The 72,089-nt window shown below is 35.1% G+C and overlaps 1 protein-coding gene and 1 non-coding gene across 2 annotated transcripts; both read right to left on the minus strand.

The window, feature by feature from the left end:
- Window positions 1–5,832: 5,832 nt before the first annotated feature.
- Window positions 5,833–6,053, minus strand: LOC120165540. The gene has a single exon (XR_005519827.1). It is a non-coding gene; the product is annotated as a small nucleolar RNA U3 (small nucleolar RNA).
- A 13,438-nt stretch (window positions 6,054–19,491) lies between these two features.
- LOC120165334 (receptor-like protein 31) lies at window positions 19,492–21,124 on the minus strand. Its single transcript, XM_039174881.1, has one exon. The coding sequence runs from the start codon at window positions 20,912–20,914 to the stop codon at window positions 19,712–19,714; it is 1,203 nt and encodes a 400-aa protein (XP_039030812.1). The 5' UTR covers window positions 20,915–21,124; the 3' UTR covers window positions 19,492–19,711.
- Window positions 21,125–72,089: the final 50,965 nt, after the last annotated feature.

Here is a 72,089-nt window from a genome sequence, read left to right on the forward strand (position 1 = left end):
CAAAGTTTCTCATTTAAATCTTTTCTGAAAATTGATTTTTTTTAAAGATAGAAAATGATTTCCAAAGTTTCTTACTTAGTAAGTCCTTTGGGCCATCAGTAAGTCTTTTGAACATGATGCCTAAATCCTTCAGGTCATCTATAAGCCTTTCGAGTAAGATGATAAGTCCTTTGGGCCATCTGTAAGAGCTTCGGCCAAGATGTTTTCATATGGTGTTCAAAAAATAAAAAATAAAAAAGAGAAAAATAAAAAAAATAATAGCAAAAAGAGAGAGAGAAAATAAAATATGCTAAAAATGAGATATACAAAAAATGAAAGAAGTCAAAAAGAAAAAGAAAAAATAAATTCCTAGATGTGATAATTAATGGTAGATGTATTCTTTTCAGGTTCGTCATTTATGAGGTAGGTGCGAGCCAGATGAAAAGATTTTCAAATACTCATAAAGGCAATCCGTTAGATTGTAAGATGAGAGGATGAATCAGTGGAGGATCAAGGAAGAACCCTGGTGTGAGATCAAGCTTGAAGAACTGGAGATGAAGACTTAAACCAGAGAACGAAACAAAGATGACATCATTTGTAACGAAGACTATGATTGATTCCATCATAGAAGGAGGTGGATGAACATTTCCAATGGAAAGATTCATAATGATAAGAACTCGTCTGATGAAGGAGAAGAAGTTCATAATGAGAAGAACTTGTTCATCCTTGGCTGGATTCCATCACATAAGGAGTTGGAACAGCACCGACCTTGGCTCATCCATCGCAAAAGGAGTTGGATAAGCATCATCACTTTGCTCGTCTATCACATAAGGAGTTGGATCAGCATCATCATTTTTCTCATCTATCACATAAGGAGTTAGACCAACATCATCATTTCACTCGTCCATCACATAAGGATTTGGACTAATATTTCCTTTTTTGCTTGATTCATCACATATGAGTTGGCTCAACATCAACACTTTTCTAGATTTCATCATGTAAGAAGTTGGATCAACATCACCTTTTCGTTTGATTTCATCACAGAAGGAGGTCGATCAACATTTCCAGTGGAGAGTTCATAATGAAAAGAACTCATTCGAAGAGAGTGAAGAGTTTATAATGAGAAGAACTTGGAGCTCAAGATTTCAGCAGTTCAAGCCGGATAAAAATGGTGCTTATTATCTTTAACCTATTCTTGTTTCACAACAATGAGCAAAAGGGAAAGTTGTAATCACCATTTTTATCCCAATAATAAAATTAGTTCAATAAAAAAAGTAAAAAAATGGGCCCTGAAAAATCCGGGATTACCATTCCCCTATCTTGTATCCCTGCCATTACCATGACTGCCATCCTTATTCCTCTATTACCATCTACTCCAACAACCTCAAAAAGATCATACCAACAATTACAGGAAAGAAGAAAAAATGTAATTTTATTCTAAATTTTTGGCTGTAATAGTTTGGGTTATAAAAACCCAAACAAACAAATGTAAAGGGGTTCCCCTGATTTTCTTTGATGTTATGAAAAAAGAGCAATTTTTGGTAAGAATTTGAGCCCCTATTTTTCAATTCTTTTTCTCTCTATGGTGCACATGTATGAAACAAAAAAGTGAGGAACTTTAGAGAGGGGAGAGAGAACAAGTCCCTTACCTTGGGTAGAGTGAGCCCTCTCAGATGGGAGAGTGGTTCGTCAAGGAGTGTCGGTCGGAGGCCATTACGGTTGTTCGGGGAAAGGGGGAATCTTAGACCTTTTTTAGGTCTCGATTTAGCATTTTTTGGAAGAGAGGGGATGTTATTTTCGGCCTTAGGCTGTGTTGGGGTCGTTTGCCACTATAGGTGGTAGCCTGTGAGAGGAGAACCACCGATATACGGTAGTGGTTAGCTAGATCCATGGTCTTTTTGGCCGAAACAAGGGAGTTGAAGGAAACAAGGGAGAGGAAGGAAAAAAAAGGACTTTGGCTCGTGTGAGTAAACTCGTCAATTACTCGCGTCGTGATCGGTGCTAGGAAGGGGAAATGACCGTCGGTGATCGACTGCGACGTGGTCTTGTGGCTTTGATCTTTCGGCCACCGACGTAAAGGGGAAGAGACGAGTTAAGAGAAAATGTTATAGTGTGAAAGGTTTTCTTTTAGGTTAGATAGAAAATTACCCTAAAAGGAAAAATATAGACTTTATTTGAAACTTTTTGGGCTAATCACCATATATCTCCCAATACTTTAGCCGTATATTTGTATCTTAGTCACTGGTTTGGGTCATTTTGATTTTATTTCAAATTTGTAGATCATGTTTGTGCTATTTTCCCATTCTTGTCATGTTAGGTAATTGTTAAGGTTTAAAAAAGGGAAAAACATGCTTCGGTCCCCCAAGTATTGCTGTATTTTTCCAAAATAACCACCATTTCCTTATTTATTTTATTATTTGAATATGATGGTCTGATTTTACTAGTTTTTATTTTAGCCACTTATTTGTGTTTTATTTATTTTGAATTAGCTATTATTTTTCATTTTCTTTCATTCCGGTCACTATTTTTATTTAGAAACTGCTCATTGTTTTTTATATTTTTTTATTTTAGTCATACAATTTAATGTACTTTATTTTTTAGCATTTACATTTCAGCCCTCTAATTGTATGCATTTTTTATATTTCAAATTAACTCCTAACTTCTAACTGGTATAAGTATATTCAAATGTTAATATGACCTTGTGGTGACCTGTCCTGGGGCATGATCCACGTTATTTATGGTCCAGGAAAAAATTCAAATTTTTAACCATTAATTTACTAATCCGCTAACCATTTTTTTATTATATTCGAATTATTCTATGACCTCGCGATGACCCGCCTAGGGTTGTGATTTGTGTTATTCGTGATCCGGGTAAAATTAAATTAACCCCTAACCTCTTCTTATTCGTTTAATTTATTTTTTGATATTTACATTTCAGTCCTTTAAATTCTAGTTTTGATTTTCTGCATTATCTTAATTTAAGCTTTATGTTCTGATTTCTTTCATTTTAATCCTTTACTTTATGCTTTAATTTCATCTTTGCATTTTTAATTTATTGCAATTTACTCCTTTACTTGGTAGTTGCTTTTAATTTTATCTTTAATTTCGATTTCTTTAAATTAGTCTTAAATTTTTAAGTTTTAATTAAACCTTTTTTTATTTAGATTTAGAATATTTTAGTACTAATCTAGATTACTTAGCTTTTATATCTAGTCCTTAAATTTAGAGTCCTTTGAATTTGGTCCCTAAACTTTTAAGTTAGGAGAATTTTCGATTGGTCCTCGCGTATGCTTGAGGTTCTGAATTAATTATTCGATAGTCCATAATTTATTAAAATTAATTAGGATTAATATTAGAGACTCCATTGTAGGCTTAATTTCACATTTAATCATTAAATTAAGAGAATTCTTAATTTGGTCCTCGCTTTTGCTCGAGGATCCACTTTAATTATTCGAATTGCAATATTGATTAAAATTAATTTTAGCTAATAGTAGAGCCTCCACATTATATTATATTACAATTTAGTCCCTTTAATTTAGGGAGTAATTTGAGTTGACCCTCGCCTAAATGCTCAAGGGACCATATCGATTATTCGATTTAATAACTGGTTAAAATCAAGTAGGATTAATATTGGAGCTTACATTTTTAGGCTTGAGCCTCTAGGTTCTTTAATAATTTGACACTTTAAGATAGAGAAAGCCTTAATCCACCCTTAGTTTAATTAGGATTAATAAATTGTTTGATTGTATATATTTTCAAACACAAGGCAATGTTCAAATATTAGGGAGTCAATAGTATATCTCCCGCAAATATGCTAAGGGGGTGACTACTAGTGATTCCCGAAATAGGTCGACATCCTTTTCAAATCCGCATCATGATTTTCAAAAATCTCGAGGCAATGTCCAGTTATTGGGCACAATAGCTTATCTCCCGCATTCATGCTAGGGGCGAATGTTATTGTCTTTAATAAACGAATACCCTTTTCAACTTTGCATCTGCAATGATATTTAAATTAGATAAGGTTCGAGCTCAAAATTTTATATTCTAAATATAGGGTAATTAACTGGGTATTTTTTGGCGCTATGGGGTGCTAATTCTTCCCCACACGTAACTGACTCCCGAACATATTTTTTGGTTTTCATAGACCCTAAACTTGGTATTTTGATAAAAATAAAATATTTTATTAAAATCAACCACTTTTTATGGTGTCTCGATCGCACCTGAAAATGATTGGTGACGACTCACATTTCCAAATCTTTTCAAAGAAAAACCCCTAAGGCGAATAGTTTTTCCCCACCCGGGTGAAAAATGGTGTCGACAATATATATACATACATATATATACACACAATCATAAAGTTTTGCATGAACTAAACTATCTCAGTGATTAAATGAATAATTGTTATTTATTCTTAGAGGTCCCATGTTCGAGCTCCTGAAACTGTAAAGATATTTGATTTTTTTTATTGTAAAATGAATAAAAATCTTTAAAAAAGCATACTATTTTGTAATCGCTTTCAATTAATCGATATATACATGAAGCTTTTATATATTAAATTAATAATTTCCTTACAACATCAACTCACATATTATTACTATTGTTAAACGTTAGGAATGATTTGCTTTGTTGCCCAATACAGAAACAGGATTTTATGTTGCAGACATAACAATCTGAAATTATTTAAGTGTAGCTTTGATTTGTGTCTTGAGCAAATGCTCTGAATGAAAATGTTTAGCTGCCTGTTACATACGGTAGTTTTAGTTGTTGAACTCAATGGTAGGGGTGAGTAAATATCGAGACTCGACTCGAAAAATCATTTTTTTTAATTTTTAATCATTCAAGTCAACTCGAATTATCAAGTTTGAGTCGAATTGTAATTTAAAAATTTTAATTCACTCAAAAAAATTAAAAATTTGATTGAGTATTTTGATAGTTTTGCGATTTAGTCTTTAATTTTCTTATTCCTTTAATTCTTCTTTCATTTTAAGTTTATTTTTTTTATCCCATTTGAACCGCATGCTCCTAAACTATAGTAGAATATCTATGTACTTTCAATCCCTCTTTTTGATAACAAATTTTATATTTTTCAATTTAATCCCTCAACTTTGTATTATTTCCTTATTTCTTCAATTCATCCTTCATTTTAACTAAATTTGAACTGCATCCTCCCATAACACTATAAAATACCTATGTAAATTCGATTCTCATTTTTACTAAAAATGTAATATTTTTTTTAAAATTTAGTCCCTTAACTTTGTATTTTACTCAATTTAGTCTTTTGACTGTAATTGTTTGTAAAATTTTCATTCTCATCAATCTTGACTTCTTTATATTCTCATCAACACTTTACCATCAAAATACGTTCTTTGAAATATAATATTATAAATATATATATATATATATATATATATATATATATATATTTTAGATTATTTAAATAAGATTATAATGTGAAAAGAATAGAAAGAAATATATACATATCTTATATGGTTAGTGAAAGTCGAAAAATTAAAACCAGCCCTACAATTAAATTTGTGTAGAAACTCGAACAACTTGACTCCACTCAACTCAAGTTTTATAAATTCGACTCGACTATAAAAAATTGTAAATTAAATTTGAGTCATAAAATATACCCCAGCAACTCGAATTAATTTAATCTTTTTTTTTACTTTACTCGATTGAATACTTACCCCTACCTAAGAGTGGTTTGTAAGAAGAGCACAATTGCAAATTCTAAACTCGTATATGCAAGTTTCAAGCCATTCCTGTGCTCATTGCCTTTAACAATACCAGAGGCGAAATCCCTGCATTGGAATTAACCGATCAAAAAAAGATAAAAAAGAGAATGTTTTAAGTCTGTCAGACAACTGCGTGACCATCCCAGCAAGACAAGGAATGCTGAGAACGATCCTCCGCGGCCAATGGAGTCCCTATAAGCAAGGACTGTGGGACCAATAATCACGCTCTGATCACACAGTCTCTGTTCATCAACCAGCCATGGAATCCTGTCTCCGTAGAACTAAAGGACACAGAGGTACGAGCCTATAGAACAGATCCTGTTCAAGTAAAGTCGTGTCCAACAAACTCCTGGTTCTAAGTTAAATATCATTCGTCTTTGTCTTCCCTTTCCCATGTGGGCGTTTGTACAGGTTTCTGACAAAACAGTCAGTGTTTTATCCTACGCGTATCTTCCAGCTTGTCACAAGGATGTGGAGCTAATCAAATAAAGCTATTTAGCCCCATCTAGGAAATAGTTTTATCATATCATCATCCTGTATAATGTGCTTTCTTCATAGTTTTTAGCCTTGAATTTGACTTATAAACAAAATGATTGCCTATCCATTAAACTAACAAAAGAGTATTTTGGGGGAATATCATTGGAAGAGAATGTAGATGCAGCAGTCGATGCCGGTTGTTGCATTATGGTTAGGTGATTGGAACGTGGGGAGATATTATGAAGAAATGGTGGTCCTGAGAGGAAGTACAATTTGTTGAAGTTTATAAACACACCACTTACTTGAGGATGGTCCCCTACAACCACTACACTATCATCTTCCTCTGGTAATCGATATTCAACTAGAATGCCATATCATCAGCCATAAGTTTGAGATTTAAGAATTTACTTTAATGTAATTATTCATAAATCATAATTAAATTCACACACGTATCATTGGTTGTTGGGTTTGGTGCATTCCCATTTATAATTAAAGATTTATCCTTGGGACCAAAATCTATGAGCCGGATAGTTGTCTGGTTTTATTTTACCAGCTGCAGTATGTAGTATGTTTTAAAATCCCATTCACCAAGTATAATATGCTCTGTTGACTGTAATTTAATTCACATGACCTTTCTTTTCTATTTAATATAGGACGATTTCATGTAATGTGGTGACCCTTCATGTGAGGATGCTGATAGATTTGTGATTTTAGGGGATTGTGAACTTTGTGATAACAGAAGCCTGTGTACACCGAATTTTATATTTATAGTGTGAACTTAAAGAGTTGTATTATAAATATAGGAGTGGGAAATTATAAAATTTTTGAGGGTGTGAAATTAAATCATCAACAAAAAATATACAGAAAATAGTTAAATCCTATGTGAATTTAATATTTTCAAGAAATACGACTGCGATTCATCCCTGCTGTCAATAATGTACCAAAAAGGGCAAGACATTGAAAAGGGAAGGTAGAAGGTGAAAGCATTATGTATATATGGGTTTGAATGGCAGCTGTTTGTTTTTGTCTGAGATAACAAACAATGGGTGGTTGGCCTTGTACGTTCTATGCTCCTTCCTTGGCAACATGACAAATGAAGTGGTCGATGATCGACTCCAGCCTTTAGGCCCAGTTAAGTTCAAATATTTATATGATAAATTATGAGTTTAATATATAAATTATCAGTTTTGATTTGTTTTAGTACCTAAACATTTAATTTTTGTTTTATTTTAGTACTCAGCTGTTAAAAACTTAACGAACAGTCTCACTAGCCACTACGTCTATAGTCGTCGGTCATCACATTCGTCGGCTAATAAAGTCTATATAACACCCCCAACCCGTATCCGACCCGAATACGAGTTTGAGGTGTCACATTGACTTTTCAAACTTTGACTCTTGACAAAATTCAAGGAAAATTTAAAACTTTAATTAAAATAAAGGTAATCTATTTACATAAATTGACCAAAATAACCAAAATCGATCAGAGCATTTATAACTGATACTTTTCTTACATGCCAACACACTATACATAACAAAATACATACTTTATCAGTTACTTCTGATCTGGTCTTCTAGTAATGGTGTTGTTCTTGCCACCCCTAATTCTGCTCTTCTGGATTCTTGGTACCTACATGTAAATCACTTACACGCTAAGTCACAGACTTAGTGAGGCATAGTATAAATACATATAGATATAATAATGAATTCATGAACATGCATTCTTACCATCTGATCATGACATTTTAATTTACATGCATCGATTACACTATAACATATATGATGGTGACATGCACATATAAAACATATATTCTTATGCTAATTTCACTTTAATTTATCTTTGGATTGCCCATGTACATTATTGAGAACAGAAGGTACACGAGTACACTGAGGTTATGCACAATGATGTCACCACAGTTCGAATAAAATCCCACTAGGGGCACTGAATATTTGTCCCGAATGACCGCTGATATGTCCCGACGGACCACTGATATCCCTCAACTCTTGGCATGCCAATTATACCTACAACTCTCATATTAAATAGCATGGGCTTAATTATAAATACATTTATCATTTTACATCTCTTTCATCACTGTCCATGTAAACACATAAGTCACTTCATATGATCATTTCCATTATTTCACATACCTTGAAGGATTCTCTGACAATGGCATTTATTCATATAATATAATATTAAATCATGAATGAAATCACTATAACATTAACACATATATTTATAGGTATGCATGTGCATGAATATGGAAATAATAAATTCAATTATAAGAGATAGACTTATCGCAAGTCTTATCTCAATACAATTCTATCTAGGATATGCACTCACCTTAGCCTTGCTTGATTTGACTCGATCCTACTCCTTTGATGGTTCCGGAACAAGATTATGCTCTATATCTACATAGTAATACATTGATACATATCAATATATTAATTGATATATTCTAGACTATCACTCCTTAGGCTAAAAAGAAAGTTATTTTCATCTTTTAATGAAGGTATGCATCGATGCACTCTACAGTGTATCGATTCATTCCTTAACGTATGCATCGATGCACTAGCTATGCATCGGTACATAAATCCCATTCAATGTTTGTATTTTAAGGGGGTGCATCGATGCACTCCTTATGCATCGATGAATTAATGGCATTCGATGTTCATTTATTTGAGAGTGCATCGGTACACATTGAATGTGTATCGATGCACACAACCCAGAAATGCTATTTTGAGCACGAAAATCCCTTAATAATCATAAGTCGATAACAAGTCAAATTCAACCTCCAATTCTCATTTTGAACTTTATTTCGAAATTTCATTCAAGAACTCCTAATCTTTAATTCCTCCTACCCCCTTCATCTTGTTGTTTTAAAGCAAATTAAGCTTTCCTTAAGCTTAATTAGCATCTAAGGATCAAAACCAAACTTAAATCTCAGCTAATAAACAACTAAATAAAAATTCTTACCCTTACCTTGGCTCACACGTACAGAGAAGAAAGGAGGAGAGGAGAAGTCTGGAAGCTTGGATATTTGCATCCTCTCCTACACGTGGCCTCCATATATATCTAACCAAATTAATTATTTTCCTTGCAAATGACCATTTCGTCCTTCTATTCCTTCTTCCTTGCAATTTAACCCTTTATCAAATTACAATACTATTAATTTATTCTGCTTTAGTCATAAAATTCTGAAGTTTTACAATTTAGTCACTAACCCGATATTGAGGTTGTTACAAATCTCCCCCTTAAGAAAATTCATCTTCGAATTTTCATTATGCAAAGAGATGGGGGTATTGAATCCTCATGTTCTCTTGACGTTCTCACGTTGCTTCCTCTATCTTGTGATTCTTCTACAAGACTTTAACTAATGGAATAGTCTTGTTTCTTAGTTATTTAATCTCATGAGCTAAGATTTTAAACGGTTCCTCTTCATAAGTCAAATCTGATTGAACTTCAACCTCTTATGGAGTCACAATGTGCGAATGATCAGATCTATACTTCCGAAGCATTGAGACATGAAAGACATTGTGAATTTTCTCCATTTTAAGTGGCAACGCCAGTTGATATGCCACTGGTCCAACTCTCTTTACGATCTTATACGGTCCGATGAATATAGGACTAAGTTTTCCCTTACGTCCAAACCTTAAAACTTTCTTCCATGGAGACACTTTTAAAAACACCTTATCTCCCACTTGGTATTCTATTCCTTTTCTCTTTAGATCTGCGTTGGATTTTTGTATATCAACTGCTGCTTTGAGATTACTTTGAATTACTTGGACCTTTTTTTCCACTTCCTGGATCAACTCAGGACCAAGAATTTCTTTATCTTTAAGCTCGAACCAATCTAGAGGCGTACGACATCTTCTTCCGTAAAGAGCTTAATAAGGTGCCATTTTAATACTTGATTGGTAACTGTTGTTATATGCAAACTCGGCAAGTGGCAAGTACCTGTCCCAGGATCCTTTGAACTCAATAACACAAGCTCTTTGCATATCCTCCAGAATCTGGATAGTTCGCTCAGATTGTCCATCCGACTGAGGATGGAACGCTGTACTGAAGTTCAACCGAGTTCCAAACGCTCTATGTAATGACTTCCAAAATCGTGAGGTAAATCTAGGATCTCAATCTGAAACAATAGAAACAGGTATAGCATGTAGACGTATAATCTCCCTGATATACAACTCGGCGTACTTATCCATGGAAAAGTCAACTCGTACCGGAATAAAATGAGCTGACTTAGTCAATCTGTCAACAATCAACCAGATCGATCTCTTTTATTCGGAGTCAAATACAACCCCGTTACAAAATCCATTGTTACATTCTCTCATTTCCACTAAGGAATAGATATTGGTTGTAATAATCCTGACGGAACCTGATGCTCAGCTTTGACTTACTGACACGTCACACACTTGGATACAAATTCTGTAATATCTTTCTTCATCCCAGGCCACCAATATCGATTCTTGAGGTCCATATACATTTTATTTCCTCTCGGATGCATAGTCAATGGACTACAATGAGCTTCCATTAACAAGTCTTTCTTCAACTCATCATCATCTGGAATTACTAGCCTCATTTGATAATATAGGTTCCCATAAGATTTCATATCATAATTCGTAACCTCTTCATTCCTTATCTGCTGTAGTTTCTTTGAAAATTTTTCATCTCTAACTTGTAATTCTTTAATTCGATTTAGCCATGATGGCTTGAGAGTTAATTCCGCACATATGACACCGTCTTCTCTTAATGATAGCCTGGTATCCATAGCTCGTAAGGCTGTAAACGTCTTTCGACTTAAGGCATCTTCTACTACATTTGCTTTTCCCGGATGGAAATCGATCACTACATCGTAATCCTTTAAGAATTCTACCCATCTCCTCTGTTATAACTTCAAATCTCTCTGAGTCATCAAATATTTCAAACTCTTATGATCCGTATACAAGTAGCATCGTTCACCATACAAGTAGTGACACCAGATCTTAAGAGCGAACACTACTGCAGCTATCTCTAGATCGTGTGTTAGATAATTCTTTTCGTACGGTTTTAATTGCCTCGATGCATACGCTCCCACTTTACTCTCTTGCATTAACACACATCCCAAGCCATTATGAGACGCATCACTATACACTACGAAGTCCTTGCCACACTCGGGTTGAACTAACACTGGAGCTTCTGTCAAAATCTTCTTTAGCCTTTCAAAACTCTCTTGGCACTCCAGATTCCACAAAAATTTTATCTCATTCCTCAATAATTTAGTTAGGGGTGATGCTATTATCGAATTTTTTTTAACAAACCTTCGGTAATAACTAGCTAACCCCAAAAAACTCCAGACTTCCGACATATTCTTTAGAACTTCCCATTCTAAAATAGATTTAATCTTTTGGGTATCCACTCGAATTTCTTCTGCAGAAATCACATGTCCAAGGAACGTCACTTCCTTCAACCAGAATTCACATTTAGAGAGTTTAACATAAAGCTTCTTTTCTCTCAAAGTCTATAGAACGATCTTCAAATACGAACTACGCTCTTCTTCCGACTTTGAATACACAAAATATCATTAATGAATACCACTATGAATCAATCCAAATAAGGTTGAAATATTTGGTTCATGAGATCCATGAAAGCAGCTGGTGTATTCGTAACTCCAAACTGCATCACGATAAACTCATAGTGACCATATCTCATTCTGAATGCCGTTTTTGGAATATCTTTATCTTGTATTTTCAATTGATGGTAACCAGAACGTAAATCAATCTTCGAAAACACTGAAGCTCCCTTTAACTGATCAAATAAATCGTCAATTCTAAGGAGGGGATATTTGTTCATGATAGTCACTTTATTGAGTTGCCTATAATAAATGCAAAGACGCGTGGATCCATCATTCTTTTTGACGAACAAAACTGGAGCTCCCCATGGTGAAACACTCGGTCTGATAAACCCTTTGTCCAATAATTCTTGTAATTGGATCTTTGATTATTGTAACACTTTTGGGGTCATTCTGTATGATGCATGGCGATAGGTGCAGTTCCTGACATTACCTCAATCTGAAATTCCACCTCTCTATCTGGAGGCAAACTCGGTAACTCTACAGGAAAAACATCAGAAAACTCTCTAACTATAAGAATTTCTTCAATGCCCTTCTTTTTAGCTCTCACATCCAGCACACTAGTAATAAACCCTTGACATCCCTGCAACAATAACTTCTTTGCCGACATCACTGATATTACATTAGCCAATGGGTTCCATCCTTCACTAAATACAATAACTTTTATACCTTCTGAACTTCTCAACGTTACTCTTTTCAGTTTACAATCAACATTAGCATAGTAATGATATAACCAGTCCATTCTCAGTATAACTTCAAATTCATCGAAGGGTAATTCCATCAGATTAGCAGGGAATTCAATTCCCTGAATCCGTATGGGACACCCTCGACACACCATATTGACCCTAGCACTGTGCCCTAACGGATTAATCACTATCACCTCGTTGCTAGTCTCCGGGTCATACAAAAACATTCTTTTCATACAGTTGAAAGGTACCTGGTATAATCTCCGGGTCATCTCTATCCTCGCTAGTCTTGAGATTATACACCCGAGCTGTGGAGCGTATCTCTTGTGGAGTCGAGGACTCTGACTGACTTCTTCCTATACCTATACCTCTTCCCCTCTGAATAACCGAGGCAGACCTCTCTGGCTGTACCGATTCACCAGCTATCATAGGACAATCCTGAAAAAAATGTCCAGTGTCCCCACATTTAAAGTAGGCTCCAAAAATCATTCTACATATCCCCGACCGGTTCCTTCCACAATGTGGACATTGTCTGACTTAGCTCGGGTTAGATCTCCCCGCTCCAGATCCCACTGACTGAGTTTTTCGTCCCCTCATGGGATTTGATCCCCTCGTGGAGGATGCCACTAACTCTGATCTAGGTTGAGATCAAGGACCAGCTTCTCAGCCCCTTTTTGGTGGTACCGAACTCGACGATGCACCTGTTCTTTTTTATGTCTAAGCCCGAGAATCTCTGAATCTTTCATTTTGAGCTCTTTCCAGAGCTTTAGCATGGTTCACCACTTCTTGAAACGAAGATAAATTCAACACAATTAACATTTCCTTCAATCTTGGAAGTAAACCTTCCACGAACCACTCACAAGCATCCTTCTCTGTATTAATAAGCTCAGCAGCGAAGCAACTCAGCTTGTTGAATTCACACTCGTATTCATAAACTGTACGATTTCATTGCTTCAGATTCATGAACTCTTGTTTCATTTATCGGATGAACTGGTCTCCGATGTATTTATGCTTGAATTCCTCTAAGAACAAGGACCAAGTTACTTGATCACCAGACATTCTCAATGTAACGTTGGTCCACCAAATCCTTGTTTGCCCTCTCAGCAAGGATACTACTCAATCTAGCTTATCAACATCGGAACAATGAAGTCCCTTAAGCATGATTTTCACATCATTAAGCCAAAGGTCTGCAGCAACAGGACCTTCTTCGGCTTCACCTCTAAACTCTGGTGCTCCTAAACCCTTCAACTCCTTTGTAACATTCATTCTCAGAGTTAAAGTAACAGAAGGTTGAAAACGCGCCAATACCGCGTCCAGTGTTCTGAAGAACACATTTTTGATCAGTCACAGGTACTCCAGAGGGTGACTGTTCTTCACTCTGCCTGGCCAGGGCAGGTGAATTACTGCTTTCAGCGGGCCTATCATCTCCTGCTTCACTTCTAGAACTACCATGTCCGGACATCTATAAAAACATAACCATATCATTCTATCAGCAAAATAATATACTTACTATTATATCAGATCAGAAGTTTTCACTATTTTGTTGGCATGTATACCTTATGGGACACTCTAGACTTCGGTTTATGCCGAGAATCGACTAAACCGTAACTCTGATACCATTAAATGTAATACCCCAACTCGTATCTGACCCGAATATGAGTTTGAGGTAACACATTAACTTTTCAAACTTTGACTCTTGACAAAATTCAAGGAAAATTTAAAACTTTCATTAAAATAAAGGTAATCTATTTACATAAATTGACCAAAATAATCAAAATCGATCAAAGCATTCATAACTGACACTTTTCTTATATGCCAACACACTTATCAGTTACTTCTAATATGGTCTTCTAGTAATGATGTTGTTCTTTCCACCCCTAATTCTGCTCTTCTGGATTCTTGGTACCTACGTGTAAATCACTTACACGCTAAGTCACAGACTTAGTGAGGCATAGTATAAATATATATAGATATAACAATGCATTCATGAACATGCATTTTTACCATCTGATCATGACATTTTAATGTACAAGCATCGATTACACTATAACATATATGATGGTGACATGCACATATAAAACATATATTCTTATGCTAATTTCACTTTAATTTATATTTGGATTGCCCATGTACATTATTGAGAATAGAAGATACATGAGTACACTGAGGTTGTGCACAATGTTGTCACCAAAGTTCGAATAAAATCCCACTAGGGGCACTGAATATTTGTCCCGAAGGACCACTGATATCCCTCGAGTCTTGGCATGCCAATTATATCTACAACTCTCATATTAAATAACATGGGCTTAATTTTAAATACATTTCTCATTTTACATCTCTTTCATCACTGTCCATGTAAACACATAAGTCACTTCATATGATCATTTCCATTATTTCACATACCTGGAAGGATTCTTTGACAATGATATTTATTCATATAATATAATATTAAATCATGAATGAATCATGCATGGAATCACCATAACATTAACACACACACACACACACACACATATATATATATAGGTATGCATGTGCATGAATATGGAAATCATAAATTCAATTATAAGAGATAAACTTATCGCAAGTCTTATCTTAATACAATTCTATCTAGGATATGCACTCACCTTAGACTTGCTTGATTTGACTCGATCCTACTCCTTTGATGGTTCCGGAACAAGATTACGTTCTATATCTACATAGTAATACATTGATACATATCAATATACTAATTGATATATTCTAGACTATCACTCCTTAGGCTAAAAAGAAAGCTATTTTCATCTTTTAAAGAAGGTATGCATCGATGCACTCTACAGTGTATCGATGCATTCCTTAACGTGTGCATCGATGCACTAGCTATGCATCGATGCACTAGCTATGCATCGGTACACAAATCCCATTCGATTTTTGTATTTTAAGGGGGTGCATCGATGCACTCCTTATGCATCGATGCACTAATGGCATTCGATGTTCATTTATCTGAGAATGCATCAGTACACATTGAATGTGTATCGATGCACACAACCCATAAATGTTATTTTGAGCACGAAAATCCCTTCATAATCCTTTCAACCCTTCCTATTTCACCTCCTTTTATGTCTCTAACTTGCATACACTTACTTAAAGTAATTATTATCCATTCAATACCTCTTAAACTTAAAAATCCATTCCTCCACATAGAATTCAAGAATCTCACTCAAATTCCAACATGTTCTAAATCTAATTCTAACACTTCATATATCTTAATTAAGTCGATGACAAGTCAAATTCAACCTCCAATTCTTATTTTGAACTTTATTTCAAAATTTCATTCAAGAACTTCTAATCTTTAATTCCTCCTACCCCCTTCATCTTGTTGTTTTAAAGCAAATTAAGCTTTCCTTAAGCTTAATTAGGATCTAAAGATCAAAACCAAACTTAAATCTCAGCTAATACTAAATAAAAGTTCTTACCCTTACCTTGGCTCACACGTACATAGAATAAAAGAGGAGGAGAAGAGAAGCCTGGAAGCTTGGATATTTGCTTCCTCTCCTACACGTGGCCTCCATATATATATCTAACCAAATTAATTATTTTCCTTGCAAATGACCATTTTGTCCTTCTATTCCTTATTCCTTGTAATTTAACCTTATATTAAATTACAATACTATTCAATTATTCTTCTTTAGTAACAAAATTCTAAAGTTTTACAATTTAGCCACTAACTCGGTATTGAGGCTGTTACAGTCTAAACTTTTCAGTACGCACCTTTTTGACCTCCTAAGCACAATTACGGCCTCCATTTCAACGGATATACCTCAACATCCCCAAATCGACAATGGAGTCTTTGATTTCTTCATCCTTCGATCTCTACAGTCCATTGTCTGATGGGCCTGAGACCGAACTATGTTGGTCGACTCGTCATTCTCTCATGGTCCACCGTTCATATTGGTTGTCTGTCCACAAGGGCTATGCCACGTCAGACCGTCTGTTAAGTTTTTAATGGTAAGATACTAAAATAAAAAAAAAACTAAACATTAGGTATGGTTTTGAAAGAAAAAAAATGAAAATTTAGGTACTAAATATATAATTAGATCTCGATTCTCATATCATACATATACTTTTTTTAGTACGAGGTTATAAAGTAGTATCTTTTTAAAATTTTCTCAATCTATTGACAATGAATGCACCACACCATACATATGTTATTACTCGAACATGAGACCTCTAAGAAAAATAACATTTCCTTTAATAATTGAAGTTACTTGATAAGTTCATTTTTATATCATATTTAGTAATATAAAATGCAATTATATAATCATATAGTTTAAAAATTTAAAATAATATTAATTATAAAATTGAAAAATGTAACTACATGTTAATTATTAAAAAATCACAATTAATTATTAAAAATCACTTTATAAAATTAAATTTTATTACAAAGAATTGTATAATTGTAACGTGTTTGGATAACTATTATAAATTATGAGTCTCTCTTTGTGGAATTGAAGGTCTATAATTACGGAGAGGAGTAAGAATCAATATAATCATACATGTAATTACGTTTTATTTATGGATATTATTATTAATATTATTATAACATTAAGATCTATTATTATTTTCCGATAAATATCAATAGTTTTATATATGTATACCAGTCCCTCCAGTGCGTCAGAGTTGAGTTAGTAGTAAGCAAATACTCCGCTATTTTACGGAAATTTTAAAATACAACTCGTTAATATAAGACTAAAAACAACAAAAATTAATTATAATTTAAAATCTTTTCAACAAAAATTAATTATAATTTAAAATCTTATCAAGGCCAGGTTGTACAGAACAATATTTTATGTTGAAATCAAAAATATTATTTTTCGTAATATTTTTTGTTACACCCGAAAATATTATATTTTTTATAATTTTTTCAATTGTAGACCTTAAACCTCTCGCAATATAATTTTTCGATTACAACCGAAAATTTTACAAATTTAGATTCAATAAGATAACATTTTAAATTAAAAACCGTCATAAATTAATCTTAAATTAGACCGCTGCAAAACAGAAGTATCCATATTTTGCAATCTCACAATTCAAAATTTGTTGGTCACTCAATTTAATCCAGGTGGCCATTTTTTTTTAGCATTTTAAAACTCTTTTTGCACACGTAGGGGGGAAAATGAATAAAAGTTCTCTTTGAAAGCAACAATCCAGCAATGGATACTCAATTTATTTGTGTTTACAAGTCTACATTTTCCATAGTTGTCATCAGAATTCCTTTTATATTCTCATGACGATAATAACATAATCAAAGAGTTTTATTATAGATTAATTAAATTCATTGAGTGATCTCAGTGATTAAAGTGAACATTGTTCTCTATTAAGGTATTGTGTTCGAGAGTGTGTTTGCATTGTCAATTATTAAAAAAATAAACAGATGTTACCGTTGTTAGGGGTGAGCAAAACTTGACTTTTCCAAAAAATCGGTTTTTTTTTAATTTTGAGTTATTCGAGTCAACTTGAATTATCGATTCGATTTTCGAGTTCAAGTTGAGTTGGAATTTAGAAATTTCGAGTTACTAGAAAAAAACAAAGATTTGACTGACAATTTTGATAGTTTTGTAATTTAGTCTCTGAGTTCCTTATTCCTTATATCTCTCCTTCAGTTTAAGTCCATTTTTTTTATTAAATTTGAACCACATGCTCCTAAACTATCATAGAATACCCATGTGCTTTCAATTCCTCTTTTTGATAACAAATTTTTTATTTTTCAATTTAGTCCCTCAACATGAATAACTCGATTTTTTATTTATCTCAACTCGATCGAATGCTCACCCCTAACCCTTGAAACCATTTGAGACTAATAAAAAACACTTATAATATAATTTATATGATTTAACCAATCGAACTAATAAATCTAACTCGATTATATGTTTTAACCGTATCTCAACTAATAATCAAAGACCAATTATAGGTAGGGAAGCACTAACCCATTATGGGACTTACCAATAATGCTCACATCAATACCCTTGAGAACAAAATTGAAAAACATGTTCATACTTGTCATAATATTACCAATGTGACATATATCACAACGATTTCATTGACTTTGCTATCAATTGGTGTGCCTACTCCCAGAAAAAGATTGATGTCTTCAATCTAGAATATTCTTATAGTTTACATAAATAGGAAAAATATTAAAGAAAATCAATTTTAATGACTAAAACTATCAGGTGGTTGAAAAGGGTATCAGCTTAAATAAAATATTTATATTCATTAGTTTATGAGATGTGAGTCATGAATAATATCTTGTTATAAATGACAAATCTTTTGATTTGGTAGAAACAGATATTCATTAAAAAATAGTGTTATTAATGCAATATCTATATCTAAACATAATTTATGTACATTGATTGTTATATTAATTATTTAGATTTAAATTTGTTGATACAAAGACAACACAATTTATTTATTTTTAAATGATTACTTATCAAATAATGTATTTTAATAAGTTTAAATTTATGTTTTTTTAACTACCAATATCTAATCTATTAATTAACTATTCCAAATCAGATTTTATAGAAGTCTATTATGAGAGTGACTCTCTCAATCCAATTTGCTCCATTTACAAGCATTAGGATTCAAACTTCTAACCTTGCTTATGGAATCTAGTACCTCATCCTACTAGACCAATTGATTATTGGTTCAAATTTATGTTCTTTTGAATATATATATATATATATATAATTAAGCTAAGGTGATTACAAAGTAGTATATGTTTTAAATATTTTCAATCGTTTGACAATGAATGTTCAATCACCATTGCAGTCGTTGGTGTTCGAATTCATGATCTCTAAGAACATCAACAATTTTTTTAATCATTGAGGTAAGTAGTTTCGTTATATATATATATATGTGAATGAATGATAAAGTGTTCACATGCTATAATTTTATTTGCGACAATTGTAGTAGTTCATAATTCATAGCATAATACGCTATAATTTTATTTGCGACAATTGTAGTAGTTCATAATTCATAGCATAATCTGATAATATATTAATTTTATTATGTTTGGTCATTAAGAACATATAAAACCACACAATAACGCTAACAAATACACATTAGTATAAAAAAGGCATCAAATAAAATATAAACCAAACAAAATGAATTCAAGAATCTCATTTTTTCCCTTCTGTATAAAATTTCTTCCCGAAGTGCCCCTCACAAGTTCGTGAAAGTTACGAATCTACCCTTTCCATTCATTACACTGGGCAGTAGGCCTGGTCTTCTCGTTCCCGGCCTTGAACGGGCAAGGCGTCTGTACGGGCGGCACCATGCAATTATACTGTAGACACAGCGAACTGCTTACGGGAATCTCAGCCGCCGGTTTAATCTCCATCCCCGTCAAATAGTTCTGTTGCAAATATAATATTTGTATGTTGCCGGATAATAACCGGTCCACAATGCTGGCCGGGACCTTACCGGTGAAACGATTGTTGTTCAGGTAAAGATTCTGTACGGTGGAGAACATCGGTGATATCTGACCCGATAGCTTGTTGTGACTTAGATCAACGGTCGAGATTGTCACTTGATCAGCTGGTTGGACGGAACCGGAAAATAAGTTTCTTTCCAACTGCAGGTTCGTAATGGGAAATGAGAACAGCCGGCCGGGGATGGGACCGATGAACTTGTTCGAACTCAAATCTAGGTAGCTTAACTGGTCGAGCCGGGATAGAAGCCTGTCAACCGGTCCAGTCAGTTGGTTCCATGAGAGGGAGAGGGACTGAAGCGAAAGAGGAAGGGAGTCCGGAGCAAGCGAGCCGGTGAGTGCATTGTGTTTGAGGTCCAGCCGGGTTAAGACTCGGGAGATAAATGGAGGGACAGAACCGGAGAGGTGGTTGTGACAGAGAATAACGTTGGTGAGCTCTGGTAAGGTTCCGATGGAGCGAGGTATTTCTCCGGTGAGCTGATTGTAGCTGAGATCAAGCGTTTTAAGACTTCTCAATTGTCCGAGATTCGCCGGAATTTCCCTGGAGATAAAATTCCGGCTGATCGCTAAAAACCGAAGCTTCTTCAATTGCGAGATTGACTGCGGCAATGATCCATAGATCCGACCCGGAACAATAGAAAACTCAGCAAGAGCAGATAGTTTACCAATGGAAGCGTCTATTTTTCCCGTTAAACCTGGAGAACCAGCGCGCGGGTCACCCAAATTAAGAGCTATAACTCTATCGGAATCGCAGTAAACTCCGGCGAAGTTACAAGGATCGGAGGTAAAATCCCATGAAGCAAAAAAAGTAGAGCCGGGCAAATCATGTAGAGATTTTCTAATTGACTGTAAAGCCAAAAAATCAAGTGGATCTAAAATCGCAACAGCCCAGAATTTGCACTGAAACAGAGCAACCAAAAAGAGAGCATAAGAAACCATCCTTCTTCCTTGTTTACCCATTGAAAAAACTCCGAGTTTCCCAGTAAAGCAAAGAGAGAGCTTAAATAAGAACAAAAAGGGAACACTTTTGGGTTGGCGAAGGTGGGATTTCGTGGGAAACAAACAGTAAAAGGTTTTAATGGCGAAAGTATCAGTAATAAAAGATTATATACACACATTCATATATATAAAAGAAAAAAGAAAAAGAATCGTCTTGTAAAAGAAGCAAAGGACCAAAGAGAAAGAAAGACAGAAGACTTGGTTTTCGATTCTTGATGATTGGAGTCTACTTTTTCATGATTTTGCCTTCAAAGAGAAGATGCAGCTTATTTCTTCAATCTCAGATGAATGGAACCGGCAAGCTACAAGCGGCGCGTGAGTATATATATATATATATATGTTTTTCATTATCATCGTTGTGATAATTTTATTAGTTTGGTTCTATTCTTTGCTATTGTTTCTTTATAGTTGGTAGGTTCTACAATAAACGGTTGTCCGAGTCTACGTGGAACGTAATAGTTAGGTTCGGGAGACATGTCAACAGGTAAGGGCGGTGGTTCGAAGCAGACACCATTTCACCAGACCGAAGAAGAAGCAATTTAAGGACACGAGCCACGAAGCTGACTGGTTGACATCTCACATAATTAATAATAAATAATAACAAACACTAGATTGAAAATTAAAAGATAAAAATAAAAAAGTATATAACTATATGTGAACATTTTTCTATAAAAAAATTATTAAGTAGAAGAAAAAGAAATATACAAAAATTCATATGTTAAAATGTACATTAAGTCCACATAAACTCACATTATTTCTAAATAAATAATACATATATAATTAAATTTCAGAAAAAATATTATATTACTTAAAAGTTTTAAATATATATACATAAATGTATGAATATTAGAATTTCTAAGCTTATAAGAATTTTTGTATCTATTTAGTAGACGAAACAAAAACATAATATTTTTTTAAATTGAATATCAAGCAATTAACTTAACTCCTTATAGTTTTATTTTGGTAATCATTTTCACATCCTGCCGAAGGCTTTATTCTCTTTACAGTAAAAAAGAAGAAGATGTAATTCTTGGTCCGAAAGGCACATGGAATATGACATCGACCTCTAAATATTTCGTCAAAATCCTTCTTAAAAAATATAATATTATTGATAAAAATAACATTAAGGTCATAGTTGCGATCAATGAAAGATCGATGATAGTGAAGTAATGTTTGAAGGAGGAAGAGGGTTGGTCGGTTGCGATTGGTCCATCTTTTTTTCTAGTATCGATTGGAAGTATTTGTAAGATCATAATGACTATTTGAAAGCTGATTAAATTAGACAAATCTAATTATTAAATTTTAAATTTTATTTTACTATATCACATGGATCTATCGACTAATTTATCTATCAGAAATTTTATATATGTGCGATCAAAAACATGTATTCAGAAAATATAAATTAATCAAAAGCTCTAAGATAAATATATAGTGAAGGCTTCATTATGTGTGAAAAAGATAAAAACAAGACATTCTTGGTCCCGAAGGCACGTGGCAAATGGACACTAACCTTTTCTTGGTCCCAAAGGAACAACACTCGAAATAGGGGTCGATGCAATAAATTCTGGATTGAATCATTACGAAAGTTGAATCAGTTATTTCCTAATAAAAACTCTCGTCTGCAACCTGTATACCATCTTTTGTCTGGTTCCAGTTCCAACAGGGATCAGCCGGAAAAAACAACTGTCTTGAAACAATAAACACACCGTCTTAAGATTCAGACCTTGAAGAAGAAGAAAAAGCAAATGGTATATAAACAAAGTAGTTGGTGAATTTGGTTCCAAACGTAATGCAAAAGGCTGTTACAGCAGACAACAGTGGGTGAATTTGGTATAATATGAAAGCCTGTTGCAGCAGATGCAACAGTAGGTAAATTTAGTTCAAAACATATTAATAAGTGTTGAAAATCGTTAATATTTGCTTGTTATTTTTTTGATCTTGTGGAATTATTGTTGTTAATTTGGATGTGTTATGCTTATTTTCGTGCAGGTCTTATTTTCTAGAACTAGTGGTAAAACGGGCGCATTCTGTATGTTTTTTATTATTTGGTCACGGCTGAAGACAAAGGCACGACTCTGGGCACGACACGGTCAGAAGTGACAATTTTTAGAAGGTCCAGTCAGCGACGGTTTTTAGAAGATTTACTCAGCGCACCTTCTGTAAGATGGACTAGCAGAGTTGCATTAGGAGACTTGTTTAAAGTTTGAATTTAGAAAAAAAACAATTATCTTTAGGATTATTTTATTTTAATTTCTTTGTTTATCCTTAGGCTTTGAGAGGCTATAAATACCCTCTTGGGGTAAGCCTAAACACATCTCATATTACAATTCTCTTCTTCTTTTTAGTTTTATTAAAGCTTTCTATTTTATTTTACTTTTCAAGTTTTTCATTTTTCTTTTATTTTCAAGCTTTGTTTTTGAATATGTTAGTATGACTTTTGACATGCTTAGCTAAATTTTTCATAAGCCGAGAGCTGAAGCGATGACTCAATTCCAACGAGAGAATTGAAACATGTCCTTAATATCTTCGGAATATCTCTCTCAATCTCTGCGCTTATTTTTCAAAATCAAAACAATTTTCAAAATCAAAGATAGACTTTGGTCTAGATTGTTGTTGAGATTAAACGTGTGGGAGGAAGATTCGGCTTATAGAAAGTACATTCAACTTCCTGGGAACACACATGGCGAGATAGCTTCGCCAAGAGGGAATTGAGATCGGAACTGACGGTTATAGAAGTCACAATCCGAGTTGGTCACCATGAACTTAAACGGTAATTGATATACGACAATTGATATTGATTAGATCAATTTCCGAAGCTGGAATCAAAGATTGCCTTGGGTATTTGGTATACAAAATAGAGTCATGGGGATTGCCCTTGTAGACAAAGTAACCGACGTGAATCTCGAAGGGAAAATCTAATTCGATGATCTAAAGGAAATTGAGTCAAAGCGAAGCTTTAGGCTGTTTTTACCATATCCGTTTACAATCTTTATTTTCTTATTTTTTTACCTTAATTTCCTTTTTATTCAAACTCTTTTATTACTTAATAATTTTTTTTATCAAAACCCCCTATTCACTACATCACGCCTGACATAAATAATTTAGACAAAAAATCAGAATTTTCTAAGTCCCTGAGGAATCGACCATTCTCTATACTACGAATTTTTATTTATTTATTAATCGAGAAGAAGGAACTTTATTTTGACATCGAAACGATAGTTGTCAAATTGGCGACGTTGTCGGGGACTTCGCCAATGTTACTAATTTTTTGTTTGCTTTTGATTTATGACCAAGACTAGTCCGAACGTATTAGTGGAGTACGACCTGGAAATCGAAGCCAGAGCTAGGAGACTTCACGCACAGACGCTTCAGGAAAGAATGAGACAACAATCAAATCCAGAATTCGAATCAAATTCAGGTGAATTCGTTAATACATAACCAATTCCAATGGTCGATCCTACCATCAGAGAGTTAGCCGCAGTACCCACTAAACAAGAGCCTTTGTGCATTGATTTTCCCCAAGGAGAAACTCCATACCAATTGAAAACTGGCCTTATTCATCTCCTCCCTACATTCCCCGGATTGCCAAATGAGAATCCACACAAACATCTCACAGAATTTCACATGGTGTGCCCAACATGAGACCACAGGGAGTAACCGAGGACCAAATTAAACTTAGAGATTTTCCTTTTTCCTTAGCCGATCGGCTAAAGAGTGGTTATTTTATCTCCCCCTAATTCTATTACTACATGAGCTCAAATGAATCTTCTTTTTCTTGACAGGTTTTTCCCAGCAGCAAAAGTAAGTGAGCTACGAAGGAGAATACTTGGAATCAAGCAGCTTGATGGAGAGTCGCTCTATGACTACTGGGAGTGGTTTAAAAAGTTATGTTGTAGTTTCCCACAACATGGGTTAACTGAACAAACACTCCTTCAATACTTTTACGAAGGAATAACTCCCCTGGAGATGAAGATGATCGATGCTGCCAGCGGTGGAGCCTTGGTGAATATGACTCCTACTGAGGCCTGGGACTTAATTTCCACAATGGTCGCAAATTCCCAACAGTTCCGCGCCAATAATGAACCTCCTTGAAGGGTTCATGAGATAAGTTCATATTCCTTAGAAAATAAGATAGATAAATTAACTGAAGTCATCAACTCTCTTGTTGCAGGAAAGACATGACCAAATAGATCGTGTGGAATATGTGAATTACCTTATTATCCAACACATAGTTGTCCACTGATCCAAGATGACGCATCAGCTCAAATCAATGCAGTCGGAAACTTTCCAGGACCTCCCCAGATAACTTACATTCCCTATGAAAATACTTACAACCCAGGATGGAGGGATCATCCGAATTTTAGTTATGATCAAAACTCAAGACCAATCAAGCTTATCAAGAGAGACCACCTCCATTGCCACAACAGCGACAAAAGACATCATTAGAGTTGATTGTCGAGAGGTTAGCACTTTCTTAGAAAAAATTCTAGAATCATACTGATGCCCACTTACAAGAGATAGACAAGCAGATGAGCCAACTAGCTCAAACCGTAGGCCGCTTGGAGTCACAAGGTAAACTTCTATCCCAAACCGAGGTAAACCCGAGGGAGAATGTTAGCACCATTACTCTTCAGAGTGGTACAGTAGTGGTACCACCTATTCCATCAAATGAAGCAATCAAAAAATAGAAGAAGACCGATGATTCAGGATTCCAGAAAAATAATGATGAAGAACAAATGGACGATCCAACGCCATCTCCCTATGACGTGCCACCACCTTTTCCATCAAGGTTAGTTAAAAGGGATAAACAAGCTGAGGAAAAGGAAATACTAGACGTACTTTAGAAGGTGGAAGTTAACATACCTCTCCTTGAGGTTATCCGGAAGGTTCCAAGGTATGCATGATTTTGGAAAAATCTTTGTACGACAAAAAAGAAGCATACTAGGGTCGAGAAAGTGAATTTAGGAGAACACGTCTTAACCGTTTTCCAATGAAAGTTACCACCTAAACTAAAATACCAAGGTATGTTCTCAATACCCTGTAAAATTGGTAAAGTTGAGATAAAACGAGCCATGTGCGATCTTGGCGCATCTATTAATGTAATTCATATATTTGTTTACAAAATGATTACTAACGAGCCTTTGAAGGATACAAATATCTCAATACAGCTTGCCTACAGATCAATGATCTATCCGTAAGGACTCTTGGAAAATGTGCTAGTAGAGGTAAATAACTTAATATTTCCTGCTAATTTTTATATAATCGACATGGAGAATGATCGCACAAGCACATCATCTGATATCTTGCTGGGGCACCATTTCTTAAGTATTGTGCACACGAAAATTAACGTAAGAAGTGGAGTTTTAACTATGGAATTTGACGGTGAGATCATTAAGTTTGATGTGTATAAGGCAATAAGATATCCTGATAAAGTGGGAAGCCTAAATTCTATTGATATAATTGATCCTTTGACTGATGAATTTTTAAGGAATAATTTTTCCTTTGATCTATGTAGGGAGCTAGAATATCATGGTGAGAAAATGTATTATGATTATGCTGAATTGAATTTTATTTCTTCTAAGCCTAAAGTCTTACCCTCTGTTTTGCAGGCACCTGAAGTTGAACTGAAACCGTTGCCAAATCACTTGAAATATGCCTTCCTTGGAACAAATAACACTCTGCTAGTAATCATATCAAAAGGATTATCCGAGGAGGAAGAAAATGACTTAATCACGGTTTTGCACCAACACAAGGATGCTATAGGATGGACTATCACCGACATAAAAGGGTTGAGTCCATCTACTTGTATGCACAAAATTAAAACCGAAGAAGGCACAAAACCGAAATATGAAGGTCAACGCCGGCTAAATCTGTCAATGATAAAAGTGGTAAAAATGGAGATACAAAAACTCCTTGATGCAGATATCATATATCCAATTTCGGATAGTAAATGGGTAAGTTCGATACATGTTGTTCCTAAAACATAAGAGTTATTATGATCGAAAATTCATAAAGAGAACTTGTACCAACACGAGTTCAGAATGGATGGAGAGTCTGCATCGATTATAGAAAGTTGAATTCTTTAACTCGAAAAGACCATTTTTCTCTTCCATTCATAGATCAAATGATAGAACAATTAGCCGGTAAATCTCACTATTGTTGTCTTGATGGGTTTTCAGGTTTCTTCCAAATTCCAGTAGCACCTGAAGATCAAGAAAATAAGACATTCACATGCCCCTTCAGAACCTTCGCTTATCGATGTATGCCTTTTGGGCTTTGCAATGCACCTGCCACATTCCAAATGTGTATGATTAATATTTTTTCTGATTTTATTGAGAAAAGTATTGAAGTATTCATGGATGACTTCACTGTTTACGGTAATTCATTCAATAAGTGTCTATTAAACTTGAAAAAGGTGTTATGTCGGAGCCAAGAATTTAACCTTGTTTTGAATTATGAAAAGTGTCATTTTATGGTTGATAAAGGTTTAATTCTAGGCCATATTGTTTCTTCTAAAGGAATTGCGGTAGACAAGGCAAAAACCTATATAATACGTTCACTTCCTTACCCCACTACGGTGAGGGAAATTCGTTCTTTCCTTGGTCATGCAAGTTTTTACCGTAGATTCATTAAGGCGATTTCTCCAAGGTGGCGCAACCATTATGCGAGCTATTATAGAAGGATAAAGCCTTCAAGTTCGACCAACAATGTCGAGAATCATTCGACGTTTTAAAAGAAAAGTTGGTTTCATCACCCATAGTCCAACTGCCAAATTGGGACTTCCCCTTCGAAGTTATGGGTAATGCTTCGGATGGAAGTGTTGGAACCGTGCTCGGACAAAAGATCGAAAAAGAGCCTCACGTTATCGCCTATGCGCCATGTACATTAGATTCTGCACAATGGAATTATTCAACAACCGAAAAAGAATTATTCTCTATTGTTTTTGCATTAGATAAGTTTAGATCATATTTTATTGGCACTAAAGTTGTTGTTTTCTCTAATCATGCAGCCTTGAAGTACTTGTTCAACAAAAAAGAGGTAAAACCACAACTAATCCGTTGGATCTTACTCCTCTAAAAATATTTAGAAATTAAGGATAAGAAAGGATGTGAGAACTTGGTGGCCGATCATTTAAGTCGACTTCCCATCTCTACAGTTGATCCTCCTATTCGTGAGGAATTCCCGGAGGAAAGCTTGATGATGGCGCAGACGTCAATGCCATGGTTCGCAAATATAGTTAATTACCTAACTACAGGTAAATTACCATCTGATCTGACGAGATCCGAATTAAACCATATTAAAAGAGAATCTCGTTTCTTCATTTGGGGTGATCTGTATCTTTGGAAGCATTGTTCAGACCAGGTAATTTGATGATGTGTTCCTGAAAGCGAGATAAGCTCAATTTTAATTTTTTTTCATTCTTATTCGTGTAGTGGACATTTCAGACCAAAGCGGACTGCTCATAAAATTTTGGAATGCGGATTCTTTTGGCCTCATATTTTTCGGGATGCTTACTTATTTTGCGAATCCTATGATAATTGCCAACGTGCAGGTAATTTTAGTCGAAGAAACAAAATACCTCTTAATCCTATTCATATATGGAAATATTTGATGTTTGGGGACTTGACTATATGGGTCCATTTGTTTCTTCTTTCGGTAATTGTTATATAATTCTTACGGTTGACTATGCTTCAAAGTGGGTAGAAGCTAAAGCCACTCGAAACAACGATGCCAAAACTACTGTTCAATTTCTAAAGAATTGTATTTTTTCCAGGTTTGGTACACCAAGAGTGATAATAAGCGACCGCAAAATATAGTTCATCAACAGGTAATTGATGCGCATATAAGAAAACATGGAGTAAATCACAGGATTGCCTCGACTTATCATCCTTAAACGAACGAAACAACAAAAATGTCAAACCGTGAAGTAAAGACGATTATTGAGAAAATAGTCAAGCCAAATCGCAAGGATTGGAGTTTAAAATTGATTGACGCTTTGTGGGCTTATCGAACTGCATATAAAGGACTTATCGGCATGTCGTCATATCGCCTCGTATTCGGTAAGCCATGTCATTTGCTGGTCTAGCTGGAACACAAGGTATATTGGGCCATAAAGCAATGCAATATGGAATTAGAAGCGATTGACGAAACACGGAAGCTACATATACAGGAGCTGGAGGAGATCCGGAGAGATGCTTACGACAACACCAGAATATATAAGGACAAAACAAAAGAATTCCATGATCGAAAAATTGCTTTTAAATCTTTTTCTATCGGACAAAAAGTTCTTTTTTGTTTCAAAGTTAAAACTTTTTACAGGTAAACTTCGATCAAAGTGGAGCGGACCTTATAAGGTAACTTAAATTTTTTCTCATGGCGCAGTCGAACTTAAAGATTGTTCGGACACTCGATTTAAAGTCAATGGACACATGATTAAACTGTATTATGTGAATAGCCAAGCTTTCTTAGTTGAAGATCCCAACTTAGAAGAACCTGTAGTATAAATTAGGTCGTCGAGCTAATGACGTTAAACAAAAGCGCTTCATGGGAGGAAACCAATTGTTTTTAATTCCGTTACATTTTCAATTTTTATTTTTATTTTTATTTTGATTAAGCATGTTTCGTTTAATTTTTATTATTATTTTGCAGGAACTGAATGTTTTTCAAACGTAAACAACGAAGATTTACGAAATTATCATATGAACAGTGCCAAATTCAGACACCAGAAGCCATGTAATGGCGTGCAAACAGTATGGTACCGATACCCCTATGACGGTATCAATACCGTGGAAACAGAATCGAGATAGGGTACCGATACCCTCAGATGGTACCGATACTACTATATATAGTGGTATTGATACCCCTCTAACAATATCGATACCGTTGACTCCCTACGATGCACGTTAACACACTTCTAAGGAGACCGGCGCACGTTAGCAAAACACAAAAAAATTCCCCTCTTTTTGTTATCTTTCTGCCGGTCCCACTCCCCAATTCTCTCTTCTCTTCCTTTTCTCTTTGACTGTAGACCCCACCCTTTTCCCAACCACTTCATCTTTTACTTTCAAACTCACCTTTATTTACACAAAAAACAAAACCCCAATTTACTTTTAACTCTAACACCCCCATGACAGTAAACAATCATCCCCCAACCTCTTCATATTCTTCAAAACACTTTCTTCCTTCCCCAAACACACCATCATTCATTCTTCTTCTTACCATCACCAACCTTACCAAATCTCTATGCCTTCGCTAACGTGTTTTGATGCCATCCGCTCCCCTCTACTCCACGATGGTGCGCATGCGAAATCAACTGGACAACACCAACGCTCCTCCGCCCACCGTCCTTGAAGGACGTCGCCGCTCCAATACACTGGTGTTCATTGAGTTGGCCAACGATTCAAATTCTGTTCCATCACCGCCCACTGTTCAACCAATGCAAGGCCGTGGCCAATCACTAACTGCTCTATCTTCACCATATCATTCGACGTTTGCACTGACCGCATCGTTACGCCTTGGGACCTCTCACCATCGGTCACCACCACGTTCCCCATCTTCATTGTTTCACTTAATACCGACAGTAGCAACATCGTCATCTCATCTGCAAACGACGGGTTTTCTATCATATTCGATGTATTCGGTGGCATCGAATAACGCTCTAGAGTTAAATTCTAGTCCTATTTCAGTTCAACCTTTGCTAATGTACCATCATATTTATGGTTTTATAGAGGACTTTACTGCTGGTTTTCCACCCCCGAATCCCTCACCTACGACATCGAGTTCTTGACAGCAACCCGAGTATCAAGATTCACCGAATCGTTCCCCTAGCCCGGGTGATGCCCCTGCTCCTGACAACCCACCGCCTACCCACGAAAATCCAGAGTGTAACTGAAGGGGTCGATCATACACTGTTCCTACCGAAGAAACGCTGCACAGATATGTGTAATTTTCGGACGACAAATTGGTACGTTTTGAGTCGATAAGACATCGTCCTTTCCATATAGGTAAATATATTCCGACTTGAACTTTAGAAACGTTGCATTTACGTGAGTCTGTTCATGAATATTTTACCGCCATTGGTTGGAATTTATATCCGATGATTAATTGTGGAATGTTTTATGAACTTGTGTTTGAATTCTATGTCACTTTTAATTTTTCGCCGCATCATATTCTCAATGTTAATTCACCCGATGTCGTTACATTCCGACTATGCGAAAGTTATTTTTCAATGTCTATATCGAAATTTAATCTTACTATGAGGGTCGTGACGAATGTCACGAATCATGTGTATTTTATTGATTTACTTGAGATTCCGTAGGTTTTTGATGCCGATATGGCCTATGAGACTCTTACCGGCTTAGTTGGTCATACATTCAACGCTTGCTCGACTCGAGATCATCTTATCCACGACCCGGCTTTACGCTACATCCACCACTTCCTCGCCTACAATTACTTCGGCCGGAATGACTCGTCATCCTCCTTGAGCCGAGTTGAATTATTCTTTTTATGGTGCATGTCATCCGGCCAGCGGGTGAGCTTAGAATTTTGGTTTGCTCAGGCCTTTGAGATCGTTATTCGATCCAATCGGCCACTTATCCTTGGCTCTTACATTGCTCATTTAGCTTATCGCATCGCTAATTTTAACGTTACATGATTTACTTAAGCTTTTTCTACAGATGCTTTAGATGATTGATGCTTGGATTCGATGGGCCTCTTACTAGAACCCTGAGCGCACCATACTTCGTTCCACTGAGTGTTCTCACTCCTCGCCGTGAGCAAGTGTTTGTTCGCTGTAATGTGGCAAAACCACCACCTGTAGCACCTCGCCCGGATATACAGTCTCAAATGGATGAAGTCCACAACCACCTCCATTCCATTGAGACAAACATCACTGAGATTCTTTCCTATCTCCGTCCCAGCGCCTCCCACCGCGGCCGAGGCCGTGGACGTGGTCAACATTAAAACTGGGGAGTACTCTATTCATTCTCTTGCACTTTAATTTTATGTTTTGAGGCAAAACGCTTTAAGTGAGGGGGAGTAGAGTGTAGGTTGAATTTCCCTTTGCTTATCTTTATGTTTTGATGCTAGTATGTGTTGGTTGGATTTACAAAAATTTCATTGAATTTATTTGTCTTGTAGAATCTTTTTGGAATACTATGCTTGTTTGGAAACACATGATTGTTTAGGTTAGGATGTTCTTGATGGTGAATAAGATGAATTATGATCAAGTTGGTATTTTTATGATATTTCATGATTTTGTTGGTTTAAATGTGCTTAACTTAATGCATGAAAACAATTTGGTGAGATTTAAGCTTTTACAAGCATATCATTTTGCTCTTATTTTGTTGGATTGAGTGTGTCGAATTTGACATTGGTATTCTAGAACCTGCATTTTGTATATTGTCGAGATTACACATGAACATGATGCTTAAAAATGATTGGGCACCTTAGGATTAACCATTCCGATTCCCCCCACTAAATTGCCTACGCATTCATTTTCCCATTAGTTAACCACTTTTGAGCCATTCCCATTTTTTTGTTTTCACCACATTTATAAACCTGAGCCTTTTTATTTTATCCCTCTTTTCTACCCTTTTCAGGGCAAGTGAATAATTTAACTATTTGTATACTCTATCGAAAAAGAAAAAAAGCAGTTCGAAAAAGAAAAATAGATGTTCGAAAAAAGAGATAAAAAGACATGAAAAAATGGAAAACAAAACAACAAAAATATGAAAAAGAAAAAAAAATCAAATACATTCCGAAAAGAATTTTGTTACTTGATAGTTTGCATTTCTATCTTATTGTGCTTAATGTCTTGATGGAGTTGAACTTATTATTTGTTAGTTCCTTACATTGAATATTTAGCCATATATTTAGCCTTTTCCCCACCTTTACCTAAGCCCCGTTACAACCAATAAAATACCCTTTGATTTATGCATCTTGTTCTTATTAGTAGTGGAGATTTGATTTACTTGCAGGCCTATGGTAATACGTGTCAGTTCTAACATTGAGTGTTTCTTTACCCCAAACACATTGAGTGATTTGAGTGATTCCCGATAAGGTATTTAGTTATGGGCATTGAGATTAATGAATGAATGGATATTACAATTACACTTGACTTGTTCCAATTGGTGATATTCAATTGATTTATTTCTTGACTTGAATAATTCTTGTGGTCTCTACGTTGCTTCCTTGAATGTGAAGCTTGACAAAGAACGGTAAATGGAATTTTTGACTTATTTGATTATATCATATTTGAGGACAAGCATGAGATAAGTGAGGGGGAATTTGATGAGTGTTCAGAATTGTTAATATTTTCTCATTATTTCTTCGATCTTGTGGATTTACTGCTAATTTGGATGTGTAATGCTTATTTTCGTACAGGTCTTTACTTTCCAGAACTAGTGGTAAAACGGGCGCATTCTTTATATTTTTATTATTTGATCACAGCTAGAGACATGGGCACGACTCTGGGCATGACACGGTCTGACGTGGTAGTTTCTAGAAGATCTACTCAGCGTGCCTTCTGGAAGATGGACGAGCAGAGTTGCATTAGGAGACTTGTTTAAAGTTTGAATTTAGAAAAAAAAACAATTATCTTTAGGATTATTTTATTTTAATTTCTTTGTTTATCCTTAGGCTTTGAGAGGCTATAAATATCCTCTTGGGGTAAGCCTAAACACATCTCAGATTACAATTATCTTCTTCTTTCTAGTTTTATTAAAGCTTTCTTTTTATTTTACTTTTCAAATTTTTCATTTATTTTCAAGCTTTGTTTTTGAATATGCTAAGTATGACTTTTGTCATGCTTAGCTAAATTTTTCATAAGTTGAGAGTTGAAGCTATGACTCAATTACAATGGGAGATTTGAAACAGACCCTTAATATATTCAGAATCTCTCTCTTAATCTCTACGCTTATTTTCCAAAATCAAAACAATTTTCAAAATCAAAGATAGACTTTGGTCTAGATTTTTGTTGCGATTAAACATGTGAGAGGAAGATTCGGTTTATAGAAAGCACATTCGACTTTCTAAGAACACACTTGGCGAGATAGCTTCGCCAAGAGGGAATTAAGATTGGAATTGACGGTTATAGAAGCAACAATCTGAGTCGGTCGCCATGAACTTAAACGGTAATTGATCTACGACAATTGATATTGATTAGATCAATTTCCGAAGCCAGAATCAAAGATTGCCTTGGGTATTCGGTATACAAAATAGAGTCACAGGGATTGCCCTTGTAGACAAAGTAACCGACGTGAATCCCGAAGGGAAAATCTAATTCGATGATCTAAAGGAAATTGAGTCAAAGCAAAGCTTGAGGCTGTTTTTACCATATCCGTTTACAATCTTTATTTTCTTATTTTTTTTACCTTAATTACCTTTTTATGCAAACTCTTTTATTACTTAATCATTTTTTTTATCAAAACCCCCCATTCACCATATCACGTCTGGCATAAATAATTCAGACAAAAATTCAGAATTTTCTAAGTCCATGAGGAATCGACCCTTACTTCTCTATACTACGAATTTCCTTTATTTATTAATCGAGAAGAATGAACTTTATTTTGACATTGAAACGATAGTTGTCACATATTAATATATAAGCAGACAACTTCGATTGTAAGGTTGGAAGTTTGTTGATATTGCAAATGATACAAAAGCTAGTAGTTGTGGGGGTGAATTTATGCCCTTTCCATTATATCCCAATAGGGACGTGAAATCATATAATCATTCAAGTTATATTAAGTTAATTTAACAGTTTAACTCGAGTGAGGTCAGACTTGAATTGATTCAATTTCGGGTCATTATCCGTTTAATTTCAAATCAAACTCATTCGAGTTCGAGTTTGGGTTAATTTAAGGCCAGGTCAATATCAATTCATGTCTAAATATCATGTTAAATATCATGTTGATTCAGGTTTGCTGGGCTTCGTCTCGGGTTGGGTCACGTCATTGATAGATAAATTTTAGGTCGAATAATATCAATTTTGAGTGAACTTGAAGTCGAGTGTTACTGGATACAAATGGACTTTAGGTCGAGTCATTTTTAGGTGAATTATTTTTCTCCTTTCACGAACATATGTATGTCTGTCTGTCTATCATAGGCTATAATTATAGCTATGTAATTGAAAAAATAAAAATAGAGACATTATAATAATTATCTCTAAATATATAGAAAAATTAATGCAAACTAATAATTGGGATTAAATTGAACAAACATGAAATTTATATAAATTAAACAGTATGCAGGGATCAAATAGAATTATTATAAAATGTGAAATTGATATCAAATTGGACTAAATTTCATTCATTTAAAAAGTTGGTGAATAAAAATTTATATGGTTTAGATATTATGATATAAATGATAGAGTTTGAAGTTTATGATGAATTTTTACATGGTTTGGAATAAATTACAAAAATAGAAATAAATATGGGCCAAATTTAAATAAAAATATAATTGTAAATGTAAGCACCATTTTTAAATCCCAAAATGTCCGAGCCCAAACTCACATTTAAACCCAAAACCCAACTAAATATAGCTAAACTACCTAACTAACCTAAAACCCAACCCAGGCTCAACCAGATCTGACCGGACCGACCCAACCCAACCCGGGTCAACCCTAACCTAGCTGGCAGCCACCCACTACACCCAACCAGCTTCGACCTCTTCCTGCCTCAACCGAAGGCTACCCCAATTCTGCCCCAATCCCAGCCGAGTCCTCCATGCATGCCAAAGCCCCACTCCGTGCAACCTGCAGGAAACAAAAGAGAAGAAACAAATTAGAAATGATAAATTTTCTGTAAAAAGTGGGTATATTAACCCAAGCATGAAACTGTAAAAAGGGTTCGAAAACAGCCTCCCAAGCAAAAAAAAAAACATTGTATCACAGTGTGTTTTAAAGCAATAAAAAAAATTTAAAGGTTTTCTTCTCTGTTTTTTTACGTTCGAACAACATTTTTATTTTTTATTTTCTTTTCATGTGTTTCTTTGTTTGAATCTCAGTACATTTTTTTCGCAACAAATCGTGGCTTTATTTTCCCCTAAAAACACTAACATGCATGCATATATTCGAATAAAACACAACCAAAATATTTTTATTTATTCGAATCTATCCCAACACTAAACCAACTAACCAACAACAAAATAATAACAAAAAAATAAATAAAGAGTGAATCAGATCTTACCTGGGTCGTCGGAGTCCGGGTAGTCGAAGGGTTTTAGGTCATTTTCTGGTAGCTCTAAGGTGTTTTCGAGTATTTTTAGCCCTAAAATAAGTTCTAGGGGGCTAGATATACTTTCGATGAATTTTTAGGTAAATTTTGGTGTTTTCAGCCACCGCACGTGGCCAGACGGCATGCGCGGCGGCCGACTGACTTTGGGTGAGAGAGAGGAGAGATTCACTTTTCCTTTTTTTTCTCTAAAAATTGGCTCAAATGAAAAAAAAACATATTTTTGGTATATATAGGCAAAGTTTAGGGGATAATCATGTTTTACCCCCAAACTTTATGTATGTTTTTGCAGTTTGGTCCCTGAATTTAGGGAATAATTCGAGTTAGCCCTCGCCTAAATATTCGAGAGACCATCTCGATTATCAAATTCGGTAATTGATTAAAATCAAATAGGATTAATATTAGAATCTACACATCTAGGTTTGTGCCTTTAGGTCCTTTAACTTTCATAATGTGACACTTTAAGCCAAAAAAGTCTTAATTTACTTTTAGTTTAATTAGGATGAAAATATTTTGTCTGATTGCATTTTATTTATAAATCTAAGGCAATGTTCACTTATTAGGGAATTAATGGTATATCTCCCGCAAGTATGCTCAGGGGGAGACTACTGGTGATTCCCGAAATATGTCGACATTCTTTTCAAAGACCACATCATGATTTTCTAAAAACGATATAATACTTGGTTATTAGGCACAGTAGCTAAACTCCCTCATTTATGCTTGGGAGTGAATGCTATCGGTCTTAATAAACGAATACCCTTTTCAACTTTGCACTCGTAATGATTTTCAAATTAAAGAAAGACCGAACTCAAAATTTCTGATTTTAAAAAATAGGGTAATCAACTAGGTAAGAATTTTGGGGCGCTTGTGGAGGTGCTAATCCTTCCCCACACGTAACTGACTCCTGAACCCTATTTTTGGATTTTCACAGACCTTAAAACATGATATTTTAATAAAAGAAATGTTATATTAAAATACCCAATTTTTATGGTGTTTCAGTGACACCTTAAATGATTGGTGGCGAATCATCACATTTTGAAACAATTTTCAAAGAGAAAACCCCAGAGTCGATATCTATCTTTTCACCGCCCAGGTGAAAAACAGTGTCGACAGCTTGGCGACTTTGCTGGGGACATTTTGTTTTTGTAAAACAAATTGAGAGTCAAGCCACGAGTTAGTTACCCTATATTTAGGATTTTGGGAAATTACTAGTTCGATCTTGTTTTAATTTATAATTAATTATGTTATTTCAAAAGAAAAAGATTTTCTCTCTGATTAATGCTTACACTTCTGGAAATATTTAGGATTGTTGCACATCATAGCTCTAAACCCGAGCTCTAACCCAGTTTACCTAAGTAGGGAGAAACGTCACACCTCATGAGGAGCATTGGGCTTCCTTGTGTGGGTTTGATAAAGTATCTCTGGAAAGCACCCTAAGTTGCCTATCCGAATATAAGATCCATGGTACACTTTTGGTGGTGTGATCCCCTGACCTGAACCTGATTCACAAGTCTGTACTAGAATCGGGGTCAACCTTAGTAGGTTGTAAAAATAGCTTGGGAACCCGTTGTTAGAACCCATTCTAATGTAGAGAATTTAGTAAACCTACCCCGCTAGAGCCATGTGGATAACCTAGGAGAACTAGAACGCATACGGTTAGGTTTATTAATTTCCTTTGTATGCTTTATTTTTCAGTCTCAACTTTGAGTCATATTTAATTATTTTTGTTAAGATTACATTTATTTGATTAATCATTTCAACTGACTTGATTCTTTTTGTTTCTACTAACATTGATTTGATTTTGTTTGGTCTTGTTGCATTTTTGCATGAACATGACATATCATTCAATGATATTGATCCCTTAAATAACTGATCATTTAAAAGGTTCTTAAAAAATGCCACAGCAATGACTTTCGCTGGTATGTGAAGAATTTCAGAGGTGCTCTACATAGATCGAGAAGCTCCAAGAGAGAGTCTACCTACTTAGGAGACAAGCCAAACATCTACCTGATGGAATAATGAGATTGACTCAAGAAGATTCAACCCCGAAGCCAACAATTGAAGATCCCAAACCGACTCGAAAGATTTCTGAAGTAGGAGATGATGTAGAAGCTTTGAAGACGATGTAGTACCCATATGCTCGCAGGAGCTAGGCATTTTACAGATGGACCAGATTTTCACTTCCTCAGTGTACTGAGACATTATCGGTTTTTCAAGAATTATTCAAGGAACAATTATTTTTGGGATCAATTCTTTGCTGTATTTGCATCTTGCATTTTGCACTCTCATTCTCTTGCATCTCTTTGCATTAGTATATATACATTGTACATTACACGGTACACATTGCATTTCAAAATGCATTAATCACGGATCCTGAGGGTAACTTGCAGAGAATCTCGTGATAAAAGTTTTTAATGTAAGAAGAGGTTACCCCATTCGTACCTAGAAAAGAATTGGCAACCAAGAGAAATGTCCATAATTTAATTAAACAGGGAGCATAAACCTTTAATAATGAGACATCCTGGTGCAAACAAAAATTCTTTCATCCACCATGAAACCTTGTTGCACTGGCCTTGTCCTATTAGATGTGTTTTTGTTCTTTCCTAAATAGATATTTTGTTAATTGAACTTATGTCATTTTTCAAGGTTATGAGCAATAAATCAAGTTTTAATCTTGTAATTCTTTGAATATCGAACGAATTAAAGGTTCTTTCACTACTTCATTAATTATAGATCTTTGACGAGGGGCAAGATTAGACCTTCTATACCCCACCCAAAGTCGAAAGAACCACTACTTGGTTCATTACCCGAAATAACACATGACTGAACCTTGACATCACTTCCCCTGAAAATAATAAATTCATGCCCTTATCCTTCACGATGCACTAAAACCTGTTCTTTTACCTTCCCAGACAAAAATAACCTTTCCATAACATTTCCTTTTTCAGAATTATGACTTTAAAGTCATACATTTCTCTTCCTAGACACATAACCAACATTCATTTCCCAACCTCAATGAATCCTGGGGGCAGAACGAGGACCATTCCTGTAAGAAAGACATGAGAGAATATTACAGATTAAAGTTTTACAAGAGTATTCGAATAATTGGGGCATACTAGGAGAGAATGGAAGAATAATAAATAAAGGGAATCATTGAAATAATTCTATAATGCATTAATTACATTGTTTTCATGTAAATAATGTTAATCCTGAACTCGTCCCCCTGGGGATACCTCTTTAACAAGGACTTCCTTGTATGAGATGATGAACGACTTTGTTTCACTTATCCTTTTAAATATATATATATATATATATATATCCCTTGTTGTCCCATTTTGAGCTAATATTATTTTTTTCTTCTGATTCAACCCTAACCAAGGATCACCCTCCACACTGGGGGGCAAAGGTGAAGGACATCTACTCGCATACGTGAAGATCATCAATCCAAATTTTTTTATAGAAGAAAATCATGATGAAATAAAGTGAGAAATAACAAGATACCACAAGACGGACCAAATACGAAGCGCTCTAAGATCAAATAAAGTTTGACGACACAGAGAGAAAGAAGAAAACATATAGCAAAAACACATAAAAAGGATAGAAAAGAAAGAAAAGAAAAAAAAGAAAAAAAGAAAAAGAAAAAAAAAAGAAAAAAAGAAAAAGAAAAAAAAAAGAAAAAAAACCGGTCAAATACTTCAAGACGGGCGATTTAAAGATTTAAATCAATTTAGCAAAAGATCAAAAAACACCAAAAGAAAAAAAATATAAAAGGCACACGAGCAGAGTCAAATCGAGCAAGACAAGATTGAAGACAACAAAACGAATCGATCCTTGGTTCAATAACTCTTAAACACTTTTTTGGGCCCATTTATCTATTTCTTTCATAACCATGAGCCAAAGCCTACATTACGTGTCTGAAAGGTACCTTCTAATCATACACGGATTTATTAGTGGAGAGATTTCTTCATATTTCATTTCGCCCCTCAGGGTTATATTTATTTGCAAAAATTAGTTTTCTAAAATTTTTAATGCATGATAGGGAAAATAATAAAAGGAGGGTTCAAGACGTAAAATTTTAGATAACGTCTTGAAACCAAAGGAGAATTCGAGGTGAAAACCTGAAAAGACAGCTCGAACACAAATATTGTCAACCACAACACACAAGACGATCTTATACATCTGGGTAAAGCACTACATAACCCAAAGGTGAACATGAGGACTGAGAACTAGTAAACATTTCCAGAAAAGAAGCATGGCAGTTGTTTCATCAGATCAATAAACGCCAGAATAAAGGACACAAGAAGCCAACCTAAAACACATTACCTCCCCAAATTAACTAGAAACACATTACCTTTCCAAGTCAGCCTAAGCCTTATATCAACATTAATCTTTACACTTTTCAAATGTATATAATTTTTGAAGGATTAAAAAAATTTGACTTATTTGATATTCAATAAACTCTTGTTTTACAATTTGTTTTGATTGTGAGCCTGAAGAAAATGACAACACCTTTGAATTTATTCAAAATTTTTTGCATTTTTAAAATAAAACTAAAAAAAAATTTCAAATAGAAGAATCTCAAATGAAAAAGGTCCTCGAAGTTGGTGAGGCACATTCTGCCTATATCGAAGAAAATAAGAAATCAATGCCAGAACAATGAAGTATTTCTTAAAAGCAAATAATCGAGAGATCATAAGGACTAGAGGATATAACCTTTAACACTTTATTGTGACATTGTTAGAAGCAGATGATCGCCTTAGTTGAAGACATCGCATATCCCAGTGATCGTTTGGAAATGTATATGCTAAGGTAAGCAAATCTGTGCAAGTATACACAGTCGAATAAAGTAATAAAGGGTAAGTAAGTTATTGTCTCCTCAGGGATTGGTAGGCCTTTTTTAAGTTTCACCACAACTAGATCTAGTTGTCACGAGCTAGTTCCTGAAGTCTTGTCAAGCTAGCAAACTATTAGTAATAAATTAAACAAAATAAAGCAATAAAGTATTATAAAGTATGGTTGTAGAAGAGTTTGGTCGAGACAAAATAAATATACAAAATTATCGAATTAAAATAAACAAGGCAAAGACAAACGTTGATTCAAATATATTCAAAACAACATCACATATTCATACTTGTCACAGAGCACTCATGCTAATCTTTGTTATGACAAGTAATTATTCTAAGTCTAGAATGATTTGTTATGATATGCTTAAGCTGCCCAATAGGATTTCTGAGTATTCTTAGTCAGTTGTTATTGCAATACAACTCAATGTTAACTACAACCCTTGGTTTTCCAGACTGTTGTTGTAGCAATACCTCTCAGCGTGAACTATAATCGTTGTATTTCCTACTCCAACAGCTATCCCTTTTAGTCGATTGAAACCCTCTCCTTATCCCTAAGGTAGGAAGGTTAGAACATCACTATCTCAGATCTATTCCATTATTCACATAGATCTATCTTAATTCTCTCAAAATTTAAGAATCAATGTCTAGACACATGGCAATCTCTCGAAGCTCTTACAATGTCAAGACGTGTTTCACCTAGACCCCAGGCAATCTATTGAAGCACTTACATTGTCAAGGTAAAATATTTAAACAATGAACAAAACCTACATGAGTAAAATCATAATGCGTCATTCATAAAACATAAAATAATTATCTCAGCAAAACAAAGACTAACACCAAGTAAAATAGTTCATGTTGTTGTCAAAAAGTCAACCAAAGTATCATCGTTTTAATACAACCCCAAGCGAAGTAAAGAAATTAATAACAAAGGAAGAACGACTCTAAAAACTGGGGGCTCTGTCATGACATCTCTGATCAGCACCACGCTTGCCCTAGCGGCCATCCTTTCTCGAGGTCTGACCACCGCTCTGCTATAGTCTGGATATGGAGGACATCAAGGATTGTCGGGTTGGAAAACGGTGGGAAAGTACTATAGTTGCTCACTCCATGCTTCAATTAAAGCTCTTCTTGCTTCCTTGCCTTCTTTTTGGTGGCTATGACTGGGTATTTATAGAGGGAAATCTTGTAGGTTTCGAAAAAGTAAAGATTCCCTAAATACTCATTGTTTTCTTATCCAGGCTGAAAAAGGAAAGGTGACTGACTATTGTCAGAATCTTGTGGGCTTGATTACGCGTGAAGGTAGTCATACAGCTGGCATGTGACATAAGTAATTTGTCAGAACCACTTCAGACTTGCAAGATAAACCTTACCTTGGGAGATAAATCTGCTCCTCACTGTCTTTATCTTCTATGTTCCACTGGCCCCTTGTGAAATACAATGTCACGACTGAAATGTTCCTCCTTAGTTAATTTCCTAGACATACACATTCCACACAAGCCTTTTGTCCTCGGCAACATTAGTCAAACCAAATAAATCTCACATAAGAAAAATGTATCCACCACATGCAATTATAACCTATATGCAACTAAATGCGACTAATATGCTATGAACACTTTCTTTAGACAAGTAATAACTTAAGTAAAAAGACTAGAAATAGAGTCTTTTATGGAGTTATCACACCCCCAAACTTAAGCTATTGATTGTCCTCAAGCAATGGTCAATAGTTAGGGAACAAATTAAAATTTTCATGGCAGAGTTATTAAGAAAGTCATGTGGTTTTAAAATTTCAGCCCTCAACAAAAGTTTGGCCTCAACATGCTTGACTGTCATATCATTCAAGTACCTTTATGAGTTAAGATTCATTGCTAGCGTGTGTGCGTGATTGTAATCAGTATATGCACTAATGTAATTAGAAAACTTCAAGTAAGTACTTATGTTTTATCAAGGCATCAAATTATTTGTCAGGCACAGTTTCCACTCCTATTTATTCATCATTTTTTTGGGGAGTCAGCTCATCACACCTACCCTTCTACACTCTAGGTGAAAAAGAGCATACCTTCCACCCCCAAGCTAGTCGGGTAGAGTCATCCTGTGACTACTTTCATTCATTCATATGCCTAGGCATCCCATAATTTTTATGGAGTTTTCTAGTTATGCCATTACATAGAGGAGTGTCCCTTTTATTCTACAAAGTTTATGCACTAAGGAGTTCAACTATAGCCTTAGAATTCTTTGATGTCTAGGCAAAAAGAGTTCTTTTCCTAAAAATTTACTAATCACCTTAAGTAGAGACAGTGTACAATAGTGTTTATAATTTTTCAAAGAATTAAGACTAAGGTCGTTCTCTCCTTTCGACAGTCTGAAAAATAATTCTGGCCTAGGCAATTAGATTATGCTATCATTATCGGGCATTCTCAATTTATTCCAAACAATAAACTTAACCTTCTTATATTAGGACAACCAAAATTTGTAACCAATTATCATCAATTGCTCTTAACAGAGTGTGAGACGCGATACCTCCCCCAAACTTGAGGGGCGCATTGTCCTCAGTGCATGAAAAATAAAACTACATGTAACTAATTACAAATGCAAATGTAGAGAAAAAATAAAAATAAAAAATGTTAACTAACTGTGGTAGGGCAGCTTGACTGGACATGCGTGTTTTGCGTCTTTTTGGAGGAGGGGGACTCTTGGATCCCGTATCTTCTGATGCAATATGGGAGGGAGAGGGCTGAAAGACACGACCTTTCGTTCGCTTAATGCGTCGCTTAGTGCTTGGAACGCGTGCTTGTGTTTGTTGTTCTTCAACATGGGTGGTTTACGCAGGAGTTTATGGAGTTTGACTATGATCTGGTTCAGGAACTGGCATTGTGTTACGAACAAGGATTGTTCAAGTGCTTCTCAGTTATAGGTTGATCAGGGACTGGAATGAAATCATCGTCGATAAAGAATTCGGGTGAAATTTCATGAGTTCTTTTGGAGGAAGAGAATGAGCAACTCAGATATTCATCTTTTTGCCTGGCCTTCTTCAGGTACATACGAGACATGAATGGACAGTGGAGGAACGTCTGCAGGAAACTAAGGAGGAGCAGTTTGTGCCAAGGCATTGAATGTACTACCGCCAGCAGTGTGTTTCAGAATAACATCAGGGAGGGGTGGAAAGTCTTCATTGGTGATTGGGAGAAGCTCCTTGAAAAAGGAATTGAGTTGTGCATCCCTTGCCTTAACATATCCAAATAAAATTTCTATGTGATTTTCCAGACGATCGATCCTCTCATGGGTCTCAATAATTTGGCTCCTCTATCATCGAAGCTCATGCGTTTTGGCACTTTATTCTTGGTTATTCATTCCTTTGACTTGATTAAGTCATCGAATGGTTCATCGGGGACTTTTTTCTTCATGTACAAAGTAATTATCAGGTTAGGAAAAAGAAGATTACCTCGATTTCTCTTTGTTTAGTCGTGGATTTTCTCGAAGATGATTTCTCCCACATTGATCGCTCGCCCATAAATAATCGAATACAACAACATCAACCTTTTTACTAGAACAGTTGTGTTATGGGAGGTCGGCATTAGCTTGCTTTTTAGGAAGTGATTCCATAACTTCACCACAGGTTTAAGGGCTCGACGATCGACCTGTTTACCTGTTAGCGTGTTACCTTGAAATTTTAACCATCCGAAGCAGAGGTCTTCAAGGACTCCACTCTAGGTTTCTTGGTCTGCCTCAATGACAAACTTCTCATGTTGTTATTCCACCTTTCCTAACTTAAAATAACGGTTGAGTGCTGATGGGGGAAAATCGAATGAATTTCCCTCTCACATACACATTATGTTTAGATGGGTCTTCAAGATGGGCATAAAATTCATGAACCATCGCCGGCGCCACAGCTTGAGGATGCCAAGAAAATTTCTCCCATTTCTGCTTTCTAACCACGTCCATTACTTCTGGTCCAAATGGCTCATCATTTTTTGCTAGAAAAATAAAATCATCCTCCAAATATACTTACCGTTTTTAAACCGTGCTTCGACTTCAGCAGTCTGAAAACGCTCAAATCCTGATGCTGGGGCTGGATTTTTCTTTGATCTGGCCATGATATTTGATGGTACATGTTGTTTCACAGTGGTGATGAGGAGGAAATATTTAAGGGGAAAATTGTAAAGAAAGAAACTATGAGAATGACGAACAAGATGGAGTGTAAGTTGGTTCTTCTGGAAAGATAATAAGTGCTTTATTCAGGGTAAATTAGTCAAAACAAGAGGGAAAAAGATATGACATTAATGACACAATATTTGTTTTGACATAACGTGGGGAAAATATATTACTTTCCCTCTTCACAATTATCGCCAAAACCTTTTATCTTAGGGTTTCTCTTCCTCCCATGCGTGAGTTCTCACCCCATGCTGCCACGTGTACCTTGCATGCCAAAATCAAAAACAGAAATAAAATAAAACAATTAACTAGTGCATAAAATAACTTAATTTATTTATGTACAGAAATCAGATTTTTGTTGCCTAGGCATCAAATATTGTTCAGGTAAGTAAATCAAACTCTTGGGCATCGCTTGTTGTTGATGCTGGTTTATCGCACATGACTGGTGCTCCTTTGTATTCCTTTTGTCTCTGACCATTCACCTTGAAGATGGATTCATCATCTCAGATCTTGATTTCTATTGCTCTATTACTATAGACTTGGTGTATGATGAATAGTCCCAACCATCTGGGTTTTAGCTTGCCATCAAACAATTTGAGTCGTGAATTATAAGCAACACTTGTTGTTCAGAATACAATTGCCGTGGCAAAATTTTTCTGTCATGCCATTGTTTTGTTTTTTCTTTGTATAAGCGGGCATTTTCGTAAGCGTCAGTTCTGAATTCATCCATTTTGTTCAGTTCCAAGAGTCTTCTTTCTACAGTAAGCTGAGCATCCATGTTTAATTTCTTGATGGCCTAATATGCTTTATGTTCAAGTTCCACAGGCAGATGGCACTCTTTACCGTAGACTAGTTTAAATGGGGACATTCCTAGCGATGTCTTGAATACTGTGCGATAGGTCCATAGTGCTTCATCTATCTTTGGCAACCGTCCTTTCGGCTTGGGTTGACCACTTTCTCAAGGATCTGTTTAATTTCCCGGTTAGAGACTTCGGCCCGCCCATTCTATTCGATGTCGCACTCCATATATTTTCAGTGCATTGGCAATTAATTTGTTTTCAAAGTGTGTGCCTTCATCACTGATAATAGCTTGTGGTATTCCAAAATGCGTGAATATATATTTTTGTGCAAGAATTTCAGCACGGTCTTGGAATCATTCTTAGGTGTTGCTATGTTATCTACCCATTTGGACTCGTAGTCCACTGCCAGGAGAATGTATAGTTCACCGAAAGATGTAGGGAAGGGTCTCATAAAATCTATCCCCCATACGTCGAAAAGTTTAACCTCTAGAATATTTTACCACGACATCATATGTCTCTTTGATATGTTCCCTATTCACTGACATCTATCACATGATTTGTATAATTTGTGTGCATCTTTGAACAAGGTTGGCCAATAGAAATTGGATTGAAGAACCTTCACCGATGTCCTCATTCTACCGAAATGTCCTCCATACGGTGATGAGTGGCATTGAAGCAGAATTTCCTTGTGTTCTTCTTATGGGACACATCTTTTGATTATTTGGTCATCGCATTGCTTGAATAGGAATGGTTCATCCCAGTAAATAATGTCACACATCATGTCTGAACTTTTTCGGCCTTGGCTAGATAAATCTGGAGGTATAATTCCACTAACAAGAAAGTTAACTATGTCAGCATACCATGACGCAGTCATGATAAATAACATTTTCTCATCAGGGAAATCCTCCTAGATGTCTTTCATATCATGACAACTAACTTTGTTTTCTAGTCTAGACAAGTGATCTGCTACTTGGTTTTTAGTACCCTTTCTATCTTGTACCTCTAAATCGAACTCTTGTAGTAATAATATCCATCTGATGAGCCTAGGCTTTGCATCTTTCTTATTGATTAAATATTTAATGGCAGAGTGATCCGTATGCACAATCACTTTAGTTTCTATGAGATATGACCTCAACTTATCGAATGCAAATACTACTGTAAGAAGTTCTTTTGCAGTTATGGTTTAGTTATTTGTGCAATATTAAGAGTAGGCTAGCATAGTAGATAACATGAAAGAGTTTACTTTTTCATTTTCCTAGCACTTCCCCAACTGCATATTCACTAGCATCGCACATGAGCTCGAAAGGTGCATTCCAGTCGGGTGGAACAACGATTGGTGCTGATGAAAGTTTTTTCTTCAAATCTGTCAAAACATTTAAGCATTCATCATTAAATACAAATGGTTTATTTTGTTGAAGCAAAAGACACAAAGGTTTTGATATTTGAGAAAAATCTTTTATGAACCGCCTATAAAATCTTGCATGTCCTAGGAAACTGCATATGCCTTTCACATTGGTAGGTGGAGGTAGATTTTCAATTACTTCAACCTTGGCTCTATCGACTTTAATGCCTTGACAACAAATCTTATGTCCCAATATGCAAAAGACACAAAGGTTTTGATATTTGAGAAAAATCTTTTATGAACCGCCTATAAAATCTTGCATGTCCTAGGAAACTGCATATGCCTTTCACATTGGTAGGTGGAGGTAGATTTTCAATTACTTCAACCTTGGCTCTATCGACTTTAATGCCTTGACAACAAATCTTATGTCCCAATATTATTCCCTCGGTTACCATAAAATGGCATTTCTCCCAATTCAGTACTAGGTTGGCTTCTTCACATCGCTTCAGCACCTTAGATAAGTTACCGAGGCATCGGTTGAAATCTTCGCTTAAGAAGGAGAAATCTTCCAAAAATATTTCAATGCAATCTTCCACCATATCCAAAAAATTACCATCATACATCTCTGAAAGGTTGATGAAGCGTTACATAGTCCAAACGACATTCATCTAAACGTATAGGTACCATATAGACATGTGAAAGTAGTCTTCTCTTGATCCTCCAGTGCTATGGCTATCTGATTGTATCCCGAATATCCATCAAGTATTCGCTAGCCCGTGACTGTTCTAATAGTTAAAAGCTCATCATTTTTGTTTTTGACCACAGTTACACCACATTTCTTTGGCACGCACTGCACTGAACTGACCCATGAGCCATCGGATATTGGATAAATTACTCCAGCATCCATCCATTTTATGATTTCCTTCATAACCACTTTCTTAATGATTGGGTTGAGTCTTATTTTTGGTTCCACCGAATTGGTATGACTATATTGTAAGTTGATCTTGTGCATGCATATGGTAGGGCTGATTCCATTCAAGTTTGCCATGGTCCACCCTAGAGCTTTTCTTGTGTTGCGATAAAACATTTAACAAATTGTTCTCCTGTTCGGAGGTTAGACTGGCATAAATTATTACTGGTAGAGTCTCATTACTACCTAAGTAGATGTATTTCAAATGTGATGTGAAATTTTTAAGTTCCAGTGTGGGTGCATGTTGTAATGATGATTTTGGTAGACTAACTTCATTGAAATCTAAGGGCTCAAATTTCATACCTGGTCTAGCATGAAGGAAACTGGTTGTTCCTCTGATTTACCTTAATATTATGCTTTGGTGTCATTGGTAGGGAATCCGTTAATTACTTTATTCGTACAACCAAGCTAATATTTATCAAAATCCTTTTCTTACAATTTTTCGTCTGAGCCATAATTTTCGTGTTCGTGCGTCATAGACATCAAGTCATGGCACAAAGTGTTGTATTCATTGATTTGATTTGTTGTCTCCTCTTCCTCCATTGATTCCATGTCTCTAATGCATTGGCGTTCTTCTGAATGGTCCACATATCTCATAGAGTTGAAGACATTGATTGTGAAGCTTTGCTCTCCTACCCGCATCATGTACTCTCCCTTCTCGTAATCTATTAAGATTCATCAAGTGGCTAAAAAGGGACATCCAAGGATGATGGGTGCATTTTCATCGGCATCACAGTCTAATATTAGGAAACCAACTGGAAATACAAACTTGTCCACCTTTACAATGACATCTTCTATTCTTCCCTCAGGATAAACATAAGACCGGTAAGCTAATTGTAAGATAACTATAGTTGGGCAGACGTTACACATTTCTAGTTTTGACCCTAAGTCAGCAACAGCTCATTCTAGCCTAAGTCAGCAATGGCTCATTCTACAAAGTTGTCACCTATTGAACATGGTATCACAAAACTTCCAGGATCTTTTTGCTTTGGTGGGAGTTTGCTTACTGCAGAGTAGATTTCTTTTGCCGCAACAATATTTTCTACCTTCCTCTTTTTTGTGACAATGTCTTTTAGAAACTTAGCATATGAGGGCATCTGCTCGATGGCTTCAAGTAAAGGTACATTGATATACAACTGATCCAGAACATCAATAAATTTCTTGAACTGGATGTCATCATTGTGTTTCTTCAATCTTTGAGAAGAGGGTGGTGGAGGCCTCACGTCATCTGTTGTAGGTAATGAGGAAACTCTAGCCTTGACTATAAGTTTCCCATTATCTGTTTGACAAATTTCTGTACCTTCATCTTTTTTCTTCTCTTCGGACAAATTTCCTGTTCTATAATTTCAGCTCGATCCTCAGGTTGTATAATGCCTTGGCTAGAATCTTCCAGTTGTTTTCCCCCAAACTTGTCATTCTGATTAATCTGTATACCGCTCCTCAGTGTAAGTACACTGCACTGTTCCTTTTCATGATTTTTAATGACTTTAGTATCAAATATGGAGATTTCCTTGTGGGTGAAAATGTAATACCGTGGTGATTTAACTCACTTGGATTTACAATGCTCTCAAGGATGAACTATGGCTTTGCAAAGAGCAGCTTGACTTTGCAACAAATTACCTTGGTTTTTTATTATTGATAAGTGCTCATGCATCAAAATCTTTGTTGAAGCCATGAAATCTTTTGTTGAGGCCGTACATTCCTGCAGTGAAGCTTCCAAGGAGTTAGAATTAGAGTTTGTATTAGAGGAAGAAGTTGTACCTTTAGTATGTTGCCAGGGCATCTGATGCTGATTCTGAAAATTTTGATGTTCCAAATTACTCTGCTGTGGCCTATTATAATTTCATGTCTGATTATTGTTGTTGGTTTCTTTATTACCCCATGAAAAATTTGGATGTTGTCGTCATCCCATATTGTATGTATTCGAGTAGGGGTTATTATTACTTCGATTGTAGTTGCCCACAAAATTGATGGACTCCTGGTTTTATGGAAATTCACTCTCATGATAGTTTTCGTGATAGAAAATGCAGGCATTACTGGTCGCTTTGACTTCTATCAACTCATTAGGACGCTATAAATTTTTCAACATATTAGTTATGGCAGAAAGTTGAGTGGCTACTGAATCTTTACCCTCAATTTCATATGCTTCAGACACTTTTCTACCGGTTCCCAGCCTTATAGTCGGGAATTGATAGTCATTATTTTCTATCCTGTCGAGGATATCGAAGGCTTCCTCGGGTGATTTATCAAGGAAAGTACCATTTACTGAGGCATCCAACATCATTCGAGTAGGTGCATTAACTCCATTGTAAAACATCATGACTTGAGTCTAGTCATGAAATACGTGGTTTACACACTTGCGAAGTAGAGTTTTATATCTATCCCAACACTCGTACATGTATTCATCATCGCCTTGGCGAAAACTTTCAATGTCATTACGTAGCTATGTATTTATATTGGGTGGATTGTATCGAAGTAAGAAGCTTTTACATAAATCCGTCCAAGATTCCATTGAGCCCAAATGAACTCCACTGAGCCAAGATCTTGCTTGATCGCGTAGGGAATAAGGGTAAAATTTAATCTTTAAAACATCTTCATGCACTCATTGTTGCCAGAATGAATCACACACTTCGAGAAAGATACATATATGCTGTCTAGCATCCTTATTAGATGAGCCACCAAATTGAACAATGGAATTTAGCATGTTAAACATCACCGGTTTAAACTCACAATAGCTTGCTTGTATTTTAGGTGGCACGATGCCTAGATTGAGATCATCAAGAATTGGGTTCAAGATATCTCGTATTGCTTGGGGTCTTTCAACTTTTCTATGAAAATTATTTGCTACTACATCAGGATCTGATTGGTCTCCCATATTGTTGTTGGTTAATATACTCTCTGGTTCGTTAGTTACGTCGCCTTTGTCTGAATGACTGTTTAATTTCAGGGTCAAATGGCTCTAATGGTTTACTAGCATATCTCAGGCTCATGCAACGATAAAAACCTATAAAAGAAAATAAGAATTAGATGAGTTAAACTAAGTAAGTAAAAGGTGGAAAGAAAATTTTATTATGGCGAAAAAAATTCCATCAGTTGCCAATCCCCGGCAATGGCGCCAAAAACTTGATCGTTTGGAAATGTATATGCTAAGGAAAGAAAATCTGTACAAGTATACACAGTCGAATCAAGTAATACAGGGTAAGTGAGTTATCATCTCCTCAGGGATTGGTAGGTCTTTTTTAAGTTTCACCACAACTAGAACTAGCTGTCACGAGCTAGTTCCTAAAGTCTTGTCAAGCTAGCAAACTATTAGTAATAAATTAAACAAAATAAAGCAATAAAATATTATAAAGTGTGGTTGTAAAAGAGTTTGGTCGAGGAAAAATAAATATGAAAAATTATCAAATTAAAATAAACAAGGCAAAGACAAACATTGATTTAAATATATTAAAAAAACCTCACATGTTTAGACTTTTCATAGAGCACTCATGCTAATCTTTTGTTATGACAAGTAATTATTGTAAGGCTATAATAATTTTTTATGATATGCTTAAGTTGTCCGACATGATTACTCAATGTTAACTACTCAATGTTAACTACAACCCTTAGTTTATCAGACTGTTGTTGTAGCAATACCTCTTAGCGTGAACTATAATCATTGTCTATCCTACTCTAGCATCTATCCCTTTTAGTCGATTGAAATCCTCTCCTTATCTATAAGGTAGGAAGGTTAAAACATCATCATCCCAGATCTATTCCATTGTTCACGTAGATCTATGTTAATTTTCTTGAATCTAAGAATCAAATGTCTAGACACACGACAATCTCTCGAAGCTCTTATAATGTTAAGACATGTGCCAAGGTAAAATATTTAAACAATGAACAAAACAGACATGAGCAAAATCATAATGCGTCATTAATAAAACATAAAATAATTGTCTCAGCAAAATAAAGACTAACACCAAGTAAAACATTTCATCGTATTGTCAAAAAGTCAACCAAAGTATCATTGTTTTAATACAACCCCAAGCGAAGTAAAGAAATTAAGAACAAATGAAGAACGACTCCCAAAATCGGGGGCTCTGTCATGAAATCTCCGATCAACACAACGCCTACCCTGGCAGCCAGCCTCTCTCAAGGCTTGACCGCCGCTCTGCTATAGTCTGGCTATGGAGGACACCAAGGACGGTCAGGTTGGAAAACGGTGGGAAAACACTGCAGTTGCTCACTCCACGCTTCAGTTAAATCTTTTCTTGCTTCCTTGCCTCCTTTTTGAAGGTTATGACTTGGTATTTATAGAGGGAAATCTTATAGGGTTTCACAAAAGTAAAGATTCCCTAAATACTCATTGTTTTCTTGTCCAGGCTAAAAAAAGGAAAGGCAACTGGCTGTTGTCAGAATCTTGAGGTCTTGATTGCACGTGAGGGTAGTCATACAACTAGCATGTGACATAAGCAATTCGTCAGATCCGCTTCAGACTTGCAAGATAAACCTTGCCTTGGCAAGATAAATATGCTCCTCACTGTTTTTATCTTCTATTTTCCACTGGCCCCTTGTGAAATACATTGTCACGACTGAAATGTTCCTCCTTAGTTAATTTCTTGCACATACACAATCCACACAAGCCCTTTCTCCTCGGCAATATCAGTCAAACCAAATGAATCTCGACTAAGCAAAACTTATCCATCACATACAATTATAACATATATGCAACTAAATGTTACTAATATGCTATGAACACTTTGTTTAGACGAGCAATAACTTAAGTAAAAAGACTAGAAATAGAGTCTTTTTATGGAGTTATCACCCAGCTCAGAAAAAAATGAAAGACTATTATGATCACTTCTTAAGGGTCCATCTGATTGTGGCATCATGAAGAGAAGCCCTCAAGATATTCGATAACATTACCGATGAGCGACACAAGAGTGAAAACATTTGAGATCAAGATTTTGATAGAAAGAGAGCCATAAGTACTCACAGTGGGGCATTACCAAAACCAGATCTCGTTAATCACAAGATTCAAACCAAACAGACATGGTGAATGACCCGCATCGCTTGGAGTGCTATGGTCGAAAGATGAACACAAAAATAGCTCACCTTGAATTAAACCATTCACACTTCAGTTAGCAAATGACTCTTGAGAAATAATTTTGATTGAAAAATCGATTCAAAGACATGTAAGGTGCCCAGTCGTCTACCTGATCGTAACGAGAATTCAAGAGAGGAAACACTTCTTCTAGAATCATGTTGAAGAAGAAAGAAAAAAGATAGAAGATGAGAGAGACATGATTGTTCTGGGTGATTAGTTTGACCATGCTGATGTTGGGGCATACTCCATTCTAGAGTGATCAAGTGAAGGAAGACTGAAATCTCTATTTGGAAGTCAAAAGAGGGTTACTGACAAACATTTTTGCATATAAGAGAGTCATGAATTACATGTAGATACATATTGAATTCACATTTCATGCATCAAAGCATGTCTTTACGCATTTTTCAAGAAAATAAGAAAAGAAAAAGTAATAACTCAAGCCTTGAATGAAGGGAATTATAATTTGAATGGCAAAACCTCAAGAATTGAGGAACTCAATCCAAGAATAATCATTACTTTGATGTGGGGGCACGTTACCCAAATAACATGATATTTTCAAAAGAAAGATTTTAAAGAAACTAAGCCTGATTTTCAGGGGTTTCTTGATGATGATTTTCAAAGAGTCTTTAAAAGGAAGCTAAGCCTAATTTTTAGGGGTTCCTTGATAACAACTAAGAAACTAAGCTTGATTTTCAAGGGTTTCTTTATGAGTAAGTCCTTTAGGCCATCAGTAAGTATTTTGAGCATGATGCTTAAATTTTTTGGGTCATCTATAAGTATTTTGAGCAAGATGATAAGTCCTCTGGGCATCCATAAGACCTTCGGGAAGGATGTTCTGAAATGAGTTTTTAGAAACTAAGCCTGATTTTCAGGGGTTTCTTGATGATTACCTCCAAAGAATTTTTAAAGGAAGCTAAGCCTAATTTTTAAGGGTTCCTTGATGACAACTAAGAAACTAAGCTTCATTTTCAAGGGTTTCTTAATGAGTAAGTCCTTCGGGCCATCAGTAAGTCTTTTGAGCAAGATGCTTAAATCCTTCGGGTCATCTATAAGTCTTTCGAGCAAGATGATAAGTTCTTCGGGCCACCCATAAGACCTTTGGGCAAGGTGTTCTCAAATGAGTTTTTAGAAACTAAGCCTAATTTTTAGGGGTTTCTTGATGATTTTCTCTAAAGAGTTTTTAAAAGGAATATAAACCTAATTTTTAGGGGTTCTTTGATGACAACTAAGAAACTAAGCTTGATTTTCAAGGGTTTCTTTATAAGTAAGTCCTTCGGGCCATTAGTAAGTATTTCGAGCATGATTCTTAAATCCTTCAGGTCATCTATATGTCTTTCGAGCAAGATGATAAGTCCTTTGAGCCATCCATAAGACCTTCGGGCAGGATGTTCTCAAATGAGTTTTTAGAAACTTAGCTTGATTTTTAGGGGTTTCTTGATGATTATCTCTAAAGAATTTTTAAAAGGAAACTAACCCTAATTTTTAGGGGTTCCTTAATGATAACTAAGGAACTAAGCTTGATTTACAAGGGTTTCTTGATGAGTAAGTCCTTCGGGCCATTAGTAAGTCTTTCGAGCATGATGTGTAAGTCCTTCGGGCCATCTATAAATCTCTCGAGCAAGGTGATAAGACCTTCGGACCATCCATAAAGACCTTTGGGCAAGATGTTTTCAACATTTCCAGTACTCGATTCACAACACTTCGAATCAGTGACGCCTCACTAGAGGGTCACATTTTCTTTGCTCGATTCACAACACTTCGAATCAACAATGCATCACTCGAGGGATCAACATTTCTAATGGGAAGATCATGATGAGAAGAACCCATAGCTTGAAGAACTAAAGATGGAGAATCGACCAAGAGAACAAAGCAAGATGACATCATTTGCAGCAAGGACTCAACAATTCCACATAAAGAAAGAGATGAATTGACATTCCCAGTAAAGAGTTCATGGCGTGACAAGAAAAGACCAAGATGAAAAATGGTGTTTTTATCTTTGATTCTTTCCTGTTTAACAATAATGAGCAAAGAGGGGCAGCTGTAAGCACCATTTCCAAATCCCAAAATGTCTGAGCCCAAACTAACATTTAAACCCTAAACCCAACTAAATATAGGCCAACCACCTAACTACCCTAAAACCTAACTCGAACTCAACCAGATCCGACCCAGGTCAACCCTAACCTAGCTGGTAGCCACCTACTGCACCCAAGCAACTTCCACCTCTTCCTGCCCCAACCGAAGGCTACCCCAATTCTGCCCCAATCCTAGCCAATTCCTCCATGCACGCCAAAGCCCCACTCCACGCAACCTGTAGGAAACAAAGGAGAAGAAACAAATTGGAAATGATGAATTCTTTGTTAAAAGTGGGTATATTAACCCATGCATGAAACTGTAAAAAGGGTTCGAAAAAAATCCTCCCAAGCAAAAAAAAAAAAATTGTGACACACTGTGTTTTTCAAAGCAATAAACAACAACAATTTAAAGGTTTTGTTCTATGTTTTTTTACTTTCGAACATCATTTTTATTTTTTCTCTTTTCTTTTTGTGTGTTTCTTTGTTTGAATCTCAGTAGATTTTTTTCGCAACAAATCGTGGCTTTATATTCCCCCTAAAAACACTAACATGCATGCATATATTCGAATAAAAAAAAACAAAATATTTTTATTTATTCGAATCTATCCCAACACTAAACTAGCTAACCAACAACAAAATTATAACACCCCCAACTCGTATCCGACCCGGATCAGAGTCCGAGGTGTCACATTGACTTTTCAAAACGTTTTTCTTTACAAATTGGCTAAAATTTAAATTCACAATTCAATAAAAATGAATATTTTACATTAATTAAAATCAATTAGTTCTATAAAACATATCAGAGCATACTCAACTCAAATCTCTTAGTCATGCCAACTATATTTAATATCACAAAATACTCATGATTCAAAACTCTTTTCTGATCTGAACTTCGTAAAGGAGAGGATGACCTGTCTTGCTCATCATAGCTTCTCTTCTTGCTTCCCAGAAGATACATGTGAAACACTCACACTCTAAGTCGATGACTTAGTAAGGCATAAATAAACTTAACTATAACATCTCATTGCTAATTCCTACTATGCACACTTCATGTAATCATATTAAACTAGAAAACACATTATGCATCAAAACATAAATACATACATATACATATCATTTCATTTCATTATCCTTATTATTATTCTTATCATTGTTAGCATTATTATCATTCATATCTCTTAGTTATATGCTCTTGTACCTAACATTCTTAACCAAACAATAAACACATCATCATATATTTTCTATAACATATTTCATATCATAAAATCATATACATCACATATAGGGTATTTGTTGTTATCTCTTTATTAGCACATGTATATTTCTGAGAACTAAAGATATGTGAGTACATAGAGGTTGTGAACATATGATGTCACCATAGCTCGTATAGGGTCCACTAAGTGGCATGTGAAATCTGTCCCGAATGACCTATGTATATATCTCGAAGGACCTATGTATATGTCCCGAAGGACCTATGTAACCCTCGACTCTTGCATGCCAACTATACCTATAGCTCTCATATCACATAAAATGGGCAATATCATTTATGTTTACCACATATTCACGTAGTCATATCACATAGACGCATATTCTTATAGCTTCTTATCATATCATTCATATCATATGGCTTATTTCTTGTGATCATGTAATCATATCACTTATAATCACATAACTTATATCACTTATAATCACATAACACATATTCACATGGCTTATCTTATATACATATTTTCACATACCTTATAATCACATAGCTTATACCTTTTCACACATGGTCACATATATCAATATTATTTAGCTTATTTCACCTTTCATATAGTTTATTTTCACATAATTTATATCATAATTACATAACATGCGTTTACACAAATCATATAACATGTACAATAACACATCACACATATACTCATATCAATAACATGCTTATATTCATTATTTCATGCATTCTAATATAGGAAATAAACTTGTCAAAAGTCTTATTTTCATTCATCAACATATACTAACTAATATGCACTCACCTGACCTCCCTAGTAAATACTAATCTCTTTCTCGATGACTATTACTTGGTCGACTTGTCCGGACTTTGCTCTCGATCGTTATCTATATGAATACACAGTCCAATAAATATCGGGATTCGAATTACTTGAAAATATCCTTACTATTATCAACTAAACAGAGCACTGATTCCTTAATTCCTTCTTTAGTAGTATCGGTACTACAAGCACAGTACTGATACCTCTATGTTTATAGTAACGATACCCCTCCATGGTATCGATACCCAATTTTGATTCTGTAATTTCATCTCAAAAATGGTATTGATACCTCCATATTGGTATCGATACCTAATTTTGATTCTGTAATTTCATCTCAAAAATGGTACAGATACCTCCATATTGGTATCGATACCCATGGTTCCGATACTATCACTTCAGTATTGATACCCCATGAAGATTTTACAAACATTTTCCTTGTGGTATCGATATTGTTCATGTAGTAACGATACCCACTCATAGTTATCACTTAATATTGCCTTGTAGTATCGGCACTTACTCAACTAGTACTGATACTACCAACCCAGATTCTACTCCATTAACCTAAAAATTATCATCACTTTGCCTAAACTCCACTTACAACACTCCTTTTATGTCATTAAACTTAAATACATATACTTAAACCATCTTTTAACACTATAACACATCATTATCTTCAATATCTCATTATAATTCTTAGAACAAAAAATCTAACTAAAATCCCAACATGTTATTAATTCACATCTATTGCTTCTAACTTCTTAATTAGACCCTTGACAAGTCAAATTTCACTTCAAAACTTATTTATCAACTCTTTCTCAATAATTCCCTTAAAAACTCTTTTTACTAAATTTCTCATAACTCATTCATCTTTGAGTTTTAAACCACTTAAAACTTCCCTTAAGCGTTCTTATCACTTTAAGAATCAAAAGAAACCTTAAAATTAAAGAAACAATCAAGTTGAATCCAACTCACCTTACCACTGAAGGCACGGGAGGAAGAAGATTAGCAAGCCTCCAGAGTTTCCTTTCTTTTCCCCATTAACTCCACATGTTTATATCATTTATAAAGGAAAATAAAAATCTTCCTTATGAAATAACCATTATACCCTTTCATCTTTCCAACTTTTTTAATCAATCCAACATCAAAATTCTCTACTTAAATCTTTAAACTTTTAACTTGTTTCGAAATTGAGTACAAAGTTTTCAAAATTTACGTTTTAGTCACTAGCCCTGTTTTGGGATGTTACAAAAATAATAACAAAAAAATAGAGAGTGAATCAGATCTTACCTGGGTCATCAGAGGGTCGCTGGAGTCCGGGTAGCTGAAGGGTTTTAGGCCATTTTCGGGTAGCTCTAGGGTGTTTTCGGGTAATTTTAGCCCTAAAATAGGACCTAGCGGATAGATCTACCTTCAGTGATTTTTTGGGCATATTTTGGTGTTTTCGGCAGCCGCTCGTGGCCGAACGGCATGCGCGGCGGCTTGTAGTGGGCCGGTTGACTTTGGACGAGAGAGAAGAGAGATTCTCTCTCCCTTTTTTCTGAAAATTGGCTCATATGAAAAAACATATTATTGGTATATTTAGGCAAAGTTTAGGGGATAATCATGTTTTAGCCCCTTAAACTTTGCATGTGTTTTTGCAGTTTGGTATCAAAACTGTTATTTCACCTTTTTTCTATGTATGCTTTAACTTTTTGGTAACTTCACTATTTTAATTCCCCTAACTTTAGTGTGTTTTTGCATTTTGGTCACTGTAATGACTATTTTGTGATTTACATCTTTTTATGCCTATTTTTTATTTTTTAGGGTTAATTTCTTTTTAGTCCCTTTAAGTTTGTCGTGTTTTTTTTTGCATTTTAGTCATGTGTAGTGACTACTTAATTTTTTTAAAAATGTATGTGGATTAATTATATAATTTTACCTTTTTATTTAGCATGTTACTTCTTAGTCTTAAATAATATGAAAAATTGCTCTTAGATCCTTATAGATTACATGTGTTTTATATTTTAGTCATTAGTCTATATGTTTTTATTTTATTTAGAATTAGGCGTTAAATTTTGATTTATTTTAATTTAGCCCCTATTGAATGTTTAATTTATTCTCTTTTAGTTTAGTAACTTTATATTTATGCAATTAGGTCCTCATATTTTAGGTTTAATTTAGGTTTATTTTATTTTATTTTATTTTATGTTGTGTTGTGTTTGTTTGTTTGTTTGTTTTTATTTATTGTTTATTTTTTAAATTAAGTTTACTAATAATTGTTTTGTTTCATTTTAATTCCTAGATTTAGTTTTAAATTAGATTAACACTCGAATCGAACTTAGAAATTATGATGACACTCTAGCTTAATTAGGGAGTAATTCGAGTCGAGTTTTCGCATAAGATGTCCGATTGCTCGATTTTAAAATTAATCACTAATTAATATTTTCTAAAAAAGCCTTAAGTTTAATAATTTAGATTATAATTAGGTTTTAAATTAGTCCTTAACCTTGGAAATTATTAATTTAGATCCTTAAACTTTTAAATCTTTTAGGAATCGATATTTTTAGAACTTGACCTTTTAGTCCCCGAACTTCAATTAGTGTTTTAATTTTGACATAATTAATTAAGATTAATATTAGAGTCTCCATCTTAGGCATGATTTCACATTTAGTCCTTTAAATAGGTGAATTCTTAATTTGGTCTTTGCTTTTACTCGAAGTTCCAATTTAATTATTCGAAATAATATTTATTAAAATTAATTTAAGGTAATGTTAGAACCTTTACCTTAGGATAGATTTCACTCTAGTCTTTAAATTTAGGGAATAATTCGAGTTGACCCCCACCTAAATGCTCGAGGGACCATCTTAATTATTCAATTCGATAATTGATTAAAATCAAATAGGATTAATATTAGAACCTACACATCTAGGTTTGTGTCTTTAGGTCCTTTAACTTTCATAATGTGACACTTTAAGCCAGAAAAAGTCTTAATTTACTTTTAGTTTAATTAGGACAAATAAAATTTTCTCTGACTGCATTTTATTTAAAAATCTAAGGCAATGTTCACTTATTAGGGAATTAATGGTATATCTCCCGCAAGTATGCTCAGGGGCGATTATTGGTGATTCCCGAAATATGTTGACATCGTTTTCAAAGATCGCATCATGATTTTCTTAAAATGAGGCAATATTCGGTTATTAGGCACAATAACTGATCTCTCGCATTTACGCTTGGGAGCGAATGCTATCGGTCTATATAAACGAATATCCTTTTCAACTTTTCATCCGTAATGATTTTCAAATTAAATAAAGATCAAACTCAAAATTTCTGATTTTAAATATAGGGTAATCAACTAGGTACCAATTTTTGGGTGCTTGTGGGGGTGCTAATCCTTCCCGTTGAGTTAATCGATCGATGGAATTGGCTAAGAGGGACGTGAATTGGCAATAAAAATTTTGGTGGAAGCTTTTGTAGAAAATTGAAAATATTTGCACAACGATTTAGAGTAGTTCAACTTTCTCAACCAAAGTCTACATCCACTACCTTAGCTATCCACATTAATGATTTTCCAACAAATTCACTAATTTGTTCTTTCTTTTGAGGTCAAAGAGTAACCTTACAACCCCCTCAAGAATTATACCCCAAATTCTTGAGCACACTCTTTTTCAAAGAGAAATACACAAATTCGCAAACTTACAAGGAAAACCTCACAAGTTAGATTGTTTGCACAATTCTAGAACAAAAAAAGAACACTCAAGGATTAATACAGTAGAGCACAAATGGTGTTCTTGAAAGCACAATGAATATTGAATGAAAAATAGGCTTGAAGTGCTCAAACAATGAGTTTGATGCTTTCTCTTTGATTCTCTCTCAATTCTTGATAATTGTTGTTTCTTGTTCTTGATCAATGGATTCTAAGCTTGTTTAAATACACCTTCAAATGATTTTGAACATTGGGGATGATTAGTGGAGTCAATAGAGCCGTTTTAGTGTGAAATTAATTAATAAAATAGCTTGGAGCGTGGGGGAATCGGTACCCCCTCATGGGGAATCGGTTCCCTAAGTGTAAAATTCAAATATTTCGACCGTTGAACAAGGGGAATCGGTTCCCTCCGAGCATTCTGTTTTTCTCGGAGCCAAACCATTCAGGGGGAATCGGTACCCCCTTAGGAGGGGAATCGGTTCCCTCTGGACAATATGGAATTTTTGGCTTGAAACGGTTTGAAATACTTTGTAAAATTGTTCTAAAATTATTTTAAGATTAAAACTTAATTTTACACTTGAGTAAGGATTAAAAATGACATTTGAAAGATTTGGAGTAATATTTTGATATTCGAATAATTATATCGAATATACTTAGAAAATCTGTTGGAAAATCTTAAAATTCATTTAGTTATATCGAAATATCAAAATGTTTTCAACAATCTCCCCTTTTTTGATATAACAAAACATTTTAGTAATTTTAAGATTTTGAAATCAAGTTTTGAAATTACTCCCTCTTACTCTAACACTTCTCCCCTCTAAAACACTTTAACATATCTCCCCCTTTTTGTTAAATCAAAAAGACCTTTAAAAGATTTTAAACAAGTGTTTTTGAAAAAACATTTAGCCAATTGATTATAAATAAATATAGTGTAAGTTGCTAAGATCACAATCAAGAGAAACGTTAGCCATTAGTTCCATAATTCAATATTCATAAATAATGTGAAATGACAAAAATTGGTCATAATGCAAATAATATGTAAATGATGTAAAAATAAACATTAAGCTCAAAATAAAAGTTAAAACCAAACCAAATATATAAGCATGTAAGTTCAAATATCCAATTATCCAACAAATTCAAACATCCAAAATAAAACAATCCATGAACATCAAAATGTTTCATAATTCAAAGTTTTAAGTTCGGGATGATAAATCCATTGGCCCGTTTCCTTATCCTTTTTCCATCTTGCTTTCTTCAAGGAAGTGAGATTGATTTGGTTTTGAAGAGGGACAGGAATACCAGAAGAGACCCTAAGACCAAGTTTGATAAACAAATTACTAAGGAGACAACCATAAACCAAGGTTTCTATATTCTTGGAAGGAATAGTGTTTATGGAAACTTACTAAAGATGATCTGTGGTAGATTAATCTTCTTTTTATGTTGGATACAGTATATCCACCATATATTTATGTTCCTAAGGGAGGATTACCTATCTCCTGATGGTTTAAACCACCAAGAGATCATATAATGAAGGAATCTATCACGATAACTTCTTAAGGTACTCTCACTATCCTTAGACTTATAGGGTGAATCCACAGTCTCTTTTTCATTAAACCTGAGTTATCTAGTCCAAAATGGGTAGCGATTGTGTCGGAGTCAATAAAAAGGAATTGTCCTAAAATATATGATCGAATTCCTATAATTTCAGATCGACGTTCGTTTTGGATACATACCACATTGGAATAGAAAAATGCGGACTAATTGATGATAAAACAAAGGTTTCAGTTTAAAGAGTTTATCAAACTTCTAAGATTTAAGAGTAGGAAGATATTGGAAGTCCATATCTTCTATAGCTTGGATCGAAGGGATACATTCTTCCCGGATTTTGTATGACTCAAAACAAGTATGATACCTATGATATAGATCTTGTCTACGACTAGGTACGTGAAACAAGAGTTCAGAATGGTCATATTTGGGTTATTTGGATTGGGTGGAGGAATAAGAGGTCGTTTTGACTTGAGCGACTAAACAATGTCCTAGGTTGTTTAAGATTTGACATAGGGTTCCCCTTTAAGGGGGTATCGATTCCCTCTTCACTAAAACTGCTAAAATTTGATTTTAAACACTCAAAATGCTAAATTAATTTTCTCTAGTGGTATTGGTAACTCTTTTTACCAAAAATTAACTATGTTCAAACAATCAAATTTATCATTAAAATTTATTTGAACATATAATCAATTTTTTACAAAGAATCATAAACTCCCCCTAACTAATAGCAAAGAATGCAATCAAAATTTATTATAAGCATTTTTGATTTATTCTTAAAAGTGATAAAATTATTTTAAACACTAAGTGAAGATAGGTAAGTTAAACCTAATTCTCTCCTAAGTGTCCAAAATCTTTCCTTGTCTAAAGGTTTTGTAAAGATATCCGCTAATTGGTGCAAACTATCAATAAATTCTAGAACTACATCTTCCTTAGCGACATGGTCTCTAATGAAGTGATGTCTTATTTCAATGTGCTTAATTCTAGAGTGTTGGATGGGATTTTTAGTGATACAAATAGCACTAGTATTGTCACACTTGATAGGAATAGTACTTACTTCAATTCCATAATCAAAAATTTGTTGTTTCATCCATAAAACTTGTGCACAACAACTACCAGCTGAAATGTATTCAGCTTCAGTGGTAGATAATGCAACACAATTTTGTTTCTTTGAAAACCAAGAAATCAACATATTTCCAAGGAATTGGCAAGTACCGGAGGTGCTTTTCCTATCTAATTTGCATCATCCATAATCCGCATCAGAAAAGGCATGCAAGCTAAAGCTAGAGTCTCTAGGATACCAAAGTCTTAAACTAGGAGTGTCCTTAAGGTATCTAAAGATTCTCTTAACAACTAGTAAATGTGATTCCTTAGGGCATGATTGAAATCTAGCACATAAGCAAACACTAAACATAATGTCCGGTCTACTTGCAGTTAGATAGAGCAAAAGAGCTAATCATTGACCTATATAATTTAACATCCACACATTTACCTCCTTCATCTATGTCAAGCTTTGTTGATGAGCTCATTGGAGTGTCATGAGGTTTCCCATTTTCTAGTCCAAACTTCTTGAGCATATCTTTGACGTATTTAGCTTGATTGATGAAGATGCCATCTTTTCTTTGCTTGATTTGGAGTCCCAAGAAAAATGAGAGCTCCCCCATCATGCTCATCTCAAATTCACTTTGCATTAGCTTAGAAAATTCTTTGCAAAGAACATCATTAGTAGAACCAAATATTATATCATCAACATAAATTTGAACTACTAATAAAATCTTTATCTTTATGGTTTAAAAACAATGTAGTGTCAACATTCCCTTTTGAAAAACCTTTTTTTAATTAAAAAGTTTGACAATCTTTCATACCAAGCTCTGGGAGCTTGTTTTAAACCATAAAGCGCTTTTTTCAATTTAAGAACATGATTTGGAAATTTTAAATCTTCAAAACCTAGAGGTTGTTGCACATACACTTCTTCTTTTATAAAACCATTTAAGAATGCACTTTTAACATCCATTTGATATCATTTAAATTCATGAAAACAAGCAAATGCTAATAACATTCTAATTGCTTCCATCCTAGCCACGGGAGCGTATGTTTCATCATAGTCTATGCCCTCTTTTTGAGTATACCCTTCAGCAACAAGTCTAGCCTTGTTTCTCACTATATTACCACTTTCATCAAGCTTATTCCTAAATACCCATCTAGTACCTACAGTAGATTTATTACTAGGCCTTTCAACTAATGTCCAAACTTTACTCATCTCAAATTGATTTAACTCTTCTTGCATAGCCATAATCCAATGTTCATCATTTAATGCTTCTTTAATATTCTCAGGCTCTATGCATGAGATAAATGCAACATAATTACAAAAATTTCTAAGAGAGGATCGAGTTGTTACCCCTTTGGATGGATCACCTATTATTTCACCATCCTTGACATAGTTGTATTCCCTTGGGTAAGAGACTTCATTTTCTTCAATGGTTGGATTCTCGAGAGGATCTTGAGTTTCCTCATATTTTGTTTCTTCCTTTGATGATAGTTCTCCAACGTCATGTCCAACGTCATTTATATTTATAATACCTACATCATCATTCATTCAATAATCCTTCCTCGGAAGGGGATTATCATCGAAAACAACATGTATAGACTATTCTACAACTAAAATTATTTTATTAAATACTTGCTAAGATTTAGAATTCAAAGAATAACCCAGAAAAATTCCTTCATCACTTTTAGCATCAAATTTGCCAAGATTGTCTTTACCGTTAGTTAAAACAAAACATTTACATCCAAAAGGATGAAAATAGCTAATATTAGGCTTTTTATTTTAAAAAGGTCATATGGAGTTTTCTTCAAAATAGACCTAATCATTACTCGATTAATAACATAACAAGCGGTATTTGTGGCTTCCGCCCAAAAATATTTTGGCAAATTGTTTTCACAAAGCATGGTTCTAGCCATTTCTTCTAAAGTTCGATTTTTCCTCTCAACAACTCCATTTTGTTGAGGGGTTCTAGGTGCTGAAAAATTATGGCTAATACCATTAGAATTATAAAATTCAGTAAATCCAAGATTTTCAAAATTCAGTTCCATGATCACTCCTAACACTAGTTATAGAGTAACCTTTTTCGTTTTGGATTACTTTTGAAAACGTGATGAATTTTTCTAATGCTTCATCTTTAGGACTTAATAATAGAACCCAAGAATACCTAGAATAGTCATCTACCAAGACAAATGCATATTGTTTTCCACTTAAGCATCACAGATTTTATCGTTATCAAATTTTAGCTTTGGCAACCCTCTAACTAAATCTCCTTGAATCAATCGTTGCAAAACACTCATACGAGCATGTCCTAATCTCCTATGCCATAACCAACTATCATGCTCATCCTTAGCAACTAGGTATAAATTAGTCATATTGATAGAATCTAAATGCACCATGTAAATGTTTCCTATTCTATGACCAACAAGTATAATCAAAAGTAGATGCAATGTCAATAAATTTTGCAAACACTTAATTTAAAAATAAGACATTGTATCTTTTGTCAAATTCATCTAATCGAATTATGCTTTAATCCATTCACATACAAAACATTAAGCAATGTTGATTATCGAGATTAAAAGCACATGCATAAAGTTTTTGAAAATGTTATGCATTAAAACTAAAAAAAGGCATAAACATTAAGAAAAATTTAAGGTCAAAATTTTGCAAAATCCAAAGTTTTTGAAAAAAAATCGATATCAATTGTTAAAGATATATCAAAAACAATTTTGACCAAAAATTAATATGATGAACTAGAGTTTATAAAACATTACCAAAAATTACTATGTTCATCATACAATATTTTTCAACATACATGAGATAAAACATAATCATTTAGAATTATTCAACATTTAAAACCTCATGCATGCATAAACTAAATGAGCAACCAAATAAAATAAAACATTAAGTTTAGAGGTTACCCATTCCTTTTTCATGTGTGGCTAAGCATCTTGAATATCATCATCTTCATCACCATTGCTCCCACACACCTACAAGAGACATTTAAGTAGATTTTGGTATTCAAATTGCTTCGGATCCTTGAACATTAGTTTCAATGCCTCTTGTTCCTTTTGGAACCCGTACTTGTCTAATTTTAAATCATTTCCTTTCTTTAAAGGACAAGTATGTTCCTTATGACCATTATAATGACAATGTGAACATATTGTCATTATTGAACTAGATGAATTATTTAAAATGATATATTTTTCTTTTGTTAAACATTCAAGCTTAACTTTCAAATCAAAATTTTCTTTTTCAATACTTTTAAATTTCATTTTTGAAAGCTCTAAATCATTCTTCAATATTTCATTTTGATTTTCAAAATCCATTTTCGTTTCTAGAAGAAGTTTGTTTAATTTGAAAATTTCTTTTTCAAAGGTTTCAGATTTTATTTTTGAAAGCTCTAACTCCTTTCTCAACATTTCATTTTGATTTTCCAAGTCTTATTTAGCTTTCAAAAGAAGATCATTTTTAGTTATAAATTTAGAAATCAATTTATTGTATTTGAAGTTCATGGTCTCAAACTCCAAAAATAATTCATCATAAGCATCTTGTAACTCATTAAAAGATTTTGAATTTAATCTATTTGAGTTAGAAGATACCTTTGGCTCTGTGAGAGCTAATAGAGACATCACCTTTATTGGTTATTCTTCTTCCTTGTCTCCATAGATCTCCTCAAGCTTATCCCACATCTCATTGGAATTTGAACAAGAAGAAACTTCTTTATATACATTAGGATCAATTGCAAAACACAACATGTGCATAGCTTTTGTATTTTGTTGAGATTTCTTCCGTTATTGATCACTCCACTTCTTTGCCTTCTTTGTAGGAGAATAATATCCTTTCTCGATCATCATCCAAGCTTCCATATCAAATGCTTGGATAAATATCATCATAAGCTTCTTCCAACGACGATAATTTGTTCTATTGAAGTGTGGAGGCACGTCAATTGGTCTGGATTCTTCCATGGAGAATGAACCGGAAGTGGATGCCATCTTTATCGATTTAACTCTTCCCATATCTACTCAAGAGGCGATTAAACCTTCAAATGAGTAAAGCTCTGATGCCAATTGTTGAGTTAATCGATCGATGGAATTGGCCAAGAGGGGGTGAATAGGCAATAAAAATTTTGGTGGAAGCTTTTGCAGAAAATTGAAAATATTTGCACAACGATTTAGAGTGGTTCGACTTTCTCAACCAAAGTCTACGTCCACTACCTTAGCTATGCACACTAAGGATTTTCCAACAAATTCACTAATTTGTTCTTTCTTTTGAGGTCAAAGAGTAACCTTACAACTCTCTCAAAAATTATACTTGTAACCCCCTAGACCCGGCCTATGCGTTTCGACTAAGTCTAGTGGATCACATACATGATTCTTAAAGATATTTTCTGAAACAGTTATTCAATCATTGTAAAATCACATTATAAATGACATGATATTATACTATCAAAACCCAACTTGTAAATATAATACCAATAAGTAATAAATTAATTTAAAACAGGTCTTCAAAATCAAAATCACAATAAACCGAACAGTAATAGTAAAAGTGTCATCATCCTAAAATATGATACTTTAAAATAAGGTCCATGTCACCAAAATAAAGTCAACTAGCAAGATAAAACATTACAATCATATATACTTCAAGTGATATGTTGATCCTCCAAGTGCTCGAACCGAGATATCTAATCAACAGTATCTGAAAGGGGAAAAACATTTTCGAAAGGTGAGTTAGGCTCAGTGTGTCCCAATATTACCTTAAAATCACAATAGGTACATTAAACAAATCATAGTCCAGTAAATCTCATAAATTCATAAAAGAGTTTAACTTTTGAAAATCATAGTTTAAACCCTTTTCTTGTACACCATCAGTAGTTCCCAAAACTATTTTCCATATAGCTTACTTTAAGCACACAACAAAAAGAAAGCCAACCTAAGGATAAGCTTTAGAGCTTGTATCCTTAGGCCCGTAAGTCTAAGTCCATATAGCTTACCCTAAGCACACAGCAAGGGAAGCCAACCTAATGTATCTTGGGGCCCCAAGAGTCACATTAGGCCCATTCTATTTATTAGCTTGATCAGAGCTATACTATTGTAATTCAATCCAAAAGTTCAATTGCACCGTGTCACAAATTCCATAAATCATCACATTAAATAAAACAGTAACCAAAGAACTCAGTGTACCTCATATTAAAACAAATAAAACAGTTCAGTAATAATTAGGGAACATACCTCGATAATAGGTTCAAATAGTAGATCTACTGATTGCTGGTTTCACCACGCTCTGTTACAGTTTTCGAACCTATTTTATAATAACCCTATATTACTTATGGGTAACATAAATAAATCTCTAAAATCATAAAATTTACGGGTCTTACGGGTGAATACTGGCACACGTGGTTTAACTGATCTAGAAGAGCTGGGTCGAGATGTCGAACGATCCGGAGAATCTCTTGTACCTTCAAACAATAATAATTTATCAGCCCCAAATCTTACTTAATTGTTCAAAGATAAAATTCTTAAGTATATAAGTATTTTCAGGGTTTGACTATCAATTTGGAGGATTTTGAGTCTGAATTTGGTCAAACGGATTGCGGAATCGGAATCAGGACGTCGAAAAACATAAAGTATGACTTTTCAAAAATTGAAATTCTTGGTCAAAGTCAAAGTCAACCACTTTGACCGTCGATTTGGAGGCCTTCGGGTTCGAATATGACAAAACGGACTTCGGAAATGGATTTGGGACGTCGAAAACTATCATAATAGGTATACTCGGAAAAGATTAACGGTCGTTTAATGGTCGGTCAAAGCCATTTTAAGTTTTGGTCAAAGGAGGTCAACGGTCAGGTCGGGTCAGACCGGTCAAAACCGGTTCAAAACTGGTCAAACCGGTTTTCCGGCGCGTGTGGCGAGTGAGACCACCTCCGGGGGTCTAAAAATTATGGAAAAATTTCCAAAAATTATTTTGAGCAATTTCGAGATACTTACAACGATCGGTTCAAATTTTTGAATGGCGGAGAGCTCAAATTTCAACTCGGCTTAATCTTTGACTGCTCCACCTCCTCACGTGCCACCGTCTACGGCGAACAAGGTTGATACCGACGGACTCGCAACGACACAAGGAACACGATGGTGCAGGAGGTGTCGTAAACGGAGCAACGATTGGTGATGAATTTGAGATTTTCCCGACGATCGAGCTAAATAAAACGTCGAGACTTTGACTGGAAATTCCCGACGTTTGGCAGCGTTTCGCTTCAATTAATTTGAAGGGTTTGTTTCTCGCTCGATGATGAACACAACGGTGGTTTCAAAACAACGATCGGAATTCGGACGGCGTCGGGATCTAAGTTGGAAACCGACGTAGGGGGAAGGGAATTTGGGAGTGTGATTTTCTTTAACTCTAAAACAAGCTCCAAGTTTTAAAATCTTTCAATTTAGTCCCTAAATATTTGCCAATTTTCACAATTAACCTCCAATTTCAATTAAATACTATTTTGTAAATATTCGGGTTGTTACAATTCTCCCCCTCTACAAGAAATTTCGTCCTCGAAATTTACCTTATAAGAATAGTTGAGGAAACTGAGCCTCTATTGACTCCAATGTCTCCCAAGTAGCTTCTGAGGGGCCTCGGTTACTCCATTGAACTTTGACCATTGGAATACGCCTATTCCGAAGAACTCGCTCATCTCTTTCTAAGATCTGGATGGGCTCCTCCTCATATGACAAATCAGGTCTCAGCTCTACCTCATCAACTTGAATGATGTGATCTGGATCTGGACGGTATCGCCTTAACATAGACACATGAAAAACATCATGAATACGACTAAAGATGGGAAGGCAACTCAAGCTGATAAGCAACAGGTCCAACTTTCTTCAAAATATGATACGGCCCAATAAATCGCAGACTCAATTTACCCTTACGTCCAAATCTCAATACTTTCTTCCATGGAGATACCTTGAGAAAAACCTGATCTTCAACGTCAAACTGTATATCCTTCCTCCTTTGATCTGCATAAGATTTCTGCTTATCAAATGCCTCTTTCAGACGGTCACGGATCAGTCTGACTGTGTCTTCCATCTCCCGCACTAACTCAGGTCCCAAAGTCTTTCCTATCACGCAACTCAGTCCAACAAATCGGGGTGCGACACCTACGCCCATAGAGTGCTTCATAGGGTGCCATACGAATGCTGGTCTGGTAACTGTTATTATAAGGGAATTCAGCCAAAGGCAAAAAGTTCTCCCAGCTACCATGAAAATCAATTACACAACCCCGTAATATCCTCCAGAATCTGAATTACTCTCTCAGATTGACCATCAGTTTGTGGGTGGAAGGAGGTACTATAATCCAATCTCGTACCCAAAGTCGTATGAAGCGCCTTCCAAAATCTCGAAGTAAATCTCGGATCTCGATCTGAAATGATAGATAACGGAACACCATGCAATCTAACAATCTCTGAAATATACAACCTCGCCAACTTGTCCAACGTATAATTTACCCGTACAGGAATGAAGTGAGCTGACCTTGTAAGTCTGTCAACAATCACCCAAATTGAGTCCTTTTTCGAAGGAGTCATAGGTAAACCAGTAACAAAATCCATAGTAATACGCTCCCATTTCCATTTAGGAATCTTGATAGGTTGCCTGATGGATGTTGATGTTCCGCCTTAACTTACTGACAAGTCAAACACCTCGCCACAAAATTCGAGATGTCCTTCTTCATGCCGACCCAATGATACCTCTCTCTCAAATCCCGATACATCTTATCTCCACCGGGGTGCATAGCATATGGACTACTATGAGCCTCCGTAAGGATAGTCTGCCTCAACTAAGCATCATCAGGCACACAATACCGACCTTTGAAGCATAAAACTTCATCCTGATCAAGGGCGTAATCTGAGCTTGTCCCTTGCTCTACTTGCTCAAAGATGGAAAGCAAGGAGCTATCAAGGGGCTGCTTCGCTTTGATCTCATCAACTAAGGTCGGCTTAATTTGTAATTCTGCTAACAGAGTGCCATCGTCATATAAATTCATCCTGGCCATTAAAGATCTAAACTCTGTTACCGCCTTTCAACTCAAAGCATCCGCTACAATATTAGCTTTACCATGGTGATAATCAATCACGCAATCATAATCCTTTAGAAGCTCTAGCCAACGTCGCTGTCTCAAATTAAGCTCCTTCTGGGTCAGAAGATACTTTAAACTCTTATGATCCGTGAAAATGTAACACTTCTCTCCATAAAGATAGTGTCTCCAAATCTTAAAGGCAAAAATCACTGTTCCTAACTCCAAATCATGAATAGGATAATTACACTCATGCAGTCGCAGCTGACGGGA

Source organism: Hibiscus syriacus, unplaced genomic scaffold, assembly GCF_006381635.1.
Source record: "Hibiscus syriacus cultivar Baekdansim isolate YM2019G1 unplaced genomic scaffold, ASM638163v2 tig00111582_pilon, whole genome shotgun sequence".
Taxonomy (NCBI): Eukaryota; Viridiplantae; Streptophyta; class Magnoliopsida; order Malvales; family Malvaceae; genus Hibiscus; species Hibiscus syriacus.

Coding starts and splice junctions, on each gene's coding strand:
- LOC120165334 (XM_039174881.1), bottom strand. CDS start 20,914: ATGGGTAAACAAGGAAGAAGGATGGTTTCTTATGCTCTCTTTTTGGTT.